At 35.5% G+C, this 60,948-nt stretch overlaps 1 long non-coding RNA gene and 1 pseudogene across 1 annotated transcript; both read left to right on the top strand.

The window, feature by feature from the left end:
* The first annotated feature begins 659 nt into the window (after nucleotides 1-659).
* Nucleotides 660-1,882, top strand: LOC123610314 (annotated as a pseudogene).
* A 9,988-nt stretch (nucleotides 1,883-11,870) lies between these two features.
* On the top strand, nucleotides 11,871-48,142 carry LOC123576083. The gene is made up of 3 exons (XR_006701159.1): nucleotides 11,871-12,007; nucleotides 47,190-47,324; nucleotides 47,878-48,142. It is a non-coding gene; the product is annotated as an uncharacterized LOC123576083 (long non-coding RNA).
* Nucleotides 48,143-60,948: the final 12,806 nt, after the last annotated feature.

The following is a 60,948-nucleotide window of genomic DNA, read 5'->3' as shown; positions in this document are numbered from 1 at the left end:
AAAATTCTTTTGGAATGAAAATGAGAAAAGCCATTTACAGACACACAAAACTTGAAAGAATTTACCATAATAGAAATGAAGTAAAGGAAACACTAAATATTGCTTTTTTAAACAGTGAGAGAATAGAAGCTTGGAGATACAGACAGAAATTAAGGCTATAAATATATTGGTGAATCCAAATATTAATTCTACCAAAATAGTAATAGTAAAGTGTTGATAAGTTTAAATTCATAATTAATATGCATAAGAACAGTGTGTTGGGAAGGGTGAAGAGAGTTAAAATGCCTGAAGTTTCTTGCTCTGTCTGGAATAAAGCACAAAACTTGTGGTTAACTTAGACCAAAATAAGTCAAGATTCATATTTTCATCTCTGCAATAACCAGTAAAACAATGGTAAACAAGCTTAATACTGGAAGACAGGGGGCCCCACAGAAAATAGATGTGCTCTAGGGCCAATGAACCAGTCCTCCACTACACTAGATACTGACTACAGGTACAAGAGTGAGCCCAGCTGAGAGCATCTGTGCCTGGCACAGACCAGCAGTACAATGATCTGAGCCCAAGGCAAGTTGTTAACCCACAGAATGACCAGTTAATAAACTTCAGATCTCTAAAGCCATTCATTTTTAGGTACGTTGGTGCATGATGGGTGTGGGGGAATGCGTGTGAAGTCATCAAGGCTGGTGGCAGGCAGGATCAGTTGGTTTGAAGGAGAGGAAACAAAGACTGAACCCAAGCTGGGCACAGGTGGTGGCTGCAGTACCGCTGAGAGCCAAAGACAACAGTGAAGGTATTCCCAAAGTCAGTCACCAGTGACAACCTGAGTCCACATGACAGGCTGGACTGGATCAGGGAGTCTCTCTCTGCAGGTGAATCTGACGAAGATTGAACAGTTGCCCTCAGGGGCTGTCTATTGTCAGTTTATGGATGGCCTGTTCCCTGGCTCCATGGCCTTGAAGAAGGTGAAATTCCAGGCTAAGCTGAGTACATCCAGAAGTTCAAGACACTACAAGCAGGTCTTAAAAGAATGGGTGTTGACAAAATAATTCCTGTGGACAAATTAGTGAAAGGAAAGTTTCAGGACAATTTTGAATTTGTTCAGTGGTTCAAGAAGGTTTTTTTGGCCTTTGTTGTTTTGTTTTTTGTTTTTTGTTTATTTATTTATTTTGAGAGAGAGAGAGAATAAAAGAGAGAGATTTCAAGGTGGGGGAGGAGCTGAGAGAGAGGGGGAGATAAAGAATCCCAAGCAGGCTGGACATGGGACTCAGTCCCATGAACTGTGATTGTGACCTGAGCCGAGATGAAAAGTCAGAGGCTTAACCGTCTGGGCCACCCAGGCACCTCTCAAGAAGTTTTATGATGCAAGCTGTGGTGGAAAGCACTATGACCCTATAACTGCCAGATAAGGAAGAAGAATTTCAGCGGCTTCCTCCCCTGTTGTTCCAGCTCTGAGCAAACCCAGGAAACCTCTCAGCTCTAGCCGTGCAGCTCCGCTGAGGCCCATTGCAACACTCAGAACTACCGCAGCCCCTAAGGCTGGCTGGGGCGTGGTATGAAAGGACCCTGCTGCAGGCAACAGGGATGGCAAGCAGTTGAATTGATGCAGCAGGTCAGTGTATTGAAACTTATCATTGAAAACTTGGAGAAAGAGAGAGACTTTTGCTTTGGAAAGCTAAGGAACTTTCAATTGAGTTGCCTGGAGGTTGAGGGGGGAAACAACCCTGTATTGCAGAGGATCATGTATGTTCTCTATGCCACATATGAAGGCTTTGTGGTACCCGGTGAAGGGGGCCCACGGAAGAACAAGAAGAGTATTAGCAGCCTGGACCAGCAGAGGAGCATTCAAAGTCTTCACTCTAGGTCATGTGCTTCACTGTAAAATATTCCCTTTTATTATTCTTAGACGACTCACTGTTTTGTTTTTTTCATAAGCAAAAATTACCTCTTTTTAAAGGGCATTGTAGAAGTTTCACTCCTTTTTCAATGAGTTTGAGTTAGGAGTTGTAGCAGAGCAGTATTAACATCCAGTTGGTTCGTCCAGGGAACAAAGAGGCTGGCCATGGGGCTCCCCATGTGGACCCTGGTAATACTGATTGCTGGAGAAGGTGTTTTTATGTAACACACTGAGGTTGAGACCTTGGTAGAGAAATATAAAGACTGGCTTGAATTCGAAGCTAATGTGAAATCTTGGCAGAGAACGTTTTAATAAATAAATGTCTTCAGAGTATTTAAAATATGCTTCCATATTTCAAAATATAAAATATAACACCACAGGAGATTTTACATGGTTGACATTGTGTCTGGGAAGGAAGGGCCAGACCTCTGGATCTTTGGAATCTGCTATTCATAGGCTTTGCAGGGCTGTTTGAAGCTGCAAAGGCCTAGACCTTAGCCCAGAAGGAAAGTTGAAATAGTGGCTCTGTAAAACCATTTGGTGTCCTTACCAATCATACTGCTGCTTTAAGAAGCAAGAGGCATTGTTGCCCGAATGAATAGAGGGCATATTTCAGTCCTGAGATCTGAGTGGGAGAGCTTGAATTTCAGTGGACATTTCTCTGATGATTTTTCCAGTTATCCCTGAAATTTCTATGTATTGTGCTTTTTGGGAAATGAGGTGTGTCCACATTTTAAAGACTGGGCATATCAGCTACTTTTGGAGACTTGCTCACATCTCTTGGATTTGAATGGGGGCTGTGTCCCATTTTTCTGTCTTTTAAGTCTACATTTAATATCTTTCTCTTCTCTGTTTCCCTTGCCTATCGTGGATTCCTCTTGGGCTCCTTAAAGTTTGCCACTTAGAGTGTAAGTTCATTAGGCAGATGGTCACATTGCAAGTTCTTTCTGGACCTCTGGCAAAGACAGTGACCAGTGAAGCCACAGCTACCTTGGGACCTGCAAAGCTGGGTATTCTCGGTACCTGCTGTCCACAGCCATCTACTGTTACTGGAATACTTTGCCAGTGCACTAATCTCTCTGGAGATAAATTCATTAGTGTGTTACTAAGTGTTCATTTTCTTCTGTAGAAAATATAGTACTGTGTCTGAATTGCTTATTAATATTTAAACTATTCCATTTCTTAACAATTCCTCATTTGCTTTGCCCCTAGCCTATTCAGTTCTTTTGTTTGGCAGAATTCTGCAAAATGTGTGTCACCCACTACTGATATTGTTCAGCCCCCGATGTATTTGCATTGATTTCTTTCTGGTGGTAGATTCTCCTAACAAGTGTGTAGAAAGCAGGTATTTTATGACAAAATTGTTGTGTAGTGTGTGCTCTGATGGAATTCACAGATTCGGTGATTGACAATGCCAAAAAACTGCAAGTAACTAGCCATTGTTCAAATAACAGTGGTGCTGTTTCTCTTTTGTGGCCTTTTAGACTTTTGTTGACCTAAAATTCCATTTTATTGGAAACTCATTTTCCACCTGGTCTTTCTTGACAGGGTTTCTTTTCCCACTTTAAGCAGTTTCGAAATAAAATTCTGTATTTCAAGAGAGAAAAAAAGCCACTCACTTCTAGAGTACTTTATTATGAAACTAAAGCTAACTGAGAGAGTTATTAATAATACTCATAAATGCATTTAGAATCCTTGTGACAATAGCAAAAGTGAAGAAAATCTAATAGGTTTTAGGAAGCCAAAGGTCATTTCCATATTGAAAATATTTTTTCTCAGTAGATTGTAGATTAAGTTTATTACATAAAGTTTAGGCGGTGCCTCTCTGAATAATTAAATATCTCTAAAGTCTATTTTTTTCATCTTTAAAATGAAGAAGTTCAAGTAAGATGATCATCATCTCTAAAATTCCATGCAGTTTTATTGCAGCAGATTCACCATAGATGTTGATTTTTATGATGGACTTGTAAGTCACAGTCCACTTGGAAAAGGTACAGTGTTCCTGTGCCCCAGCTCTCTCTCTCTTGAACATAACTGAAGTGTTGTACCAAAATTTATGGTAAGAATAATTCTTTATGACTTCTATCTTTCTGCCAATAAAATAATACTCTAATTCTTAAAAATTTGTACCAATTTTTCAATTCCAAATAATTAAAAATCTGTGGACTTGAGATATGTTAATGGCAAGGGCAAAGAATGTAAGAAAAGAGAAACTAGGCAGATACCAAACTTTCTTGGAATTTATGGGAATCTTTGTTGTGTTAAGTTAATCTTTATTGTGCTTTGTTGTGCTACTGGACCAAGTGTATTCCATTGGTTACTTATATTAGAATCACCAGGATGTTGTTAGAAATGTAGATATCTAGAGTCATTCTTTGATTTTCTGAATTGACTTCTTTGAGTTTTCAGAATTATCATTGGGTTTCTGAACTTTTAGTGCACCTTGAATCATCTATATTCTTGAGATTCTAAAACTAAAATACAGACATACTAGGTATAATATGTGACTTTTAATCTATATTTTTGTGAAGAATTTACAGGTGGTCAAAAACACATGCTATGAAGAATATTGCTTCAAAGAGCTCTTTATTAGTTTCGATAATTGATAAATCCTTGGTAATATACTCAGTACAGTGCCTCATTATAGAAGGTGCTTAATTGATATTTGTCATTGATGATTCATTTAGATCTATTATATTTTTCAGAATTGGCAAGATAATATTATTTTTAGTTCTTAACATCGAATAATTTAGGATAGATATTATATCAACTATGTATGTGTGTGTGTGTGTGTGTGTGTGTGTGTGTGTGTGTATATATATATATATATATATATATATATATATATATATATATATAAAACCTTGGTTTGTGAACATAATTCATTCCGGAAACATGCTTGTAATCCAAAGAACTTGTGTATCAAAGTGAATTTCCCTGTAAGAAATAATGGAAAACCAAAAATATTCATATAAAAATTATTACAATACTATTATACAATACAAAATAATAAAGAAAATACAAAATATAAAGAAAAATAAATAAATTAACCTGCACTTAACTTTGAAAACCTTTGTGGCTGGTGTGAGGGAGACAGGAGAGAGGAGGGTTATTGTATAGCATGACTTTCACTATCATGAAAAGAATCACTGCCATCTATTGGTTCAATAGACTCTTTTTCCTTTTGTGTAACTTTAACAAGGAACCTATCCAATACCACTTGCTTTTGCCCCCTTTTGAGGATTTCATGGAAATGGGCCATTGTATTGTCATTAAATAGATTCATTGCTTGCACTGCTACAGCCTTATTCGGGTGGTGCTTTTAACAAAATTTGCACTGTTTCCTACATCTTATACATCTCCCTAATCTCATTTGAAGTGAGGGATTCCTCCACCTTTTTCTCCTCTTCCTACACAGATGAGATACAGATGTAGACTTAAATCTTGCCATTTTGGCCACTCACATACCTTGTTCGTACTTCTCAATGATTTCCCTAAATTCCGCCATAATCATCTCCATCTTACTGCCTTTCTCTTCAACCTTTTTCTGCATGGTGCCCATTGTATACACTCACAGCCATGTTGACTACAGTCCAGTATTGATAAACTGTTGTCATATACTGTATGTAATGTAACTGACAATAAGGCAGCAGAGGAAAAGGTCTCTATCTGCAGTAAGCCAGACCTACAATGAAGCAAAACATCGTAAACTTACCCTTGAATGGAAAAGCAAAGGACTGTCGTAGGTGCTTTGAAGTGACAAAAAATACACTGGTATCAGTTGTGGGCACCTTTTAGTGTTCTGAAAAATCACTGATTTCTGCCAAACACTGTGGCCTGAGACCAGGCATCTAAGCATGGGAGATGATCACCCACAATCCAACAGAGAGAGAGAGAGAGAGAGAAGAGAGAGAGAGAGAGAAGACCCATTGGCTCAGTTGTGATCATGTGACTTTTGGCATCATGCACTACTCATATTGCAAGACATAGCTCGCTTATCAAGTTAAAATTTATTAGAAATGTTTGCTCGTCTTGCAAACACTCTCACAGGACAAGTTACTTGCAATTCAAGGTTTTTCTATACTTGGTAAATTTGTTGAAGAAAAATCTATCTGGTGATACTTATTAAGGATAGTAAGGAAGATTTTGTTCAGGATCATTGCAATAGGTATAGGAACCACTACAATGAAATTTTACAGTGGGGAAGAGAGATTGGGCTTAATACCAAATACAACATAAGCAAGTGGGTATTTATAGCTAAGGAGCAGGATAGAGGTGGTCAGTGGATAGAAAATTAGTAAGAGGAAACATCAGGGATAAGGGAATTTCTGGCTAAGTTTACCTAACAGGATTGTTGCTGAGGACAGGCCAGAGTGATCAGACATCATCTGGGAGATGTGGAGAATGAGGAACCTGTTAGGGTAGTCAGGGTAATCAGGTATGAAAAGTGAGAGGTTCTGATTGAACTGACTTATCAGGGTTCTCGCTAAAACTAGATTTTACAAGGAAATGAACAGATAGATATGCCTAGGAGAAGGTTCAGGAGTCTGATTAAAGTTTGGTCAAGCAAAGAATCTTTGTCATACTTCATATATACAAGGATATTAAATTTTATTTAATCTGGTTGTCATGTAAAATGAGCTAAATTATGCAGGTAAAGTGAGTTAAAGATTATATATTAGTCTTACTGAATGATTAATATTGCTAGAACTTTAAGAATTTCTAACAGATTCAAAATAAGAATTGATTTTATGAAGGCAATTAAATCATATCTATAGTGATTGAGGCAATATTTATCTCTCATTCTTTTTACATCAAAGTGCAATATCCCTACTTAATGTATACTTAGTGGGTCATGTATTCCTTGCTAACAAGAATAAATAGAGATAGCTATGTTAGCTATAAGAATTTCTGGGGAAATTTTTAAATGTTACATAAATTTATAAGTTGATATAATTGTTTTGTTTACAAATTTTTAGGCTGCGTAAACAATTTTGAAAATTTTAAAAACTTAAAAATTTAAACAAAAAAATGTGTCACAGCTTCACTTTTGTTAGGAAGTGTGATAACCTTATTTTGCTAGGAAAAGATTCTTTTAATAATGCTTTCTTCTTAGCCTTAGATTTTTAAGCTGCTTAAGATAAAAAAAATATCACAGAGATCAACTGGTTATTTACAAAAATGTGTAATAGGTCATGTCTTGAATAAATAGCACCAAAGATGTTGGTATAATCTCAGCTAACACTGCAATTCATATTTAATATGTAATTAAAAAATCTAAATCTTGAAAAAAGAAAGTTTCTATGGAAGCTAATAATAAATTATGTCAGTTTGCTCACTAACATACCTTTAAAAACTTGTGCCAGTAACAACAGATTTGACTTTTAACTATATAGGGTTCTCATTTATTACCGTACTACTACTATTTAAAGTAGGTGTCATAGAATTTAGTAAATCTTATAATTTTCTTCATCATAGCATTTTACTAGCCAAGTGCTAAGAAAGTGTATATGACGAAGCTAAATATACTTAAAAACACATGTTTAAATCTCCAGTTCTCCTAATTATTTATATTATTTAGGGTATTCTTCTGTAGGAAACTCCAAGCAGACTATGAGGATGAAGTGATTCAAGATATATAATTAGCAACGGCCAAGATGGCCTCTCAGTCACAAACTAATATGTATTTCAAATTTTTACAAAGAAGAGACAGAGTCAACAGAATAAAGAAATAATATACATAACTGAGAATTGGGTTTGAATCGTCATCTGAAGATTCCTTGACTTCTGAAACAAAATTTAAATCAAAATAACAAAATATTATTGAGTTCTCAATATCATCCAAATAATAAATGAGTTGTATAGTTTTCTGTGATTTATATACTTCATGTTTAAACATAGTAAACCATTTGCTTCATTGCATGAATTACTTTAACTTTTTACATACTTTAAAACTACATCATTATATTGTCAAAAAATAAATCAAAAGATTCACTAGACTTTTAAAAATCACATTTATGCTTTCCATGGCAGTTCCTAAGTAGCTACATCAGGGTGGAGCTTGCTTCACCTTCTATACAAATTACAAAAATGTGGTTTGAAAAGTTTATGTTTTCCCAAGGACTTTCAGATGCTAACTGCTGGAGTTGGGTCTATTAGATATTGCTAGGACATGCTATAAAATAAACAACCTAAAATTCTTGGTGACTTAAAACAGCAAAAAGCTATTTTTCTCTGTCAGTTGTGTTTGTTATAGCTTTGCTTTGGGATGCAGTCCAGCTCGGGGTCTGCACGATATGCCTTCACATTTTGCTATCCCAGTGGACAGAGCATCTGGGACATGTTTTTCCCATAGTAAAGGGCACAGGACCAAAAGAGCAGGTGGGAATTTGCAATGCCTCTTAAATGTCAGCTTGGATGTGCCATATGTTCCATTCCATTAGTTAACACAAGATAATTGTGTGAAAGTAAGGAATTCATGATTGAAGTCAATGGGAGCAGGATTGTATAATCTGCCTATAGAGAAGGAAGACAGAATACTTGAGAACAATAATGCAATTTACTGTTCAAAGTTTCATGAGCATATTTTCATAAACCTAGTCTCCTCTTTTTTATATATTCATCACTGCTGTCTTATCCTATGTGTAGTGTGTAAAAGAAAAAGATTTGGAAATTGTAGGGGATGCGAATTAGTTTTGCAAGTAAGTATAAGGAAATTATCTAAGAAAAATTAAAATGTGGGACCAAGCAATTTAGAAGCATGGCAAAGTGTAAATTCCCTAGGAATTCAGAGAAAGAAAAATTAGTTTGTCTATAGATGGAAGAAGATGATACATTGAAACTGGGGAAAAATCTTTAAGAAATTATATATATATATATAATATATATGTACATATATGTGTGTGTGTATATATATATAAAGTTTATTTATTTTGTGTGTGAGAGAGAGAGAGTGCCAGTGGGGGAGGGGAATAGAGAAAGGGAGACAGAGAATTCCAAGCAGGTTCCATGCTGACAGCACAGAGCCTGATGTGGAGCTGGACCAAACCATGAGATCATGACCTGAGCCTAAATCAAGAGTAGGAAGCATAACCAACTAAGTCACCCAGATGCCTCAATAAATGACATATTTTTATTGGCAGAGAAGAAATATGCGGACATTTCGTTGTAAAAAGAACATGGACATAGGTCATGTGACCTTGATAGATATTGATAGTATTGTGGAGTTTTACCTCACTCATAGGGAAGGTTTCTGTTGTATAATTAGGAGATGTGATTGGATAGGTAAGGTAAAATCAGTTACTGCAGAATATTGAAATACAGATGGAAATAATATGACTTAATTCATAGATAATGATAGCCTTCCTCTCCAAAAGTATAACCAATGTTATGACATAATTTTAGAGAACATACATGCCCTGATATGTGTGTATATATATATATATATATATATATATATATATATATATATATGCATATACATATATATATATATTTAAGTTTTAACTTAAATTCCAGTTAGTTAACATACAGTATAATATTAGTCTCAGGTATACAATATAGTGATGCAACACTTCCTTATGGCACCCAGTGCTCCTCACAAGTGCACTCGTTAATCCTCATCACCTATTTAGCCTATCCCCCCTCCCCCCGAAACATCAGTTTGTTCTCTATAGTTAAGAGTCTATTTCTTGGTTTGCCTCTCTCTCTCTCTCTTTTCCCTTTTGCTCATTTGTTTTGTTTCTTAAATTCCACATATGAATGAAAACACATGGCATTTGTATTTTCCAGACTGATTTATTTTGCTTAGCATAATACTCCCTAGCTATATTCATGTCATTGTAAGTGGCAAGATTTCATTCTTTTTTATGGCTGAGTAATATTGCACTGTGTGTGTGTGTGTGTGTGTGTGTGTGTGTGTGTATGCAGTATATATACCAAATGTCACCTGACATTATGAAAGATTTCCATCTCTGAAGATAGTAACAACAAAATATGTAACCTGTAGATAATTTTAAATCCTTATGAGGAATAACAGAAAAATGGAAATAATTCTCTAAGTGTGCTATATCCATGGAGGGCACAACATGAATTAGTGTGATTTTAATGATGTTAAAATTGGTGTGATGTTCTATGTGGCTACTCATTTCATAATAGAAATTTCTACAGAGAATGATAGTCAAATTAACTGTTGTAGTATTAATCCTTCAAAATAGAACCAAGAGAAAAGATAATTTTATTTTAACAGCTGGATGCTTATGTCTGCCCTCATCTGTATTTTGCATCTGCAAACAATCCTAATAGAAATATAATTTACGACATCACTTAAGCTCCTTGAGCTGTAGAATAAATGATCCTTATATCTTCATTTCATCTGGAATGATATATCAAAATACATAATTGACATATCTAAGTGATAACAGATTACACTTGGAGATATCAGCATGGACTTATGTTGGACTTAAATTTAAATACGTATGTTACACATACAGAAATACTGTATGTATGTAACCATACGTATTTAAATTTAAGTCCAACATGAGCCCATATATGTATATATATGTATAATAAGTTAATATACCCACATATGTTTCCTTGTTCTGTCAGCTGACAGACCTAGAAACAATGACAGCCCACTAGCACACTTAATACACATGTATTAGTTTCTAAAACCATTTTCCAACAAAATATACTGAGAATCCTTATGAAAAGGACTAGGGCAAGGAATGTACAAGATGAGCTTGGAGTATCTTGTAGAGTCAGAAAATAAGGAAGAATGAATGAATGAACAAAAGAAAAAAGAAAGAAAGAAAGAAAGAAAGAAAAGAAAAAAGAAGAAAGAACAAGAAAGCAAGAAAGCAAGAAAAAGAAAGAAAGAAAGAAAGAAAGAAAGAAAGAAAGAAAGAAAGAAAAAAGGAAGAAAGAAAGAACAAGAAAGCAAGAAAGCAAGAAAAATAAAGAGCAAGAAAGCAAGAAAAAGAAAGGAAGAAAGAAAGAAAGAAAGAAAGAAAGAAAGAAAGAAAGAAAGAAAGACAATGAAAAGAACAACACACACAATTTACAATGGAAATGTCAACAGGAAAAAGAAACCTATTGAAAAAGGTATCAAAGGGCAAAGCTGGAACAGTTTGAGAAACAAAAACAACATAGTATTGGATTGTAACCCAAAGTACAAAATAAATAGGGTCCACACTGGTGTACATAAATTATTGAATATGTGTAGGAAAGGAGACAAATTTCCCATGCAGAAGAAAATACATACAATTTATATATCTACATAGATAAATCTTCATACAATTCTGCCCTCAAAGGGATGAAGCATAACTTACCACTCCTTGAAAATGGGTTAAGCATGGTGATTTCTTGCCAAGTAGTCTAGTATAGAAAGGAGGAAAAAAGTAGCTTTATAGCGGAGACACCTGACAAACAGCCTCACTCAGCCAGGTGATCGATTTATATCAATAGTGTTAAATCATGTTGATAATATTTGATATGATCTAATAAAAATGGCACTTTTCCTCTGCGATCATCTTTCTAAAAACATATAAGCTTGTTTAATCATTACAAAAACCTCAGATAAATCCCACTCAGGGACATTGCAAAATATACCCTTTGGTTTCAGTCTGCTATTTTCATTACTGGGACCCTCTTGATGTGGTGTTAAAATGAGATAGGGGAAATGTTCTACATAATTATGATTATATTATCTCAGTCTTTTGCAATCCCTGTGCTTCTTGGCTATTGCCTTCGCTGTGGTTGGTAGAACATTTTTTTTTTTTTTTTTGCTCTTCTCCTTTAGGTGAGACGATAAGCTTAAAGAGGATAGGGTGTATGGAATTCTCTTCTCTCTATGCGGATAAGGTTCTGTTAAAATCTCTTTGAAGTATAGGACTTTTAAGGGAGAGTGCTCTTGGAGATTTTCTTTAATTTTTAAATTTTGCAATGATTAGCATTTACTTCTTCCTTCCACAGCCAGGAAGAGTTCATTCTCAGATCTTTACTGTGATAGCTTGGTGGGGAATTTGGAAGTAAAACCCATGGAAGTTGAAGGACTCCCTATTCTGCAGTCCCCGGGTTTTTCTCACTCTCATGGTACTCCACACTCAGCTTCTGGTAAGTCATCGAAATTACCATTTAACTGTTCCTCTTCATTTATTTCTCAAGAGGATCCAGTTTCGGATAAATTGATCTCAGTTGTGATTGTCTATATTGCCTTTCTTTTCAGATTTCAGATTTGCTTTTGCAAGCTCAGTTCTTTGATAAATCCAAATAATGTTGATTTTCAGTTTGTTCATCTTTTTCTTCTTGTAACGATGGGCGTGACCACTTCAAGTTACTTACCTGTCAGCGTTTCTATTATTTTCTTATAATCTGAAAAACTTTAAGTTCTTGCAGTTAAAATTTACCTTTGATGACTTTTCTAAGCATTCATTTTTCTGAAACCATCTGTATTTCACTTTCAATTTTGAAAAGTATTTTTGCTAGATATAGCATTTTAGTTGCATTTTAATACTTTTCTTCACTATGTACTTTACTGATGTTCCATTTTCATGTGTCTAATTTCTGATAAAGATTTTTCTAATTTTTTTTTGTTCTTTGTATATAATACATCTCTTTACTCTGTATTCTGGCTGCTATTTATTTATTTATTTATTTATTTAAGTGGTGCTCAGCAATTGGATTTTGATGTACTCTAGTGCAGTTTTTTGTTTGTCCTGCTTGGGTTTTGTTGACATTCTTGGATGTGTAGGTCTAAAATTTGCCTTGACATGGAAAATTTGTGAGAATTTTTCAAAGAAATGTTTTCTATCCACATTTATCTCCTTTTACTACTCCAAATATGTATGTATTAGGTGACTTAATACTGTTCTGCGGGCCACTGAGACTGCTATGTCTTCAAGGTTACTGATCTTTTATTCTGTTAATATGTAGCTGTTACTGGTGGGAGAGTCTATGTTGTGTGAACGGAGGTCTGGCCCTTGGATTCCTTCCCAAGAGAAGATTTATGTGGGGATCTGCACTCAGAATAAAGATAGCCAGAGGAAAAGTAGCAAGCACAAAGCAGTTTATTAAAGAGAAAGTACATTCTGAAGATGGAATAGAAGGTAGGTTCCCTGGGGTGAAACTGACTCCTAGGTTGTTTGGGGATTGGATATTATGGGATCTCTCTGGGCTGGGAAGAGCTGTTACATACAGCAAGGTGGTCTCTAATGGAGGCTGCCTCCAATCATTTTGGGGACTCTTCCCACAGCATGGGTGGGGGAGTTTTTCATCCTACAATGTTTGTACCAGAACCATCATGGCAGCCTTTCTCTGTGGTAGGCTGCAATGCAAATAACTGCAATTCAAATGCATTTTAATGAGTCTAAAGGTTACCCAGGGACAGAGGAGGAAGAGAAGAGTGCTTTCTCTGCACCTGTGGCTCTTGATCTGTCACTCTCAGGGTCTTGGAAGGCACAAGGTCAGGGTGCTGTACCTCTGGTCTTTTAATGTGTAGCTTATTTATCACCATCCTTCCCTCCAGCTCATGTGTCTATCATTTCCCTTCAAGGACTTGGGACTCTGCCTCAGGGCATTCCTTCCACTGTTCATGTCTAGCTTCTACCTAACATAACCTGTTTTTAAGTCAACCAGTAACTTTTTTTTAATGTTATATTTTTTTAGGTATAAAATCTACATGGTTCCTTTTATATCTTTTATTTCTTTCCACATTAAGTTCTGTTTTCCTTAAGAATTTTGAGGTTTTAACCTGCTTTAAAGTCCTTTTCTACTAATTAATTCTATCATCTCTTCCATTATTGAATTTGTTTCAATGGTTGATTTTCTCTTGGTTATGGGCCATCTTTTTTAATTTCTTTACACATCTAGTAATTTTTTATTTCATCCTGGCGTTGTAAATATTAGGCATTTTGGTTTCTGGATTCTTTATTTATTTATTTATTTAAAATCCCACTTTAATGAGTGTTGAAGTTTGTTTTGGGAGGCATGCAGGTTACTTGCGTATCTGCTTGATTCATTTGGGACTTGTAGATTTTGTAGAGAAGATTCATTTGGGACTTGTAGGTTTTGTAGAGAAGGATTATTTCAGGGTCTCTATTATGTTTAACCCCTTTAGGTATCTCTAGTGAATGTTTTGAGTTGTCCATGGAGTTTCTTTAGTGGCAACACAAACATTTATAAATATGAGCTCTAAAATAATTCAGTTTAGGGGTACCTGGGTGGCTCAGTCGGTTAAACATCTGACTTCGGCTCAGGTCATGATCTTGTGGTTCATGAGTTCAAGCCCCACGTCAGGCTCTGTGCTAACAGCTCGGAGCCTGGAGTCTGCTTTGTATTCTGTGTCTCCCTCTCTGCCCCTCCCATGCTCATGTTATGTCTCTCTCCGTCTCTCAATAATAAATAAATAAATGTTAAAAAATAATTTAAAAAATAAAATAAAATAATTCAGTTTGCAGATCTGGTTAGTTCTTTGACTGATCTCGTGAACTTTTACGCTATGAATTTGCACTGTAGATTCAACCGTGAAATCAAGGGGACCCTAAGCAATTTTCTGACACTCTTTTCCTGCATTATTCCCTACTCTATGTTATTCTCTCCCACCAATTCCAGCTGCTCAGTTATTCCAAACTGGGTTTCCATCTCTTCAAATCAGAGGGTTCACTGCCTACTGCTTAGTATTGCCCTCCCTGGTCTTCATTCTAGAAAATGACTCCAGCCAGAAAACATGGACAGATGTATGTTTCTGTCATTTATTTCCCTGTTCTCCTGGATCACAGCTCTCTGTCATCCATTCTTGGAAAAATTCTGTTTCATATATTTTGCTGTTTTCCAGTTGTTACAGTAAGAGAGAAAGTCTGGTAACACTTATTCCAACATGGCTGGCAAAAAAGACCCTGATAAGTATTTTCTTAACAATTTATTACTAAAATTTTCAAACATATAGAAAATTTAGAATTTTATAGTTAACATTTACATACTCATCATCTAGATTCTATCATTCATATTTTTTTCACACATCTATTCATATATTCATCCTGGTATTCATCCATTGATATATTTTATTTTGATGTACTTTAAAAGAAATTGCAGACATTTATACACTTCCTGCTACATACTTCAACAATGTATACCATTAATTAGGATTCTGTATTGGTTTACAGATTTATTATATGCAGGTTTGTATATACAATTAAATGGGCAAATCTTAAGTATATATTAATTGAGCTTTGATAAATACATACATGTGTGTATTTAATCCCCATGTTGATATAGAATATTACCATCAACTTAGGGAACTTATTTACACTCTTTCCCAGTTAATTCCCAGCCCTATCCTCCCAGAGGTCATCACTGTTTTTATTTTTTTCATCATAGAATAGTTTAGCATGTTCTGGAATTCAAGTAAATAGAATTGTATTTCATGAATTATTGTGAGAATTTTTCACTCAGCATAGTGATTTTTTTTGAGATTTATCTATGCTATTGCATATATTTTTAGTTTATTCCTTTTATTATATAGTATTATTCCATTGTGTTAATACACAATAGTTGTTTATGCATTCTATTACTGATAGACATTTGGTTTGTTTCCAGTCCTTGGCTATTGTAAGTAAAGCTGATATGAAAAATTTTGTGCAGTTAATCTTAAGGACATATATTTGTATTCCTCCTTCATAAACCTAGAATTCAAATTGCTAGGTAATGGGTGTGTGTTCAGTGTATGTTAGTTTTATAAGAAACTGCCTGAACTTTATTCAAGTATTTCCATCATTTTACATTATCACCAAAAATGGATGATATTTTCTATTACTCCACTTCTTGCCTTTGTTTGGTAAAATCATACTTCAAATTGTATTTTGTGTTGAAGAGATGCAAATCCATTTTGTAATAACTGAGGCCTCTGAAATTTGTGGGAAAGAATAACAGAGAGAAGAAATAATGTAGAAAAAGAGTTTCAGAAAATTGCTTAGGGAACCTTTGATTTAGCATTGAATCTAAAGTGCAAATTCATATGGGGAAAAGTCACAAGCTATTTATGAAGAGGTAAATTTTGTAGTGATATCTTATTATGGTTCTAATTTGAATTTCCATGATGACTTAATCATATTAAGCATTTTTTCAACCCATTTTTGAAAATTTTTGTATTTTTTGTGAATTCAAAATTCATAAAATTTTCAAATTTTGCCCTTTTTATTACTGAGTTTCAAGAGTTGATAAGCAGATGTTTTTAAGTTTGACGATATCCAATTTATCAACTTTTCTTTTATAGTTCTTGCTTTCTATGATCTAATATTTGTTTCATTTTCTTAAGTCAAAAGATATTTTGTTTTCTTTTATAAGCTCATGGTTTTAGCTTTTTGCATAGATATAGATCATCTTAAATTGAATTTGATATAAGATGTGAGGAATATGTCAAAGTTAAATTTTTTCAAATGAACATTCAGCTATTCTGGCATCTTTTTAAGAAAAACTTCCCTTGGTAGGGAGCTAAGATGTTGGCATAGTAGGAAGACCCTAGGCTCATCTTATCCCTGGAAAACAACTAAATAACTATCAAATCATTGTGAATACCCAAGAAATCGACCTGAGGACTGACCGAACAAACTGCACAACTACAGGGAGAGAAGAGGCCACATCTAGGAGGTAGGAACTTTGGAGATGTGGTTTGGGAGAGAAATGGATCATGGGTACTGCAGAGGGTAGGAGTCCCTGGTGACAGAGAAAGGTGAGAGAGTAGCACATAGAGTTATCACACAGGGATAGCACTTCCCCAAAGCCATTGGCAGGGAAAATAAGAATGTCTTATTTTCATGAGTTTTTGCAAACAATGGGGCTTGGAGACTGACGTTTTAAATGTCAGTGGGCTTGGCTGGGATAGAGCTCTGAGGCACTGCCTTATTTCTGGATAGAAGACAGGGAAGCAACCTGGGGGCAGATGGTGCAATCTGAAGAATGCCTAAGGCTTACAGGGGAGAGATTGTTCACCCTTTTCAGAGAACATCTGTGTGAGGTAGTATTCCCCCAGATGCCTTTCTGGGGATAAGAGAGCCAGTGGGCACCGTTTCCTTCCCCTGCTCCTTAACCTTGACACAGAGATACCTGTTGAGGATGGCTAACCTGAGCACTGGCCATTTAGCCTGCTTCCTCCTAGTCCCATGTCCCTGCTCTCTGATGGGACTGCCCTTCCTTGTCAAACCTGCATCTATCCCAGTGCTGCAAGACCCTCCCCCAGAACACCAGCACAAGTCTTTACCACATCACATCTCTAAAGTTTAGAGTTTTAAAAATCAGTAGTCTTGGCTGGGATACAGCTGAAAGTGCACAGTGCTGCTTCTGGCAGGCAAGCAACCTGGAAATAGACAGCATGAAAACAGCAATCTGAAAAACACCTGGGATGAATTGGGGGGGGGGGAGATTGTTCGCTCTTCTGGGAGTTCTTCCCTGAGAGCTGCAAGCATGGAGACCCCTCTCTGGGGATAAAGGAGCTGGCTGGTGTCATTTCCCTCCCCTGCCCCTCAGCATAAACCAGCTTCAGTAAACAGCACAGTGCCAACACTGGCTACCCACCTTGCTTACACCAAGTCATGCTCTGCTGGTACTGCTTATCTCAGGCAAGTATGCCTGAGACTCAGCACTGTGCGCCCCTTCCCCAAAACACCAGAACCCCCCCCCCCACACACACACACACCACATGTCCTAACAAGAGAGTTCTTCAATGCTTCAGTTCTAGTGGAAGTAGCATCATTTCTCATTTAACCATAACAGGCTTTTCTAACAGAGAAAAAGACAGAGACTTAGACAAAATGCCAAGACAGAGGAATTCATCCCAAGTAAAAGAACAAGGCCAAGGATGTAATTTAAACAGATATAAGTAATATTCTTGATGGAGAATTTAAAGCAACAATCATAAAGATACTCACTGGGCTTGAGAAAAGAATGGAAGACTTCAGGGAGATTCTTATCACTGTGGTAAAAGAGTTAAAAATTAGAAATGAAAAATGCAATAATTGAGATTCAAAACAGCTGGATGTAATGAACACAAGGATGGAAGAAGCAGAGGAATGAATAAGTGATATAGAGGTTAAAATAATGGAAATAATGAATCTGAACAAAAGAGAGAGAAAAATTATGGATCATGAAAATAGATTTAGAGAGCTCAGTGACTCCATCAGATGTAATAACATTCCTATCTTAAGATTCCCAGAAGAAGAAGAAGGAGAGAAAAGAGGGAAGAATATTTATTTGAGGAAATAATAGCTGGAAACTTCCCTAATCTGGGGAAGGAAACAGACATCCAAATCCAGGAAGCATAGAGAACTCCCATCAAAATCAACAAAAGTAGGCAAAACCAAGACATCCTGTAACTGAATTTGGAAAATATAGCAATAAAGAAAAAATCTTAAAAGCAGCAAGACAAAAAGTCCCTAACTTACAAGGGAAACCAATAAGGTTAGCATAGATCTCTCCACAGAAACTTGGCAAACCACAGGGAGTGGCATGATATAATCAATGTACTGAATGGGAAAAATCTGCAGCCAAGAATACTCTATCCAGCAAGGCTATCATTCAGATTAAAAGGAGAGATAAAAAGTTTCCCAGACAAACAAAAACTAAAGGAGTTTGTGACCACGAAACCAGCCCTGCAAGAAATATTAAAGAGGACTCTTTGAGTGGAAAGTAAAGACCAAAAGTGACAAAGGCTAGAAAATCTCCAGAAACAATGAAAAAACAAGGAATAAAATGGCACTGAATACATATCTATCAATAATTACTCTGAATGTAAATGGAATAAATGCTCCAATCAAAAGATACTGGGTGTGGGGCGCCTGGGTGGCGCAGTCGGTTAAGCGTCCGACTTCAGCCAGGTCACGATCTCGCGGTCCGTGAGTTCGAGCCCCGCGTCGGGCTCTGGGTTGATGGCGCAGAGCCTGGAGCCTGTTTCCGATTCTGTGTCTCCCTCTCTCTCTGCCCCTCCCCCGTTCATGCTCTGTCTCTCTCTGTCCCAAAAAAATAAATAAACGTTGAAAAAAAAAAAAAAAAAAGATACTGGGTGTCAGAATAGATAAAAAAAAAAAAGACTCATCTATATGTTGCATACAAGGGACTCATTGTAGACCTAAAGATACCTGCAGATTGAAAGTGAGGAGATGGAGAAACTTTTATCATGAAAATAGATGTGAAAAGAAAGCCAGAGTAGTCATACTTATATCAGACAAACTAGATTTTAAACCAAAAACTATAACAAGAGATTAAGAAGGGTACTATATCATGATAAAGGGGACTATCCAACAAGACAATTTAGCAATTGTACATATTTATGTCCCCAACATGGAACCCCAAAATAAGGAAAACAGTAACAAATCTAAAGGAACTCACTGATAATAATACAACAAAAGTAGGGAACTTTAATACCCCAGTTATAACAATGGATAGATCATCTAAGCAGAAAACTGACAAGGAGACAATGGCTTTGAATGATACACTGGACCAGATAGAGTTAATAAATATATTTAGAACATTTCATCCTAAAGCAGCAGAATACACATGATTTTCAAGTGCACATGGGACATTCTCCAGAATGGAGGTCATAAATCAGGCCTCAACAAGTACAAAAAGACTGAGATCATACCATGCATATTTTCTAACACAGTGCCATGAAACTGGCAACCACAAGGAAAAATCCGGAAAAACCACAAATATATGGAGGGTAAACAACATGCTACTAAAGAATGAATGGGTCAACCAGGAAATCAAAGAAAAAAATAAAAAACACATAGAAACAAATGAAAACACAATGTCCCAAAACCTTTGGGATGCAGAAAAACAGCAGTCATAAGACAGAATTATATGGCAATATAGGCCTACCTCAAAAGCAAGAAAAATCTCAAATAAACAAGCAAACCTTACACCTAAAGGAATTAGAACAACAAAAGAAGCCTAAAGTCAGGAGAAGAAGGGAAATAATAAATATTAGAGCACAAATAAATGATACAGAAACTAAAAAATAGTAGAACAGATCAATGGAACTAGGAGCTGTTTCTTTGAAAAAAAAAAAAATTAAAATTGACACCCCCCTAGTCAGACTTACAAAAATAAAGTAAAAAGGACCCAAATAAATAAAATCACAAGTTAGAGAAGAGAAAGAACAACCAACACCATAGAAATGAAATATTATGAAAAACTGTATGCCAACAAATTGGACAACCTAGAAGAAATGGATAAATTCCTAGAAACATATAAGCTACTAAAACTGAAACAGGAAGAAATTGAAAGGTTGAACAGACCAATAACCAGCAAAGAAATTGAATCAGTAATCAAAAACCTTCCGGTAAACAAAAGTCCAGGACGAGATGGGTTCACAGGGGAATTCTACCATTGAAAGAAGAGTTAATACCTATTCTTCTCAAGCTGTTCCAAAAAATAGAAATGGAAGGAAAATGTCCACATTTAGTCTCTGAAGCCAGCATTACCCTGATACCAAAACCAACGACTCCAGTAAAAAAGAGAACTACAGGCCAATATCCCTAATGAACATGGATGCAAAAATTCTCAGTAAAATACTAGCAAACTGAATCCAATAGTACATTAAGAGAATCATTCAGCATGATCAAATGAAATTTATTGTTGGGTTGCAGGGGTGGTTCAATATTCATAAATCCATTAACATGATATACCACATTAATAAAAGAGTGATAAGAAACATATGATCCTCTCAATACATGCAGAAAGAACATTTGACAAAGGACAACATCCATTCATGATAAAAACCCTCAACAAGTAGTGTTAGAGGGAACATACCTCAATATAATAAAGTCCCTATATAAAAAACCCACAGCTAATATTATGCTCAATTGGGAGAAAGGAATAAGAGAGGGATGTCCACTCTCATGACTGTTATTTAACATAGTACTGGAAGTCTTAGTATCAACTATCAGACAACAAAAAGAAATAAAGGGCATCCAAACTGGCAAGGGAGAAGTCAACCTTTCACTATTTGTAGACCTCATGATACTCTGTATACAAAATCAAAAGAACTCCAAAAACTGCTAGAACTAATACACTAACCCAGTAAAGTCACAGGATATAAAATCAATGTACAGAAATCTGTTGTGTTTCTATACACCAATAATGAAGCAGCAGAAAGAGAAATCAAGGAATTTATTCCATTTGCAATTGTAAAAACTGGAAGATATCTAGGAATAAACCTAACCAAAGAGATAAAAGTTCTGTGTTCAGAAAACACAGAAGACTTATGAAAGAAATTGAAGAGGACACAAAGAAATGGAAAAACATTCTATGCTCATGGTTTGGAAAGACAAGTATTATTAAAATGTCTATATTATCCAAAGCAATTTACACATTTAATGCAATGCTTATCAAAATACCAACAGCATTTTTCACAGATCTAGAGCAATCCATCATAAAATTTGTATGGAACCATAAAAAAAAAAAAAAAAAAAAAAAACAGCAAAAAACTCTGAATAGCCAAGCAATCTTAAAAAAGAAAAGCAAAGCTGGAGGCATCACAATTCTGGATTTCAAGTTATATTACAAAGCTGTAGTGATGGAGACAGTATGGTACTGGCACAAAAACAGCCACACAGATCAATGGAGCAGAATAGAAAACCAATAAATGAATGCATACCTACATGGTCAATCTCCGACAAAGCAGAAATGAATACCCAATGGTAAAAAGATGGTCTTTTCAACAAATGGTGTTGGGAAAACTGGACAGCAACATGCATAATAATGAAACTGGACCACTTTCTGACGCCAGCCACAAAAATAAATTCAAAATGGATGGAATTCCTAAATGTGGGTCAGGAAACCATCAAAATACCAGAGAAGAACACACAGAGTAACCTCTTTGACATTGGCCGTAGCAACTTCTTACTAGACCATGTCTTCAGAGGCAAGGAAACAAAAGCAAACATGAAGTTTTAGGACTTCATCAAGATAAAAAAAACTTGCACAGTTAAAGGAAACAATCAACAAAACTAAAAGGCAAACTTTGGAATGGGAGAAGATATTTGCACATGATATATCCGATAAAGGGTTATTACCCAAAATGTATAAAGAACTTATAAAACTCAACACCCAGAAAATGAATAATCCAGTTAGAAAATGGGCAGAAGACATGAATAGACACTTTTCCAAAGAAGACATCTAGATGGCCAACAGACACATGAAAAGATGCTCAACCTCACTGATCATCAGGGAAATACAAATCAAAACTATAATGAGATATTATACCTGTCAGAAAGGCTAAAATTAACAACACAGGAAACAAGCATTGAGTAGGATACAGTGTTGGTAGAAATGAAAAGTGGTATAGCCACTCTGGAAAACAGTATGGAGATTTCTCAAAAATCTAGAGACTATAGACAATAGACAATAGAACTACCCTGTGACCCAGCAATTGTACTAGTAGTTATTTAACCAAAGGATACAGAAGTACTGATTTGAAGGGATTCATGTACTCTGATGTTTATAGCATCATTATCTACAATAGCCAAATTATTGAAATATTCCAAATGTCCATCAACTTATGAATGGATGAAAACTATGTGATGATATATATACTCAGCCATAAAAAATAATGAAATCTTGGTATTTGCAACAATGTGGACAGATCTAGAGAGTATTATACTAAGCAAAATCAAAGAAAGACAAATATGATATTCCACATATCGTATGTGAAATTTAAGAAACAAAACAAATGAACATAGGAGAAAAAAGAAGACAGGCAAACCAAGAAATAGACTTTTAAGAATGGAGAGAAAACTGATTGTTACTAGAGTGTAGGTGGCCGGGGGCATGGGTTAAATAGGTGTTGGGGATTAAAGAGGGCACTTATTGTGATCCACACTGGGTGTTGTATTTAAGTGATGACTCTCTAAATTCTGTACTTGAAAGTAATATTGCATTGTCTGTCAACTAGTTGGAATTTAAATACAAACTTGGAATAAAAAACAGAAGCAGCAAAGAAAAAAGAAAGAAAGAAAACAAATACCTTATCGTTTCCCGTTGGATAATATTAAAACTTTGTTTCAAATAAAATAATTGTATAAGTCTGGATCTAGTTCTGGATTCGTTATCTATTGATCCTTCATTCAGTAGCACACTGTCTTCATTACAGTAGCTTTGTATTATGTCTTTAAGACAGGTAATGTAGGACTTCCAAATTTGTTCTTTTTCAAGAATGCTATTTATATTGTATGTTTTTTGCATTCCATTTACATTTTAGATTAAAATTTGAAATTTAAAAAATAAATACGGATGACATGATTTTGGGAATTGCTTTTAATATATAGAGAAATTTGCAGAGAATTGACAGCTTAAAAATATTGAAATTTCCAATTTATAAACACGTATATCCTTGCTTTTTTTAATTTCTGTTAGTGATATTTTAATTTCTGTTAGTGATATTTTGTAGTTCAGTGTGGATCTTGCTCATATTTAAAAACTTGAATTCCGAATTACTTTGGTTTTGATGCTATTGTATATGAGTTCTAAAAAATATTCATCCTGGGGCGCCTGGGTGGCTCAGTCGGTTAAGTGCCTGATTACAGTTCAGGTCATGATCTCATGATTTGTGAGTTTGAGCACCGCATTAGCATAGAGCCTGGAGCCTGCTTTAGATTCTGTGTCTCCCTGTCTCTCTGCCCTTCCCCTGCTAGTGCTTTGTCTCTCTATCTCTCTCAAAAATAAATAAACGTTAAAAAAACCTTTTTTAAAAAAAATTTCATCATACAGTTTTTGTTGCTAGTACAGAGAAATGCAATAGATTTATGTATTTTTACTTTGTATACTGCATTTTTTCTAAATTCACTTAGTACTTCTATGTATATGCATGAGATTAATGCATACAAATGGCCACTAAAATCATGTACAGAATGTTCATAGCAGCATACTTTTGTAATAGCCAAAGATGAAACCATCCAAATGTTCATCTACAGAAGAATAATTATATAGTCAATGAGATATGCTATAACAATAAACAAAAATGAACTACTACATACAAAATTATATTGGGATAAGCCTCCCAAATAAATTGTTGAGCGAAAGTACCTAGACACAAATTTTATTTATATAAAATTCAAAAGCAGATAAAACAAATCTATCTGATTTTAGAAGTCAGAATATGACTAAGCTTTGAACAGGAAGGAGGGAGGTAATTGGAAGGTTTATGTGAGAAACTTCTGAAATATAGGTAATGGTCTATTTTCTATCATGTTTGGAGGTTAACTGGGTATATGACTATTGTCATAATTCATGCATGTGTACACTTGCTATTTGTGTATTTTTATGTGATATATTTTAATACAAAAGTTTATTTAAATTTTTTTCCTACTTATTCATGTATAGATTTTATAAACCAAAGTATTAGAATTCAGTATTGTTTTGGGGAAACTTATTGATGGAGAGTAAAACCATAGTGAGGAAAAGATGAATGACTGTAATAACAACCATTGAGCCAAAAGGTTTAACAATACTCTAAAAATGGGGAAGGTGGATTCACCTTACACTTATTCAAACCAGTTCTTATTTAATATATTTTTTGCATATGGAAATAAAATTCATTGTTTATTGGATCACCAATAAACTTCTGGGTAATTTGCATTCTTTAAATAATTCACACTTTTCTAATAAAAAAAATTCACCAATGGGGAACATTTATAAAAAATAATTGGGCTGGATACATGAACAACTGTGGAGAAAAGAAATGTAGCCTCTTTGATTTTCTACTTTCTTTTACATCTTTTGTAAAGCCATTTAATCCTGAGCCTGATGATTGGGTAGAATAGACAGGTAACTGCCTTAGGTGACTATATATAAAGGTTTCTAAAACATCAAGGGAATGGATTACAATCCAGTGCCATTTAACTGTAGGTTTTAAAAGCAATTCTTTATATAAGGAGCAAAAAGAAAATTGAAAATGCTTAAGCTGCAATAAATACATACACATCTATACACATACACACACAAATGGGAATAATCAGGTATTACAGAAAAATGTGAAATGTTTTACTAATATTTTCTCATGACATTGTCTATGAATCAATTAGGAGTTAACTGTTAAATTTATTTCTGAATATAGTTTTTATTTATACATGTTGAGTTCTTTTCATTCTTACAGTATTGAATACATTCAGTATAATATTAAAAAATAATTAAAGAATATCTGTTTCAAAATAAACCTAATTATTAGCCTGCCCATGGCACCTACCTACAGACTTCCATATCATACTTTTTAGACTGTTTGATGTATATTCTCTCCAGGTACTTGGCTCTGGGCATAGCATGCAGAAGAATGAAATGGGGTACTTACTAGCCTCAAAACCGTAAATAACTTTTCAAGCTTGTGATATTAGCTGCACCTTTGCTTAAAGAGTTATTGTTATTGCCTGAACAAGAAAGAAGCTTCTCTTAACAGTATTGTTTATAATTAAGATCCAGAGACATCAGAGAGTTTGGTGAAGGTGTCAGCTTAGAAGAACATAAGGGGATTATCATTCTCCAGCAGAGGATAACAAACAGACCACATGGAAGTGATAATGCTAGCAACAGCCCCTGATCCTATAGGATCTGTCAAGCAGATTCTAAGGCAAATTTGGGAACCATATAAGAACTGTGGATATTGGACCATTAGCAGCCATTTTGGGGCGATATTACAAAGCCTGGCTCATAAGTATAAACAATGCATTCATTTTTACCACATTAAAGCCAACATCCTTGCTAATAGAAGAGAACTGTGCAGATCTGAAAACTGCTGATACAGGTGTGCATAAGGTGACACAGGTCACAGAGATGACATACTAAATTTGAAGAGGATCAAAGCAGAGACCGAGCTCTGAAGTGTTACCAGGGTTTTATGGATTCAAATTGTAAGTAATGAAGGGAGGGTGACATCCTCAAAAGTACAAACGTGAGCATTCCAGGAATTTGAATTTGGGGGTTCTTTCCAGAGTGCTAAATTGAGGTGTGTCATGAAGAAAGTCCCCTTATTGGTAACTCACATACTCAATTAAAAATTTTTTTATGTCTTTATTTATTTTTGAGACAGAGAGAGAGCATGAGCAGGGGAGGGGCAGAGAGAGAGGGAGACACAAAATCTGAAGCAAGCTCCAGGCTCTCAGCTGTCAGCACAGAGCCTGACACAGGGCTCAGAATCACAGACTGTGAGATCATGACCTGAGCTGAAGATGGACGCTTAACCAACTGAGCCGCCCAGGCACCCTCCACATACTCAATTTTATATGATGCCACCCTTATTCCAGAAGCCTCATAATTCACTCCTAGGCATATGCTCTTGGTTCCTGTTGGTACCTAAAAGCCAGAACCTATGGCTTGCAGTGTTTATAATACCCCTTCTTCCATACTAGTCTCAGTTCTTCCCCAGTGAGTGCATGCTAGTGGGCAGGAGGACAGGTAGGAGAAGATTCTCCTACCTCTCTCATTTGAAGTTTTACAGTAATCTTCAACAAGGGAGAGAGCTTTTTCCTAATGAGAAGGGTTTGGCCATTTCTCTATTCTAGAAGACTCATGAAAATCTCAAGAGCATCTACCCAGATATTCCAATCCCAAGGTTCCTACTTTCTTATCAGGGTCCTGCTATTGGACACTTGCCAAAACTGTGATTTCAAAATTTTCTATATTTCTGCTACTTTTAGGATTGGGTCCTGATCCTGGTCTACACGTTAGCTGCCTCCAGGCTATATTCTATGAAGTTTACTTTAAATTCTTCCACAGCAGCCCACACTTTCATTTAATTGTTTAAACTGATAACTTTCTCTTTTCAAAGCATTGGTAGTACTCCATAATAAGCACCACTTTAGCAATCATTGACTATCATTTGCCCTATACCTCTGAAATGACAGAGATAAGCCAGTTCATCTTCTCCCATTCACCCCAGTTCATCACAGATAAAAATCTTAGCAATTGCCTGCTAGGGGATGTTAAGAAACATCAATATCTAACTATGCAGTGAGGGGATTCTCGTGGTTCACTAGCTGGCGAGAGAACAAACTCCAGAATCTCTAGAGTCTTCTTATAGCCATTCCTGGTACCTAAAACTGTCTTAGAATGGGTTCCCTAGAAGCAGAGGCTGACACAAAGATTGGGAACATATGATTTAGCAAGGATCTACTCTTAGGAGAAAAGGTTTACTCTTAGGAGAAAGCAGGATGACGCAGTGAAGATGTATGCAAGGATGTGGTCTCAGCTGAAGTCTAAATTGCATGAATTGGAAAACAAAGGTGATCCCATTTTCGGGCAAGTGGACTGGGATTTTGTGTCCGCTTTTAGTCAGTCCTTGGCTGTAGGCTACCCCTGGGTGGGCAAAACCAATCAGATGATGCAGGTTCTATTTTACCCAAGACAACTTTCCAAAGAGGGGGAATCTATGAGGCATTAGCCATCAACACTCACAACAGCTGGGGAATGGGTGTATTGGCTCAGAAAATGTGACTGGTAACTTTGCTACAAGTGAGGTATGGCAAGAGTGAAGAGCTGAATTTTGAAATTGATATACAGTTTCAAATTTGCAATCTACCTAGTAATTGATATTTTATTTTATCAGAAAGGGATAGAGGGGCGCCTGGGTGGCTCAGTCGGTTGAGCGTCTGACTTCAGCTCAGGTCATGATCTTACTGTTTGTGAGTTTGAGCCCTGCCTTGGGCTCTGTTCTAACAGTTTAGAGCCTGGAACCTGCTTCAGATTCTGTGTCTCCCTCTCTCTCTGCCCTTCCCCTGCTCATGCTCTGTCTCTCTCTGTCAAAAATAAACAAACATTAAAAAAAAAGGGATAGAAATATTTATACTGGATATGTTTTATTGCCTGTCAACTCAGAATTGAGCAGTGAAACATATTTTAAAATGATATTATATAGTAATTTTTTTCCTTCTTTTTAAAAAATGTTTATTTGCTTTTGAGAGAGAGAGAGAGAGAGAGAGTGAGCAGGAGAGGGGCAGAGAGAGAGGGAGACACAGAATCTGAAGCAGACTCCAGGCTCTGAGCTGTCAGCACAGAGCCAGGCTCCGAGCTTGAACTCACAAACCAGAAGATCATGATGTAGGCCGAAGTTAGACATTTAACAACTGAGTCACCCAGGCACCCCACCCTTCTTTGTATAATCCAAGGTTTTCATTATCTATATTATAATTAGCAAAGAGAATATTTAATTCCAGTAAGTGCATAAAACATTGGTAATATTGAAATCATCTTGAAATTGTCTACTTTGGGTACAAAACTAAATAGTCTACATAATGAAAAAAAATTTGCATGGATGCTAAGAAATACTCTTTTAAAAAAATTTTTAAATGTTTATTTTTTGAGAGAGAGAGAGAGAGAGAGAGAGAGAGAGAGAACCAGTGGGGGAGGTTCAGAGAGGGAAGGAGACACAGAATCTGAAGCAGGCTCCAGGCTTCAAGCTGTCAACACGGAGCCCAACGCGGGGCTTGAACTCATGAACCACAAGATCATGACCTAAACCGAAGTCGGGTGCTTAACCAACTGAACGACCCAGGTGTCCCAGAAATATTCTTGATTATAATTTCATATTTATATAATTGTTGTTAATGATCTTATTTGAAAATAATATTACCCTATTTCTAAGGTTTATGTTAAGATAAACTACCTATAAAAATAACATAAATGGGGCGCCTGGGTGGCGCAGTCGGTTAAGCGTCCGACTTCAGCCAGGTCACGATCTCGCGGTCCGTGAGTTCGAGCCTCGCGTCAGGCTCTGGGCTGATGGCTCAGAGCCTGTTGCCTGTTTCCGATTCTGTGTCTCCCTCTCTCTCTGCCCCTCCCCCATTCATGCTCTGTCTCTCTCTCTGTCCCAAAAATAAATAAACGTTGAAAAAATAAATAAATAAATAAATAAATAATAAATAACATAAATGAAGTTAAATATAAATTCTTTGGAAAATCTTCTGGAATAACTAATAAAGAAGCAGTGTAGAGGCTGGACTTCTATAAACTCTTCAATCGGACTCAGCTGTCTATGAGCAGGAGTCCCTACTAACAGCCTCTGTCAGTATCCTGATGGATTTCCCTTGGTTTTATTTGTAATGAGAGACTGACAAGATACTCGATTGTGAATGAAGGTCCTTCTCCGCTGGATTTATCAAGTAGGCACTCGTTACCAAAATCACACCACTCATTATTTCATCCATACAGTGTTTGCTGATTTGTGTTCCCAGAGCAATTTCTAACAATGAAAGAAAACCCATGAAATGCTGATAAAAATGTACAATCTTTCAACCACTGTCACATTTTTCCTCTCATTTGATTTTTGCAATTGCAGGATGAAGTTGGCAGGGCATACCATATCTGGATTTTTGGTTTGTTTTATGTTTTTTGTGTGTCTTACTGTTTTTCCTGAAAAAAAAATAGACATTAAAACATATCCAAGGCAATATAGAAAGGAAGTGTTAGATCCAAAACCAGCTCTAGCCCATTTCCTGCGATCTCCAAAGTCTTTTAGCATTTCTAGTGGTACATTGTTTTCTCTCTGCAGATAACAAAGCATTTTACAAATATATTTGTAAAAAAACACATAGAGGTATTTTCATTTTATTAATGAAATATATCAGCCACATAATCCTAGAAACTTAAGAACACTTACAAAGTTAATCAGGCCCCATGTGATACTTCTCTGTATGTGGAGAATGACAATTTTGTTAATTGTTGCCTTTTCAATTGTTAGCAGCAGGACTTAGGCTTGGCTGAGGATTTTAGCAATGGAATAATAGTAACGTGGCCCAAATTCAAGAAGCAAGCTAAAGAGTAGGGCAGTACAGTTCAAAATACCTTCCCGACAGGAAACAGTTTAACATGTTTGCTGTGTTCAGTTTACTGTGCAGCGCTGTTTTGTCAGCGCTTAACTTAAAGATGGCCCATGTGCTTCTCTCCTCCCCTCTAATGAGGAGGCAGCAGGGGCAAAGATCAAGTTCCTTTCCTGATGTGGAAACATGGCATTCCGCAGAGTGGACAGGGACTCCAATCAAACAATAGATGTCAAGAGCATCAGCCCTACAGAACAACTGCCTACCTCCTGCCCTCCTCAGATCCCAACCTCTTCACCTCCAGTTTACTCCACCTTCCTGTTCAATTTGATCCTCAGGAATGATTCCAACAGTGGGACGGACAATAAACAGCAAGCGTTCAAGAAAAAAGGGAAAATGAGACAATGAAATATTTTTCCTGCCCTTTGAGAAATCTGTATGCTCGTGGAGGTGTTATATTTATTTGGCTAGTGTACCATAAGGCAGAAAAGGGAAATCTGAAGGGGTTAACACCAGCTTCATTATGTGGCAGCTGGTTTGTATCTGAGGCTTTGTGCTCATGCCAGTCTCTGGCCTAGGTAATTTATAATAGCCTCAAGTTCCAATATAAAAAGCACATAGCTGCGGGGAGACATGTCAGCTTCCCTTACATAGTCTGTCATTTCCTTGGAAACATAATAATTAAGATGTCTGGTATAACTGCTTCTGCCAGGAATATTTTTAGATTTCAGCCCATTTCAAGACATTCTGAATTCAAGGAGGGAATTATTAAATACTGCATGACAAACTAAGGCAAGGACTCTTACAGGTTTGTTCTGTCAAAAGGAACAGATACTTCATCTAAATCTCTTGACAGTAAGTAGAGGAATACCTAGACTTGAATTAAAAATAAAAGAATTGGCATCAGTTTGATTAGAGCGAAAATCACTTCAGAGATGGGAGAGAAATATTCACTCTTAATCAAAAGCAGTTGTTCAGTCTAAAAGACTGATACAGTTTTAAAGGTAGAATGGCACCATCCCCCATCCTTAAATTAATGCAGCTGCTTCTTCTGATTACTCACATTATTCATAAACAAGCTACTTATCATAGTATGGGGGCACTACTGAGGATGTTACTCAGGATCCATTTGCTTGCAACTATCAGAAGAGGCAGTGCATGGCGTTTGTATGGTGAATTAACTTCCTGGAGATAGGGTAAAACTGTCTACTGCATTAAAACAATTTAGCTTGCAGTATGTTTAACTCCTAGATGAATACCATTAGTTAAAAGGAAGATTTGAATTCAATAGGTTAAAATAATTTAAAAGAGGGTCTGGAAAGTACTCTTTAACAGAGAATGCAATTTTTCTGAACTCTTTTAGGTTTTCTTAATAATAGCTCTTATTATAGATGAGGCAAAGATATACATTCAGTTCAATTACAAGAAACATCCAATAGCTATATGATAACAAAGGTTGTATTACATTTTTATGATGAATATTAAGAGAAAGAGTGAAGAGGTATTTATGTTCCACTAATGTTTGTTTAGAACCCAGTATGTTCCAGATAATGTGCTAGGTGGCTACCCCCACATACACTATCTGGTTGAATCCTCTCAACCGTCTACTGAAGGGTCCATTCTGTCCCCATTTTCAAGTAAGGAAGCTGAATCTCATCATAGTTATTAAAATGCAAATCTGTGACTTTTCTCTACCACTGGTAGTCAATGACTCTGTTTTTAAACTACATTTCTTTAAAAACCTGAGGTCTAGGTGCGCCTGAGTGGTTCAGTTGGTTAAGTCTCCATCTCTTGATTTCAGCTCAAGTCATGATCTCACAGTGATGAGATCAAGCCCCAAGTAGGGCTTCATGCTGGGCATGGAGTCTGCTTAATGTTCTCTCTCTCTTCATCAAAACAAATAAGCTAAAACCCTTATATCTATTAGTTTTCATAGACCACCATTAAAAATAGCATGGTGAAATCTTTCTTTCCTCAAAAATAAATATTAAAAATTATAACTCTATAAGATATTTACCATAAGTCATTGCACAGAAGGGTCCTCTGAGAATGATATAATTCATTTTGAGGAGCCATTTAAGTTACAGTAATACTAGGTTAAATTGACTCCACTTCAAAATATTACTTAAAGGTTTATGTAGATTTTGCCAACACAAATCAAGGAAGTAGAACCTTAATGATGCAACATTTATTTTCCTTATCTTACTGTGTTTCTTCACTGTACTCGTCACCTCTCTATCTCTAGCTCTACTTCTATTGCTCTGTTTCTATCTGTGTACCTCCCCGTATATGTATCGATCCTTCTGTCTGCCTATCTATTTTTGCTATTCCTCCCTCCACTTTACTAAAATGTGAATAGCAGCTTGAGAGCGGAGAATTATCTGTTTGGTTCACTGGTAAACCAGTAACTCAATAAATAGTAAGCTCAATAAATATTTGTTGGATGAAGAAATGGTGAATTTATTGACATTAAAATAGAAATGTCTAATTTACAGGTGTAGTGGGTTGAATAGTGTCCTCCTAAAATTCATGCTTACCTAGAACCTTAGAATGTGACCTCATCTGGACATTAAATCATCCTGGATTTAGGGTGACTTTATTTTTTTAACATTTATTATTTTTAAGAGAGAAAACATGAGTGGGAGAGGGGCAGAGAAAGAGGGAGACACAGATTTGGAAGCAGATTCCAGGCTCTGTCTGAGCTGTCAGCACTGAACCCAATGTGGGGCTCAAACCCATGAACCGTGAGATCATGACCTGAAGTCGGACACTTAACTGGTTGGGCCACCCACGTGCCCCTAGAGTCACATTAACTGCAATGACCTGTGTCCTTATAAGAAAGGAAAAGACATGGATACAGAGGAAGAAGGCTGTGTGAGGACAGAAGCGGAGATTGGAGTGGTGCTGCCACAGACTAAGGAATTCCCCGGGGCTCCTACAAGCTCAAGCGGCAAGGAATGTTCTTCCTTGGAAGCTTCAGAGGGAGCATGGCCCCCCTGCTGACACCTGATTTCAGACTTCTAGGACCCAGAGAAAATAAAATTCTGAGTTTTAAGCCAACCAGTTTGTGATACTATGCTATGGGAAGCCCTAGGAAACTAATACAGCAGGAAAGTTTTTTTTTGTGTTTCAGCATGTGACCAACTTAGAGTATGAGAAGAATTTACCAGAACCCACTCTTCCCAAAGAATTAAGCAAGACATGTGAGATGCAGAGGTGAATAAAATTAAGTGGTATCTGAGGAATTTACAGTTCCTATCTCCATGGGAGATCGGAAAAGCACATAGACAATTGCAAATCACACAAAATAAGCAAGTTTGCTAAATGATATTGAAGCAATAAAGTCAGGAGATGTGAAAAAATCAATATTTTATTGGTTGTGAGAATCTGAAATAAAAATTGATTCCTCTTTAATATATATTCTGGTTGTTCTTATCTTAAAATAAGACAGTATGGCTACTATGAGTACAGACACACTTGTTTTGTATGTGAGTGTGTGTGTGTGTAAACATACATATGCCATATATATGCATACATGTATATGCATATATATGCCACGCATATATTGTACTTGTCAGTTGCCTGTTATATTTGCATTTATGTGTATGTATATGCACATACACATAGCCATACATGTGTAATAAATATATGTATATATAGACAGAGACAGATTACTGGAATGCCTGACCTAAACTAGAGTTTTAAAGTGGACAGTTGTTTCTTTGTTCTGACTCACTTTTTAATTTTCCTCATTTTTAATTATTCTGTTTTGGTATGAATGATTTACTTCCACATCCCCAACTAGATTAATCACTTGCTGATATGTGAACCGAAGAGTGTTCAGTGCCTCTTTCTCTAACTTGTAACAAGCAGTCCTAAAATAGTGGCATACACACACACACAACCATTCTTTTCTATTCACCATTTTGAATTTCTTTCTTTTAAAAATTTTTTTTAACATTTACTTATTATCGAGAGACAGAGAGAGACAGAGCATGAGCATGGGAGGGGAAGAGAGAGGGGAGACACAGAATCTGAAGCAGGCTCCAGGCTCTGAGCTGTCAGCACAGAGCCCAATGCGGGGCTCAAACTCACTGACCGCGAGATCATGACCTGAGCCGAGGTCAGATGCTTAACCAGCTGAGCCACCCAGGCGCCCCACTATTTTGAATTTCTAAGTTCTACTGAGCAAACCTGCACAGAGCACCAAGCACACTTGTCAGCTGCACCTTTTTGCAGTTTTTGGCAGGTCCCTGTGCCAAGGTTGCGTCTAGAGGGTGCTTGCTTGACTTTTATGGCCTTCAGCAGGGAGGTTATCATATTCTGGCTTGACTGCTGCCTTGGAGATTATTTTCTAAAACACCTGTCTTTTCTGGTGTTTTACCTCTCCCTATCAACTGTAATAAACTTCCTGTCATTGGGCCTGTGTTTAAATTGTTACAGTCTTATGTGGCTTCTTTTAACAAGTGTATATCATCCCCTTGCACAGAAGGACACGGGCATGCTCAATCTGAATAGGTGAAAGCAGGTAGCCCCATTTTCCAAGGTTAAATCCCTCAGGGATTATCCTTATTAAAGTCTTTTCATTCTTTTGTCAAAGATGATGTCAAAGGTACAGTTAACATGAAAGGTAGGCACTGAATGAGGATGAAGAAACAATTAAGTGGAATCAGAATGTTTCCCTTTTTGGTGTTGAGAATGCAATTCTGATGAGGGTCCTTAGTTCTTTGGTCCAATTCACAGTATTTTTCATATAGAAAACAAATAAGTGCCTCTTAGACTATATATCAGATCACCAAAATAGTACTTGGAATAGTAGTCTATCAGTATTTCCAAACAGGTAAAAATTAAAGTTATTTAATTTTTTTTAATGTTTATTTATTTTTGAGAGAGACAGAGTGTGAGCGGGGAGGGGCAGAGAGAGAGACACAGAATGTGGAGTAGGCTCTAGGCTCTGAGTTGTCAGCACAAAGCCCAACGCGGGGCTCAAACTCGGGAATGGCGAGATCATGACCTGAAGCCCACCCAAAGTCGGGCGCTTAACCGACTCAGCCATCCAGGCGCCTCCCAAATTAAAGTTATTTTTAAATCAATACTGCTAACGCTAGCACCCAATGTTTAGATGTCCTGCCATCTTCACTATATCAAACTGAAACCTACCACAGTGCTAATTATTTACATTTAAACTTGCTTTCGGAGCTAGTGATGCTGGGAAGAAAATCCTTAAAACTTTTATTAGAGGCTCTTAAGTTAACGAGGCCTTGAATTACAGTATTTGATGTTGTGTGCTTGTGTTTGGGGGTATAATTTTAAGTTACAGCTACAATATAAACTCTGGTTTAATTATAATTTATTAAATTATTTCTATGGGGGCATCATGTCTTGGTTTCATGGATTCATTTATATAATTCCTTGATGGCCAATGGCCCAGTACAAAACCAATGCTTTTGTATATTCCCTCACTCTGTTCCTAGCTGTACTCACAATTCCCTTTTGGATCACATTTTACTTCCTTTCTACAAGTTCAAATCATGACCCCCATTTACAAACTGACTTCACTGTCATTCTTTTTTGATATTCTTTTGATTATAAAGTTAAGCACATTTTCTATCTTTTTAAACCCAGAAATACTTGACAAAACCCAGATTTTTAGTCCACAATAATAAAGTCATTTTAAGGAACTATCTGTATAATGGTTTCACTCCCTAATTATTAAACTAAGATAGGACTGACCAACTGTTTAACTGATATTCCTATACCTACATGCTATGCCTGTAAAGATATAGTATAATGGTCATATCTAGAATATTAGTGTGCCTATTTGAGAAAACTATTGCTGAAGAGAGCTATTTCAAATTTTCATTGCAAAAATTTTGAAATGTGTGGCCAATTTATAATCAAATTTGTCCTAAGTGGCAAAAATATCACTAATCCTTTTTATTGGGAAGTACCTAGGTCACATGCTCTGCATTATTATGCCTCTTTGCTCTCAAACTCTTTGCTTACACTTTTTAGCTTAGACCATACAGTGGATTGCAAATGTCTACATTTCTGCCATTCCCCAGTCTGTGAATAGCATAAGGGCAACATCTGATTTATTTATTTCAGAGTCCTTCGTAGCTGGCACAGCTGTAGAGTTCAACTAGACAACCCTTGCATTTTATGAGGATGTTTGGGTTTAAAGAGGTTAAGTGATTTGCCTCAGAAAATAAAACTGTCTCTTGACAACAAGCTAGACCTTTGCTTTTTTTCTAAACCAAACATTGATAACAAAGACATTGACAGAAGACTATGAATGATTTTCCACTTATGGAAGTTGATCTTTTGCCTATGGTAGACAACATCGCTCAACAATATTTAATAAAATTTGTATTTGGCACTATAATATCCACACTGTGGATTGTGCATGGTAAATTACTCTTTCAACAATCACTGTATTCTAATTGAGCTCACCTTGCCTTCAATTGCTGTGTTAGAAGAGGAACTGATTAATTTTAATTATACAATATAAATGTATTTCTAAATATCAGTATGAACCTAAGTTTTCCTCTTTGAATCTCAGCCATGTTGAAGAAAGCTGTATTCTAGTTCTGAATGGGTGAATTATCATTTGATAGTTTTTTTTTTTTTTTTTGAAACATTGACGAGAAGGAATAGTATTCTGCTGCCTATCTGAGATGTTTAAATTTGATTAATACATGGTTATTTCATGAAAAAGTTTCAGTTTAGACAATTCTACAGGCCATGAATATTTTTTTTTCCCAACTGGCAGCATCCAGTTCAGAATGTACTTCTTTTGTGATTTAGCTATACAATCTTTGATGCTATGCTTAGTTTTACTCAGTTGTACTTCCTTGGTCCTCACCAAGAAGGAAGTATAGAGGTGGATAAATTTCAAGTTGCAAAGTGTGGGCATGACTGTTCCCCAAGGCCTTCTGTACTAATTTTTTATAAGGACTCCAGCACTGTTGAAAAGATCATGGGGTAATAGAACATGTTAGAATTCAGTTTACTTTATAACCCACCTCTTGTCTACTTACTTAGATCTGTAAGGATGGTATTACATGCCATTAACAGAAGTGCTTTTTTTTCCATTTTAACATTACCATTTTCATAATCTCATTCTTTTTAGTCCCTTATGACACTCTCTGGAACTGGAAGCTGGACTATCTGCTATGGTTGGTGTCTCTTGTTCTGTTCTTCCCCCTCTGACTTTCACAAAATGAGTGGATATGCTGATTAACTCCCTTCAAAGAGACATCACACATTATCATTAAAATCTCATCAATGAAGTAGTTTTCAGAATTGCATTTGTTTCCTATGATTTGCCCATGGGGCTTTTCAGTAAAAGGAAGATTTCCCATTTTAAGAGATTGTAAAATTGTCTCAAGCTTCAACTCCTTAATGTCTTTAATCTAAAAAAAGGTCACTGCTACCCTATTATAATAAGGTTGCTGAGAAGGACCAAGAGAAAACAAAATTTGCAATGGAATCTTTGGCCATAAATATATTCGTAAAGGTTTGTTACTTCAGTTGAAAACTCAGGGTATTACTATTTCAGCTGTGCTAATAACAACAGCAGTCTGAGCTGGTGTAGATCATGTTTACACGGTCAGCACCTATGTGGCAAGACATGAGCTTTGTAGCTTTTCCAAGAATTGCCAAATGGCAATAACAACAATAAGATAAAGACATATTTCTAACAAAAAACAAGGCTATGATCATGTCTAGTAGGAAAGTTACCAGGAAATTTCATTGGGACCAAACATAGCTTCTAATGATTATATTCCTTAGAAAGAGCCATATTTTGACATTACAAATGTTGCAAAATAAAATAGGTTTATCTATATTCTCAAGGATAAGAGGATAAATTCTGAAATAAAATTAAATAATATAATCTGATTAGAAGGAATGCATAAACAGAAGTTAATGCACCCTTCCTCATTTACCTTAGATTCCTATGAAATTGGGGAACTCAGAAGTTAAGCCTGTTTTATCAATATGATTCTGGCTACAAATTTGAAAGATATTTGGTGTGGTTAAGATGGCATACTGTGGGATAAGTTCTGATCCTTGGATTTTAAGCAGGTTATGTTAGGAAAAGTAAAGTCTTTCATCATATTTCCTACACACTTGTGCTACTCGGTACTTTAAAATTCTACTTCTATATTAGCCATAATTAGATATCTGTCTTTACTATACATTGCAGGACAAATTGTTATCTTGATGTGTATTCTTTTAGAAAATTAAATGTTAATTACATCATTATGCCTTAAAAAAACACAACAACACACAACCCTTGTATTACGTTCAGTTGCAAATGTTGAGTATGGATTTGGGTTTCCTCTTCCTAACATTTGTATTTCTCACAAGATGCTATCATGTAAGCCATGTCATGTGAATGATTTTTAGAGGAAAACACATTTAAGAAAGCAAGTTTGATCGTGAACTGGCAAACATTTTATTCACTCTTTTTTTTTTTTTTTTTTTTTTTGAAATCAGGGAATGGAGTAACTATCAAGTATCTGAACATTTTCCTTTAAGCCCCAAATTTAGTGTTTACATAGACATAGGCATTTTTCTTAAATTGCACTATTTTATGCCATTGTGGAAAGAATTTACTAATGAAAACCTTTTCTTGATGTTTTTCTTAATTATGGATGCTATTGCGTTCTTTTAAATAAAATACCTCTAAAATTACTGAGGTATGTAAAATTGTCTATTCCTACACTTAGCCCTAAACTTCTATGATTTGCACATTCTGTACCAGTTTTTCAGAATCTCTGGCATTTTGTTCAATTAGGAAATACCAAATTAACTTTCTCCTTATAACTAAGAATTAGTATCTAATAGTCACTAATACAACACAAGCTTTGCTTCAGAAAATCTGGGTTTAAGTATAGGAGGCATAATGGAACTTGGCTAAATTAATAACCTTAATGAAGCCTCAGCTTCATCATCAGTAAAATGGCAACAATAACAGAATGTAACCTATGGTGTTGTACTGAGATTTAATTAAAATAGAGCATGTAGAGCCACTAGAGTAATAATAAGCAGTCAATAAATGTTATCTATTGCTAATTCTATGACTCTAAGAACAATGCTTATTAAATTGGGCCTTTGAACTGAAATCTAAGAGTTGAAAGTCAGCTGTGCAAAGACTGGAATAAAAGCATGCAAGTAAAGTTGCAGCTGAGACGTGCTTGAGTTACCAAGAGCATTTCTGAGTCACAGAGATGAAGTTAGCATACTGTTAGTAAAAATTTGAGATAAAGTAGGTGACACAATGTAAAGATCATACATGAAGGACATGTAGAACGTGGTAGAAAACTTGATTGTTTTCTTAGTGTGGCAAGAACCATTGCATGAGTTTATGTAGTGGAGTGGTCATGATTTGATTTAGGTTTTGAAAAATATTACTCTCAGGGTGCTGGGGTGGCTCAGTTAGTTAAGTATCTGACTCTTGATCTCAGTTCAGGTCTTGATCTCGGGGCTGTGAGCTCAGGCCCTGCATTGGGCTCCACAATGGGCATAAGAAGCCTACTAAAAAAATATTACTCACATTGCTTTTTGTATGGGAAACTGTGTAGATAAAAGTAGAGAGATAGCAAGAGGTGTAGTGTAGGTAAAAAAAAATGGTGATGCAGATTAAGATGATGATTCATAGAGATTAAGAGAAACAGATGTTTCTCTCTTAATGTTTCCTTACTTGGGTACCATAATTGATTTCTGGTTCCCCATGAGAAGTAGAGGCCTGCTCATATTTTCAGCTGGGTGCTTGCCATATGCCAATGTTCTCCTATATAAATGTGTATATATTTATACATTACCATTTTATGATTATAACATCCCCATAAGTTCGTTGTGGGTTGGATTGCAACCCTCTCATAAATTCATGGCTTGAAGTTTTAACCCTCATTGCCTCAGAATGTGACCTTATTTGGAAATAGGTTGTTGCGGTATCTAGTCAGGTCTAGATCAGGTCATTGTGGAACAGGATGGGCCCCTAATCCAATGATGACTGGTGGTCTCATAAAAAATCACCATGTGAAGAGACTACACACACACCGGGAGAACAACATGGGCAGATTACAGTTTTGTGCCGTAGATAAGGAACTACAGGAATTGAATAGAAAGTCCTGCACCAGATCCTTCTTTTGTACTTTCAGAGGGAGCATGATCCTGCTAATACCTACAATTTGGACTTCTACCTCCAGAACTATGAGGCAACAAATGAATCTTGTTTTAAACCACCCAGTTTGTTGTACTTTGTTGCAGAATAGTAGAGTTATATGCTATTACTATTATCTTGAGGAAACCAAGGCAGTTAGGCTATATAATTAATCTAAGATCACAAAATAGTAAATATTAGAGCTGAGACTTAAATTAAGCCAATATGACACCAGAGACTAAATTATTTTTTTAATTTTTTTTAATGTTTATTTATTTTTGAGAGAGAGACAGAGCACGAGTGGGGGAGAGGTAGAGAGAGAGGGAGACACAGAATCCAAAGCAGGCTCCAGGCTCTGAGCTGTCTGCACAGGGCCTGACGTGGGGCTCGAACTCACAAACCATGAGATCATGACCTGAGCTGAAGTCTGATGCTTAATTGACTGAGCCATCCAGGTGCCCTGACTAAATTCTTGATAATGACACGAAATTACTTCAAATTTGATGTTAAGATATCCCTCAAGTGTAATGAATTGTCTCTTGACTCTATTTTTTTATCTGATACATAGACATTAAAATTCTTCTTATAACAATGGGAGTATTTCAAGAAGCATATTTGAATTAATTAATTTAGCTTTAAGTATAATCATAACAGTTTATTAGTTGGAGTTTATAATAATTTTTATACTTATGGTAATTTTTATATTTTATGATAAAGCGTATGATAAGTAACTTTTCTTCAGAAAATATGTTAGAGTATCATATTAATTAAATGTTAGATACTCATAATTACTTGAGAAGTTGCTCATTCTCTAATCAACCTATTTTTTTTCAAATCTGCAATACGCTTTCATTAATTATGATCACAATGATGTACATTCTATAGTGTGTTTATTTATTTAGTTTATGACTGGAAGTTTGTGTCTTTTTTTTATTATATGAAATTTATTGTCAAATTAGTTTCCATACAACACCCAGTGCTCATCCCAAAAGACGCCCTCTTCAATGCCCATCACGTACCCTCCCCTCCCTCCCACCCCCCCCATCGACCCTCAGTTTGTTCTCAGTTTTTAAGAGTCCCTTATGCTTTGGCTCTCTCTCCCACTCTAACCTCTTTTTTTTTTTTTTTCCTTTCTTTTCCCTTCCCCTCCCCCATGGGTTTCTGTTAAGATTCTCAGGATCCACATAAGAGTGAAACCATATGGTATCTGTCTTTCTCTGTATGGCTTATTTCACTTAGCATAACACTCTCCAGTTCCATCCACGTTGCTACAAAGGGCCATATTTCATTCTTTCTCATTGCCACGTAGTACTCCATTGTGTATATAAACCACAATTTCTTTATCCATTCATCAGTTGATGGGCATTTAGGCTTTTTCCACAATTTGGCTATTGTTGAGAGTGCTGCTATAAACATTGGGGTACAAGTGCCCCTATGCATCAGTACTCCTGTATCCCTTGGGTAAATCCTAGCAGTGCTACTGCTGGGTCATAGGGTAGGTCTATTTTTAATTTTCTGAGGAACCTCCACACTGTTTTCCAGAGTGGCTGCACCAGTTTGCATTCCCACCAACAGTGCAAGAGGGTTCCCGTTTCTCCACATCCTCTCTAGCATCTATAGTCTCCTGATTTGTTCATTTTGGCCACTCTGACTGGCGTGAGGTGATATCTGAGTGTGGTTTTGATTTGTATTTCCCTGATGAGGAACGATGTTGAGCATCTTTTCATGTGCCTGTTGGCCATCTGGATATCTTCTTTAGAGAAGTGTCTATTCATGTTTTCTGCCCATTTCTTCACTGGATTATTTGTTTTTTGGGTGTGGAGTTTGGTGAGCTCTTTATAGATTTTGGATACTAGCCCTTTGTCCGATATGTCATTTGCAAATATCTTTTCCCATTCCGTTGGTTGCCTTTTAGTTTTGTTGATTGTTTCCTTTGCTGTGCAGAAGCTTTTTATCTTCATGAGATCCCAATAGTTCATTTTTGCTTTTAATTCCCTTGCCTTTGGGGATGTGTCGAGTAAGAAATTGCTACAGCTGAGGTCAGAGAGGTCTTTTCCTGCTTTCTCCTTTAGTGTTTTGATGTAATCAACCTATTTTTGAAGGATTTTTATAAGCCCTCAAATTTAGAAGAAAGCCATTATTTAGCTTTTTATCTCCTAATCCAATTGTCCAATTATTTTTTAATATGACACATAGAAATGTTAGGCACCACGTAAATGTAGTTTGTGGCCTATTTTTAGTCATACTCTTCCATGTAATGATTACTAGAAGTTTAAACACAAAATACATGTGTTTCCATTAGTATTGTTTGTAAGAAGGAGGGTCTAAACTGAATTTAAAAGCTTGAGATTTTAGCGTTCCTGTGAAAAATATGCTTGTTTTGGGGACTGCCTTGATTTTTGATTTTCTTCTCAAACTGGAGGTCTATGTTATACAAACTTTAAAGAAAAAGTTGTCTCATCTAAAGAATTCCAAAGTGATCTGACTTAATAATAGCTTAATCAGAGAAAAAATGTTCTTATTTTAGTGACAAAAACAGGCATCCATAAAAAATAAAAAAGTAATCTCAGAGGCTATGAAGTTGTCTACTCCTACCATCTAATGCTGTAGAGAAAAAAATTGAAGCGCAAAAAGAAATTCTGGGCTAAATATTCAAAATGAGGTAGTGGCACAGCCTAAAATAACGGCATACTGGTTTCTTGACTTTCAGATTTTGCTCTTTCCAAAAAAAAAAAAAAAAAAAGATTTTGCACTTTCTGCCACATTATGCTGCCTTTCTTGACTTCACTATATTAAGAAATGATTTTTTTAAATCCTCTTGTTTTATATCCTGTGTACTTGTCCTATGTACTCCTTACTAGTTAAAGAGGTTCCAGTGGTCAGCATTGCTATTTAAAAGCACTCTTAATTTCTTAACTATTGTTCTTGCATCTATATTGCAATTGCATAGTTTTATTTTTCTTGAGAATGTCTTTTTCTCAGATAATAAATTTACCTTTAAATAGGAAAAATCACCTTTCTTCTATTCCCATTTCTATATCCATTGCTCTCGAGATATGCTTCCTAATTAGACAAATGGTTGTCACCTAATTAACTGAACTCTAATTTTGACATGTCTGCTCACTACCTTCCTCTTGAGTGAGACAAGCCCTCGGGATATGAAAGCTTGTCATTGTAGTTTCTGACTGTGAAGGGTTATAGTTCACATAATTGCTGAACATTTTATTTGTCATTCAGCCTTTTCCTTGCCTCTTGCTAGGAAAGTACTACTTGCCGCAAAAAATATATTTGTCTGTCTTAACCTTTACTGACCCAAGCCAGCTCTTAATCGCCCAAACTAGATCACAGTCACAGGTGCACAGTTTCTATGTTGAAGGCAAAAACAGATATTGTAATTTTAACCACTCCAAACTAACTCTATGATTTTTAAAAGAATAAAGGACAAAGGAGAGGTTCTAGGGCACCCTGTCTACCCACTTACATGGCTTTAATGTAATGACTCCAGCCTCATTTGAAAAATATCCATAGTTTTTTGGGATAGTTTGGAAAATCATGTTGGGTTAGGTAGATTTGGATGGTTGGCCATAAATATAATGATGAGGTCACCTCAATTTCAGTCATGCTGCCCACTGTCTGAATGTATTTCTCGTTATTTGGTTTAAGGGGTATAATCACTTAAGCCATAGTATCTCTCAGCAGCAACATGGTTCTTCATTCCTTGTCAGGATGTGCAAATCCATAACCAGAAGTAGGTCAATTAAACTTTCACGTACACGTCTGTAAATCATATGTTGTCTGAATGTTGTCTGAAGGTCTTCTGGGCAGTGACACTGAAAAAGCAAATTTCATTTAAAGAAGTAATATATACTTTTGTAAATTTTCTTTACAATTGCTTTATTGCTAGTTGCATGTTGGCTGAGTGAATGCCTTATTTCTCTTTTCAGAACATAGCTAGACTTATCTAAGAGGAGACAACATCTGAATAAATGTGCCTTAAGCAACATGGTTCTCCTACAGAACAATGCACTTTCTTAAGAAATACCTAAAGTCATAGCAATTATTTTAGCAAGTGGCGGAAATTCTATTATTTAATGTACACTAATGTACAACTTAAGGAAAATAAGCATTGCAGATCACATTACCTTTAAAACAGAATGTTCATCAGGGAGAAGTAGTTGTTTGACATCCTTTCATATTGTATTCTGTCAAACACTTAGCAACACAAGTAATTTTCAGCAACCTTAGGGCATGCCTCCTCTTGGATTTCAGAAAAACAATGTTTTCACGGCAAAGTAATGAACACCTAATAAGCATTAAGAAAACTCCTACTGGTTGATTAGCTGATCTGTCTTTATGAGTGCCATTCTTCCATTCATTAATAAATTTATGACTACTCTCCCAGGAAATGAAGAAAATTGTTTTGCCAATTAAAACATTAGCTAATCATGTGATTAAAATGAAGCCCCAAAAAGCAGAGTCCAATGAAGGTTTTCAGTGAGCACATCAAGATCTACCAAAAGTCTCCAAAATTTTTATTGCCACATCCTTTCTCTATTGGACTAAGAGTCACAAGATTGAAGAGACCAGACACTGAAATTATTTATATATACATATATATATATATACTCTTCTGTTCACCCTACATACTTATTAACCAAGACACAGTCAGTCATTATATTAAAAAAATAAATCGAAGGGGCGCCTGGGTGGCTCAGTCGGTTAAGCAGCCGACTTCGGCTCAGGTCATGATCTCGCGGTCCATGAGTTCGAGCCCCACGTCGGGCTCTGTGCTGATAGCTCAGAGCCTGGAGCCTGTTTCAGATTCTGTGTCTACCTCTCTCTGACCCTCCCCTGTTCATGCTCTGTCTCTCCCTGTCTCAAAAATAAATAAAACGTTAAAAAAATTTAAAAAAATATTTAAAAAAAATAAATCAAGAAACACAGATAAGAAAAACAAAAGAAAAAAAAATCCATCACCCTAAATCCAACCACACATGGTTAAGCAGTCCTATTATTTCGTATAAACTTTTTCAGATATTTTTCCCATGATTTTGTGTTGATATATTACTGGCATCACAACGCACTCTGTTCTGTAATTTGTATTTGTTAGTAAATATTTTTTATTACTCTTTCTTTATCAAGAAGCAAATAACTACATTTTCATTCGATAGGGCTGTATATATTTTAATAATTAAGTTTTAGCATTCCATAATTTTGATAAACAGACTCCTAATATAGACCTTAGATTTTTTCCAAATTAAAAAAAAATTACAAAGAGCCTTCTTATATGTGGTTAAGCAAATATTTAAGATGATTTACATGAAATTTTTTATTTAGCATATACCATATTATATTTTTATATTTGGGTATTGTCCTATATTTTCTTTTATTTTCATTAATTGTTGACACATTTTGATATTATTGCTATATTTTAATTTACCATCTTCTATAATATCAAACCTGAATAAACAATTTGTCTGCCAGTCATTTCAACAACAGTGATGTTACAAAGAAAAAAGTTTATATATTTTCCCCATTTTATCATATAAGATATTTAAGAAGATATATTTTTAGTTGTCTAAATTGAATAAAATTAATGACACAATGTTTTTCATCAAGGACATTAAAACTTGAAACTGGCATTTTATTCTCCTGCAAATGGATGACTTTGAAGATATAATAACTATGAGCAAAGTTTGGTGTCATTGCCAGAAATTTCACCCACCATTGCTTTTGTATCATTGGTGTAAATGTTAGCACAGTGAAGAAAGGGTAAATAATGCCTTAGTGTTTTATGAAAATAGTTTCCACTTTAGGTCTACCCAGAACCAACTTAGAATCATCTATCAGTCAGAAAATCACTTTTGTCTACCACTGACCTCATTGGAATGAATTTGTCTTTAGTCCATGTGGTCTGTAGAATTATTCTCTCACTGAGTATCTACTGAGCACATTTCTAGTCTGTGGGAATACATGAGTGAACAAAACAGTGACTTAAATTCATTTCTGTCTTTTAAAGTGCATGGATGGTCATAATATATGAAAATATTAAAAATATTGAATATAAGCTGATCAGAAGTATTACAGAATATTGTAGATGTGATTCCCAATACATTGAATTTTATGGGCACTTCAACTTTAAGCCTTGGTAATTGGCTCATGACTAATGCATTTTTTCTAGATAAATAGATATCTCTGGTATAAACTTTGTTTAAACAGATCCTTCAGCTTTTGATCCCACTTTGAAAGTTACTTACTAAATTAACTATTTAGAAATACTGGTGCTGCCTATTTTGGGGGGAAAGTTATATCAATGAAATCTTGTCAGCTAATAGGAAACAAAGAAAATGGATTAGTCAAATACCGTAAGAATCCTAGTGCTAGTGAAGTTTTCAGGAAATGGAGCTTAATCAGTGGATTGCAAAATATTTTTATGAGTTCCTTGTATGTTCTCTCTTAATATCCCACTAAAATACCTGTCTGTCAGGAAAAACAACAACTGAAAAATACAATTAAGTCAGTGAAAACTAAGGCTTTGACCAACCTATTTCTAAAATCGGAGACGTTTCACTGGGTAAAAACAAGTAGGGACGTTAAGAAACGTAACTAGTGACTCATAGATGTAACACTATCAGGAAAGTATGGTTTTCCTGGAAGCAGCTAACAAAGGCTCAGACCTGCCCCCTTGCTGGTTTAGAGATGCCTTATTTTACCTACTAGAAAACTTGGATAACTAGAAATACAGTACAGTTTCATCTTTATCAGTTTATACCTTTCCAAAAAAGCTTTCTGAGACTTCTTCACTTATATTCCATCTGTCAGAAAGTTGAGTAGGTACTGCTGGCCATGGTTTTCTTCTGGGAGCTATAGTTGCGCCACATAAGATTTATAAGGAAAAACAAAATCCAAAGGAGCCATAGGGCAATATATTTTGAAATTAAAATATCTAAAAGGCAGGCCTTAGTGAAGCAATAGCAGCTGGTCTAGGAGATTTGTCCTGAGCAAAGGTACCAAAGATGTCAGACTTCATGTTAAGAGATGTATTCATTCATCTCAGGCTGTAGATTGGAGAGCAGGATGCTATAAGCAACAGATAAATGGTGGCAATAGCAGAGGAATGGCCCCATTTTTTTTTCCTTGGCAAACATTGGGTCTGTTTGGACCTATATTCTATCCAAGAACGTAAGCAGAACAATATTAAAAATCCAAAATGTAGAATATATTTTGAACAATAAGAGAAAAGCAGTATTAGATTATAGACTTGTAGGAAAAGTGATGAAAGTTCATCAAATAAAGGAAAAAATAGAGACTTTAAATTTATGTTCTTAAAAAGGTACAAGGAAATATCACCTCTATGAAAATAAAGTGAAAAGTCATAAAGCAACATCTGGAAGAATGATAGCAGACCAAAGATTTATAACATCCTATTGAGATGCAAGCATTCCAGTGAAAGTGGAGAAACTAACAGGTAATTGAATATGTAATAGCAAAATTATGATCCATTCACTTAGGAGGTTGGAAAGAATACACTGAGAAAAATTGCAGCCGTGATTCTCAGGACATTTTGAGAATTTCTCCTAGAATATCAGGTGTAAGGCCAGTAACACAAACTTTCTAAAAATGCGATGGTTGGCATTGTGGATAAAGAAAAAAAAAAGAGGCACAAACTCATATAATTAGCTTCATAGCATAAAGAAAAAAATCAAACATAACAGAAGAAAGATGATTTCCTGATTTGACAAATTACTGGGATGCTATCCTTAAAGTGCTTACCAAATTTAGACAAAATTAGTGAAAAGGGAATCATGCATTACATTTTGAGTTACAATGATAAAGGGAAAACATTACCAATACACTACCATGCAAAAACTATCAGCTTACTTATGAAACAGAAAAACCATATCAAATTATATTCAGATTTGATCTCTAAAAGACTAAATGTCAAGAAAATGTTGATCAGTATTTAGAGATTTTTAAAAAATTTATGTTAATCATTTGTTACCCAATAATTCTGATTCCAGATACAACATTGAGTACACAGAATGATCTCAATTTCCTACTCAATAATGACAGAAGAAAGAAGACTAAATTTGTCAGTACAAAATGTGTGCCCAAAATATGTACTGGCCCAACAATGTGACCTTTTTGCTTGCTGTGGGAAATATATTCTGATTTTCCAGATGGATGCCTTAGAATTTGTAAACTTGATGATATTAAAATTTCAGAGTATTCTACATTCTCTATTTACTCAGATTCTACTCTCCCCAAATAAATGTTTGTTTGCAAATTGACTGCCCATGAAGATACCCACAAAGAGAAAATTTTCCAGCAGAAAAACTTGTGTCCAGATTTCCGTTGAAGTTATAACTTTGCAGTTCTTGAATATGGATAATTTGGCATATGACTTATATGTCAATCCAGAATATTTTTTAAAAGCAAATCCCTCCCTAAGGAACAGAAATATTCTTAGTTTGTGAGAAAATTCAGTGTCTAAATGATGTAGGGCAAAACTTTGGACTGTGAAATACTTACTGATGGATACGAGGCTTCTGTGGGCCCAACTACCTAGTTTTACCTTTCTTATTTAAAATTTTACTTTAACATTAGGTTACAAACTGAATTCTTAATTTTCATAGTAACTACAGGAGAAAATTCTACTTTTTCTTCATGTTTTTTTGTGAGATAATTGAGTCTTTAAAAAGAAAGGAAAATTGACATTATTCATAGTTTGTTGCCTTGAAAGCCTCCTTAATTAGCATATTATATAGACATTTGTGCAATATGCAGACAATAAAAATTCATTTTCATATAAATTCCACCACTACCTTTCAAATCCTGTTTTCATATATTGAAATTCTTTGTACTCATTCTAATTCCTGGCATTTGCCTACAAAGCAAATAATATAAGCATGTTATAAATGTTTTAAAATGATATATCTTGAAGCAAATAATATGATGGTCTCTGAAATTTGATGTCAGTGAAATCTCTTGAATCCTACATCATTCCACCAACCCTTCTATTACCTCAACTTTTCCTAGACATACTCAATGGATAAAATTGAAAGTAATAGAAGTCGCGGTTACTATTATCATCAGTGAAGCACCTATCAACTGTTAAAAAACATGATAAGCTCAGGTTTCTTAAGTGGCAGAGTACAGTTCAGTTCAGGCATACTGCAACAATAAAAAGGATGAGAAATCTCCGAAGGCAGCATTTTGAAAATGCCAGTTTGTTGATTAAGGCTCAAAATCTGGAAATGATACACTGTAGCTCTTATACCTGGTCTCTGAGTAATTTCTCCATCTTCAAGAAATATACACATGTGTGCAGCTGAGTGGCTTTCTTCTTGCTATTTTTCTCTGACAGACACTTGAGAGTTAGTGGAGGCTAGTTATCCCCTAGCTACAGGTGCATACTACAGAAATTCACCGAGTTGCCTGCTGGAGGATGTGGTTACTAGAACTGAACGTTTTATTTGGATAAAAGAAAATAGAACTGAAGTTGACTATATATCAAAACCAACTGTTTTTCTGAAACTGAAGCTTTGTATAAAGCAAGGACATGAAACTGGTCATTACATATCCTGACATGTATGAAATAAGGAGATTTTTGTGGTGGACTGCTAAAGTCAGAAGAAATTATTACACCATATATAAGTTTTCTGGTATAAGTTATATCTCTGGTATGGGGGAAATAGAATGGAATTGCTTACTTATGTGCATGTGAAAAACATAATGGAAACTAAAGTTATACTTTTTCATCTTCAGACAAAACTGCTTGTATCAGTTATTTATGGCTGTGTAGCAAGGTATCCCAAAACGAGTGACTTAGATAATGATAAATATTTATTATACCTCTTAACTTTTGCAAGCCTAAAACATCTTGTCTGAGCAGTTAATTCCATTGGGTTGGGTCTGCTGCTCACTGACATTAAAGAGGGCTGCAGTCTTCCGAAGAATTAACCTGGGGCTGGAAAATCCGTGACAAAGTTTACTCATGTATCTGGTTGGCAAGATGGTTTTGGTTGTTGATGAGAGGTCCCAGTTCCTCCACAAGTGGCCTCTGTACAGAGCTGCCTCAGTGTCCTTATGACATGCTGGATGGCTTCTCCCAGAGTGATAAAAGAGCTAAAGGCAGAAGTTTTAATGTATTTTTGGACCTATGCTCAAAAGTCACATAACATCATGTCCACAATATCTAATTGGTCCACAAATCCATCTTGTTCAATGAGGGAAGGAACAACCCAAACATGTAAATACAAAGATGTGAGACTCATTGGAGAATGGTAAGCTCAGTCTATCCTTTGGCCTCGCAATGATTCATGTCTACATGCCTACTCCTCATGCAAAATCCACCGGTTTTATCCAAAGACTCCCGAAATTCACATTCATTTTTAAAAACAAGTTTTTTTAATGTTTTTTATTTTTGACACAGGCAGAGACAGAGCATGAACAGGGGAGGGTCAGAGAGAGGGAGAAACAGAATCTGAAACAGGCTTCAGGCTCTGAGCTGTCAGCACAGAGCCGGACGCGGGGCTCGAACTCACGGACCGAGAGATCATGACCTGAGCCGAAGTCGGACGCTTAACCGACTTAGCCACCCAGGCGCCCCCACTTTCATTTTTATTATCCATTCAAATACAGGATCCTGTCTTTGAAATCAGCTTCAGGCATGGGTGAGACATCTCTGGTATGGTCCTTGGAATGGAAGTTCTCTTGATCTGAACTTGTGACCTAAGGACACAAGTTATTTGCTCCACTCCATCCCATCCCTCATAAATTCAACATACAATATTGGGGTAGGCATAGAATTACTACCATAGACCTTCTTATTAATAAAGCAGGGGAATGGGAAAAAGACGGCACTCACTGTTCCTTTCTGAATTCCAAATGACACATGTTACCTATTTCTAGATTAGGGCTCAAAAGTTTGAGAATGATATACTGTGGACCTAGGAACCGTCCTCTGAGTAATTTCTCCTTTTTCATGAAATAAAGCCCATGTTTGCTGCTGAAGGGATTTCTTCAGCTTTCTTATTGCCTACAGAATTTTTGGTTTCCTATAGAATTTTTTCTTTTTTTAAATTGAGATATAATTGACATATAACATTGTATAAGTTTAAGGCATGCAACACACTGATTTGGTGCATTTATATATTGCAGAATGATTATCACCACTGCAATAGCTAACACTTCAATTACATCACATAATAATTTTGTGTGACATAATGCCCTCAAAGTCCCTCCATATTTTTGCACATGTCAAAAATGTGCAAATAAAGAAGGATTTCCTTCTTTATCATAGCTGAATAATATTCCATTGTTTGTGTGTGTATCTATCTCACATCTTCTTTATCCATTCATCCATTGATACACACTTAAATTGTTTCCATATCTTGACTATTGTGAATGATGCTGTGGAAGATATGGGAGTGCAGATATCTTTTAAACACCTGTTTTAATTTCCATTGGATAAACACCCAGAAGTGGGATTGCTGGATCACATGATAGTTCTATTTTTAACTTTTTGAGGAAGCTGAATATTGTTTATTAAACTAGAAGAAAATATAAAGAAGAGCCTCCTTGATATTGGTCTTGGAAATTATTTTTTGGATATCACACACACACACACACACACACACACACACACACAACCAAGCAACAAAGCAAAATCAACAAATGTAGAGATATGGCTATATCAAATTAAAAAGCTTTTACATAGCCAAAAAAATCAACAAAATGAAAAGACAACCTACAGAATGGAAGAAAATATTTGCAAACCATATTTTGGATAACAACTTAACATCCAAAATGTATTAAGATCTAATATAATTCAATAACAACAACAACAAAACAAATAATTGAATTTAAAAATGGACAGAGGAACTGAATAGACATTTTTCAAAGAAGACACCCAAAAGGCCAACAGGTACATGAAAAGATGTTCAACATCACTAATAGTCAGGGAAATGTAAATCAAACCACAGTGAAATATCACTTCATACATGTCAGAATGGCTATCGTCAAGAAAACAAGATACATCAAGTGTTGGTGAGGATATGGAGAAAAGTAAACCCTTCTTTATTGTTGGTAGGACATTTTTTATCTGATTCTGTCTTTTTCAATTCAAGCTGGCAGTATAGTGCAATTCTTTTTAAGCTCTTTTGGGTCTTCTATGAGTGTTACTGACTTAAATTTGCTAAACAAAGGCCACACCTGCAAATCACTTTGAGACAAATACTTTTTTGCATGTGCTTCTGTTTAGGCTGCTGAGCAACACTGCCTTGCATTCTTGGAAGCTATTAATTGGCATATCAATGGTTTGAGGCACTGCCCTAGGTGTGGCTGAGGTTTTAAGAAAGGATTTATGGTCAGATCCTTGGTTTTATTGTTAGACTGTTTATTAATAGACAACAGAATAATAACCTGCAAAAATGTCCTTGTCTCAGTCCCTGATACCTGTGAATATGTTACTTTACATGGCAAAAGGGACTTTACAGATGTGATTAAATGAAATATTTTGAGATAGGGAGATTATCAATGGATTATCTGGGTGGGCCTCGTGTAATTACAAAGGTCTTTATAAAATATCCAGAAGAGTCAGATTCAGAAAAGGGGATGTGATGACATAACCAGAGGTCAGAGTGATGTGGCCATGAGCAAGGACTGTGGACAGCTCTTGATGCTAAAAAAGGCAAGGGACAGATTCTCTCCTAGAGTCTCCAGAAGAAATACAGCTTTGGTGACACCATGATTTCAGTCCTGTAAGATCCATTTTGGACCTCTGACCTCCAAAATGTAGGATACTATATTTGTATTTTTTAAAACCTCCACGTTTGTGATAACTTGTTACAGCAGAACTAGGAAATTAATACAACTGTTTTTTTCCTGAATATGTGTTGGATTTGGTTCTGCCCAGATGACATGCCTAAATTTAACGTGTTTTGCCACCTGGAGAGTCTGGCTATCTTCAATCCAGAGATCGTTGTTCCCTTATGTTCAACAACTCTTTTTCTTTTTAAACACCATTCTCTCGCATTTTGCTATAATTGTCAAGAAGAAAGTTGGTGGCACATTCAACACTCTGGTTGGAAATATGCTTATCTAGATCACACACTACTTTAAGGAGTATTTTATCTCCTTTGCAAATTATATCACACACTTTCTGCCACTACACAAGCTCCTGCTTTCTCTCTCTCCCCCACCCCCTGTTTTCTGTTTATTCTAAATAGATCACTGAGACTTACATAAATGCTTATCTGAATGATACATTAAATTTTGTAAGAAACAGTTTCCAAAACAGTGGGACTCAGTATGTACTATAGCTTTATATTTTGTAAAGCCAGTGAAATAATAGAGAATTCAAATTAATTGGGCAATTCAATTTCAAAACTAAATTATTAGGATTTAAAAATAAGAATTTTGATACATGGCTAATGTAGATAATGGTTATGTTGACTTTGTCATTATAGTTTGTGAAATATTTAACATATTTATTCTATTTTAAAATAGTTAATAAAAATTTTATTTACTTATTTAAATAGTGTCTGTTTTCTTCAATACTATATTGAAACCCATATGCAATGCATCTTTAAAGGTGTGATTAAATTATATTTTGATTTGCACAGAAATAATATTTACAGTATTTTTTAGCACAACATTATGTGTTATTCTGTAAAGCATTGACATACAATTTTATTTTATTTATTCAATTATGTGTATGTGTCTCAGTGCTGGTTTATTATGTTACAATAGTTTGGAGAAAATAAACTTGGAATTATATGCTTGCTTGGTAAATACATGTTATAAAATAAACAGTTTCAGTGTAAAATACGATTTTTACCAAAATGTTACATTTGGATAAATACAAATGAAGCTTTTCTTAAAAGTTCTGAATATACTCTGATTATTTCATTAAGAAAATTTCTACTAATCCTTTCTCTTGTTGTGTTTTTCATTAATTCATTTTACCACTGATAGACTATGGAAAAAGTAGAACTTATACTTTTTTGACAAATTGTTCTTAGTTGGACACACAATGGGGTAGGATGATATTTTATTGGTTACTGTTATGTACATGTATACTCAGCAAACATCTAGCTGATATAATTTCTGCATTCTCCAAAAAGCCAATCTGCTACAGATAATCTTACCTGCTAGATTGACATTCTGTTCCCATATCCTGCTTTAATCATCATCTTTAGGACCAGTTATTATTTTGTCTCTGAATATGTGAAGCCATATACAAAAAAGACATTTAGATTGCTAACACATCTAGCCATTAGCAACAATGGATATACTTTCCTGAATTAGTTTGTCATGAAGGGGTGGGGACCTGAATGAATGTAACAGAAGTGAGGTAAATTTACTGTATCAGTTATGGAGTGTTGACCAAAAATTGCTGACTTGCATGGACACAGGAACAGGGAAAGCATATAAATCAAGAGGTCAGTGTGAGGACACTGAATGCTTCAAGTCGGATTGAGGGATGCTGGAAGGGAGGTGAGAGGGCACTGAAAACTAACTTGGCCTATTTCAAAATTTTGCCGACAGCTGTAGTGCACCTCTGTAAATATCTCCATTACTGATTTGTGCCTGTCACACCTGTCATTTTGGCACCTCATCATTACAGTCTGCATCTTTTTGTGTGTGAAACCTGACTTCTGCTAACTGTCCATCCCTATGCTCTTTAAAAATCTCCTTGCATTAAATAGAGGAGACTCATAAATATGGAGAACAAACTGAGGGTTGCTGGAGGGGTTGTGGGAAAGGGGATGGGCAAAATGGGTAAGGGGCATTAAGGAATCTACTCCTGAAATCATTGCTTCACTATATGCTAACCAACTTGGATGTAAATTTAAAAAAAATAAAAAATAAGATAAAAATATAAAAGAAATAAAAAGTTGAGAAATAAAAAAATAATAAAAATAAAAATAAAAATCTCCTTGCATTTCCTTCCTCATCTCTGACTTGCCTCTGTCTCCTCCAACTAAATGCATTAACATTTAACTTTATAATTGATTTCTATTCTTTCTCCAAGTAGCAGCTCTCATTTCTCCCTTGTGATTCCCCATTTAAAATTAAATACATCTTGGCACCTGTGATTTCTCCCTATTTGGAAACATGGAAAAATAATAATCTAAAGGCATTTGCAAATTTCTTAGAGTGATACACATTCAGGAAGTAATGGAAAGAACCACATGATTGCTGGATGCTCAATATAAAATAATTGAATGTGTGACTGAAAAAACTTGACAGATTTATATCAGTTGTATATAGACACACTTATTTGTTTTCTAGCTAACTCAAATGTGCTACTTCAGATATGGTAAATTCCACCTGAATAAACCGAATCTGAATATCATCATATCAGATCATGTTGTTCTGGTTCTGATCATTTTAGAATACAGAAAAATAAATTATCACGTTTTTTCCCCCAAACTTTTATTTTCTCTGTTCTATTTTTATTGAAAGAAATGTCAAGTAATATATGGAATGTATGGAAAGAATACCTTGTAAGTGTCACCACACGGTTGCTCACAACAAAAGTTTATGAGTCATACTTGAGTGTTTTCTCATTTCCAGATTCAACCTACTCACAAATCCTTTAGCATTACTTTAAAAATACATTTTAAATCTATCCATTTATACCCATTTCTAGTGCAACCATCATAGGCCAAAGTATCATTTATCATTATCTCATTTCTGATGTATTGTAGTAGAGTTTCAGGTTTTGTTGTTGTGGTTGGGTGTTTTTTTATTCAGCTTGGTTGTTTTTGTTTGTTTGTTTGTTTGTTTGTTTGCTGTCCCTATGCTTGCCATTTTTCCAAACTCTTAACTCATCCAGGTGCCCTAACATTTCTCCTGAGGTAGTTCTATGCGTCATTTCCCAGAATAATTGTGTCTAAAACAAAATATTTTGAATCACAGAAAAATAGTTGCATTTAAATATCCCCTAAAATATTTGTAGAATGTAAAATGATTTATGTAGCTATCCTGTTCAATGGATTTTCATTGAATTAAAAGAAAAATTAAACTACTTATCATGATCAGTGAGATTCAACTGGCCTAATATCTACCAACTATAACTTGCTTACCAGTCTCTACCTACATATATTTTATTTTTCCCTCAATATCCAAACTCTTCTTGTACTCATGCTATTTGAACTTGAATTTCTTTATTTCTGCCTTACATGTCACCTTAAATCCTCTACCAGTCCATACTCTTTATTTTTGGTACACTCAATTTCCATAAAATAAAGTCACACAAAGTGTCGGTTCTTTTTTTTTTTTAATGTGTATTTATTTATTTTGAGAGAGAGAAAGAGAATGTGAGCAGGGGAGGGGCAGAGAGAGAGAGGGAGAGAGAGAATCCCAAGCAGGCTCCATACCTTCAGTACAAAGCCCATCGTGGTGCTTAATCTCACCAACCAGGAGATAGTGACCTGAACCCAAATCAACAGTCAGATGCTCAACCAACTGAGCCACCCCTGTTTGTCTTAATCTTATTGAGTAAATTAGTAACACTTAATAAAATGTAGTCATTTCTTTCAAAAGCCACTTCTGGAAAGCTTCATTCCAAGGATGTAGAGATTTTTTTTTAAAGATATTTGCATTTGTGAAACTTTTAATGTTTTCCAACACAATGTGTCATGTATTGAATATGAGTATGATAAAAATATATTATGGTTTTTGATAAGATAGGAGAAAATGGAATTTTTTAATCAAAATCTTTTGAAATTGATATAAAAGAATAAACATATCAACAGCCAACTTTTTACTATATATGGGAAAGTCCCAAAACTTAGATATTGAAATGGATTACTTTGTGGTCTAATGAAGTATATTAAAAATAAGGTTTTCCTTTAGCATGTGCTCTGATTGAAATTAGTGATTCATGAAAATATATCATTGCTTAATTGGCTAAGCTCAGCAGTATGTACTAATCATCAGTGACAAAAATAGGAGTTAAAACCACTAACTGCCTGAAAATTTTTGAAGAAAGGATTAAGCTGGGCAAGAGTTATTTATGAAAAGAGTCAACTGAGACAAAGTGCAGTAGCATTCATTAAACTAATGAGGGGAAGCTCCTAAAATCACATTTTAAGGGCATTTCCTTAGGGTCAGAATTCAAAGTAATGCCATTTTATTTTGATGTGGTTCATTGAAACTTAGTCTGGCATTTAAAAGATTGGGCATGTTATGATTAGGAGTAGAAAGTGGTTATGGGCTTCCTGTCAGAAATTTAAAAAACAAGTACCACCAAAATATAGATCAAATTTCTGATGAAATTTGTTAAGGTATTTTTATCTATTTTCTAAAATGATGAAGTTTGTCAATGTTGCACAAGTTTCCTTGTGATTTTACTGCATTTGATTTTGGAGATTAAAGAGCAAAATTTCTAATCTTTCCTTGCAAATAGAGATATGAGTAAGATCAACACTTTGCACATGAAATAGTCCATAATTTCTAAAGTCTATCCAGATATACTTGCTAATTTATCTCTTACCAAAGAGATGCCAGTAAAAACTAATGCATATGTTTTCAACATACATTTTATATGAACACCTGAATAAAGAACAATTCTGCTTCATACAACACCAAAACTCTGTGAATCTATTTTGAAAGAAAGATGGATGATTAAATGCTTTAATATTCTGTTATTTTGTTAATTCACTCACATAATATAAAGAAAATAAGCATAAATTAGCACAAATAACTATATGAGTAGCAGAGGCTTTGGGAATGATGAAACTTTTAAGGTATGATTAATAATTTAGCTCAGGTAAAAATAATATGAATATGTGCAGTTCAATATTTTCTTGTCTTTAGTGGTCCAGCATCAGTCATTTAGAAAGATGCTTAAGGAAATATCTATGATTGCTAAGTTAACACTGGCAAGGATGGGGACGTTTAACAAAAAGTAAGCTGTTGTTTGTATGTGATAAATTGGGAGTAAGTAGGATGGAAGCCAAGGTTATTCTTAAAAGGTCACAGTTATATGGCCATTTCTTGTGTTAACAGAACAGAGTTGATAATCATAATTCAAAGATTTTGAAAACAGTGAAATATTTCATAGCTGTGTAGTACTAAACAGATTTGAAATTCCTTACCGCATGAGAACATTATGGGAAATAGAGTATATCTATATATGCTTAGTTACTAATGTTTTATTTTGTGGTTATATCCCTAAAATTCTGGAACTTGGCTGGTGTCACACAATATATTGTCATTCTCCCCACAACCACCCCAAAAATAAAATAAAAAATGAATAAAACATAAAAATGAATGCTTTTTACACTGGGTAACAATATCATCATGATAGAGTCATTTAGACATGATTTTATTTGAGTGAGCACTCCTCTGTGGTTATCTTGGCCAGTTTACAATTCCTACGTATTGAAGTTTTTTCTGATATTTGAATGTATAGCGAAGTGGTGTAACAAACTTTCGAAACGTGGAAATACCTGTATGTCTGTCACTTCTTATGTCTTCTGTGTGAGGCCATAAAAGCAGAATCATTCTTTCATGCTGCCAAACTCGCTGTTAACAATGGCAGCAGTGCCATGAATATCCATTTAAGATAGTGATGCAGCTGTTTCCTGCTGATGTCCTGAGTTTAGATATCTTTCCCGGGTTATGAATATATTAATATCAATAGTGCTGATGCATCAACACTCAATGTGCCAAATCTTTATTTTACTTCTTTTATTTCCATTTAGCTGGATTTTTTACATTGTGACTAAAATATAAGTCCATAAGAACTTACCTAGAGAACAAACTTGGAGACAATGGATACTTTCGGATATTTAGAATTACCCTTGTTTTCAACTTTGATATAACGACCGTGAACCAGATTTGTGAGATTCTACTTACTTTGTCCTTAGGGTGAATTCCTTCATAGGCAAGTTTGCCCAAGCAAGCTTGATATCTAGGCTGTCCACAATGTGGTTTCAAATGTGAATCCCTGCTGCTCTGAGCTATGCCAGCTAAGTCCATTGACCATGACATGGAAAAAAAGACATAAAAAACTTTTTGAAACTAAAGAGCATGCGGTATATCTTGTTGACTGTTGCAGTATTGGCATCAAAAATGTATTATTACTCTTTTTTTCCCCCATTTATATCCAGAATCAATATTCCCAGGACAATCACTTTAAAGATACACTACTATTTACTTTTTAAGCATTACTTACAGGTTTCTTTTTGTATGTTTTGCTCTAGTGAAAGAAAAGAGGTAAGGGTAGGAATATGGCAATTGCCCCGTTCGGTAAACTGATTCATTGGTGTGTGCATGTCTGTGTACATTTATGTCTGTGTTTAAAGTACCATCAAGTATTCTTTTTTTTAAATTAATGAAAATGAAAGTTAAATATAAATACGGATTGTTGACCATATGTTTCATTTAAAATTCTCATCATTAAAATCATTTGATAAATCAATAGATAACTTTTTCACATTCAAGGATCAATTAGTGAAAAAATTAAAGCAGAGGAAGAAATGCTATGCTGTTTTTTTTCTTTTCTTTCTTTTCTTTTGTTTTGCCAAAGATATACAAGATTTTCTTTTTCTATCTCCCACCCCCTGCTTCTGACAACCACCAATCTGGGTCTATGTAGCTATGAGCTTTTTTTTTTTTTTCATTCCACATATAAAAAATATCATATAGTGTTTGTCTTTCTCTAACTTTTTTCAATTAGCATAATGCCCTTGAGAGCCATCCATCTTGTCATAAGTGGAAAGGTTTCATTCTTTTGTATAGCTGAATAGTATTTCATTTTGTGTATATATATATGTATGTGTATATATGTATATGCATTTATATATGCATGTGTGTTACATACACACACAATTTCTTTATCAATTTATCCAATCATGGGTACTTAAGTTGTATTTCCACATCTTGGCTACTATGCTGCAATGAATATGGGGTTGCATATATCTTTTCAAATCAGTATTTTCAATGTCTTTAGATATATACCCAGAAGTGGAATTGCTAGGACATACGGTAGTTCTATTTTCTTTTTATTTTTTTTTGTTTGTTTTTTGAGACAGAGAGAGAGAGAGAGAGAGAGAGAGAGAGAGAACGAGTGGGAGAGGAGCAGAGAGAGAGAGAGAGGGAGACACAGAATCCAAAGCAGGCTCCAGCCTCTGAGCTGTCAGCAGAGCCTGAGGCAGGGCTCAAACTCACAAACTGCGAGGTCATGACCTGAGCTGAAGTTGGAAGCTCAATCCCAGGCGCCCCATGGCAGTTCTATTTTTAATTTTTTGAGGAACCCCTGAACTGTTTTCCATAGTGGCTGCACCAATTTACATTTCCACCAACAGTACACAAGGGTTTACTTTTCTTTCATAGCCTTACCAACACTTGTTATTTCTTGTCTTTTTGATAATAGCCATTCTAACGGCTGTGAGATGATATCTCATTATGGTTTTGATTTACATTTCTCTGATGATTAGTGCTGTTGAGCATCTTTTCATGTGCCTATTGGCCATCTGTAGATCTTCTTTGGAAAAATGCCTACTCAGATACTCTGCTCATTTTAAAATCAGGCTGTTTCTTTTTCACTACTGAGTTGTGTGAGTTCTTTATATATTTTGGATATTAGCTCTTTATTATATATATGTAATTTGGAAATATTTTCTCAACAATTCAATTGTATTGTTCAATAAGTTAATCTGTTGTTGTGTGTACGTATACATGTATGTTTAAAGCAACACTAGATATTCTTGAATGGAAAATTAGCAAAAAGTCTAGATAAATAATATCATAGTAAGAAAATTTTCTATTCAGGAGTGCTTGGGTGGCTCAATCAGTTAACCATCCGACTCTTGGTTTTGGCGTAGGTCATGATCTCACGGTTCATGAGTTCCAGTCCCGCCTCAGGCTCCATGAACAGCAGGGAGCCTGCTTGGGATTCTCTCTCTCCCTCTCTCTCTCTCTCTCTGTCCCTCCTCTGCTATGCATACCTGCTCTTTCTCAAAATAAATAAACTTAAAAAAAAGGAAAATTCTCTATTCATTTTGTTCTATCTTTTAAACAATGTTAAATAAAGTCATTTTCAGTGCTATTTTCTCATTAAATGAGTACGT

The sequence above is a fragment of the Leopardus geoffroyi genome, chromosome C2 (assembly GCF_018350155.1).
Source record: "Leopardus geoffroyi isolate Oge1 chromosome C2, O.geoffroyi_Oge1_pat1.0, whole genome shotgun sequence".
Lineage (NCBI taxonomy): Eukaryota > Metazoa > Chordata > Mammalia > Carnivora > Felidae > Leopardus > Leopardus geoffroyi.
This window is presented reverse-complemented; position numbering and strand designations above follow the sequence as displayed.